At 42.5% G+C, this 72,089-nt stretch overlaps 4 non-coding genes across 4 annotated transcripts; 1 reads left to right on the plus strand and 3 right to left on the minus strand.

Annotated features, from left to right (window-relative positions):
* Positions 1-7,121: 7,121 nt before the first annotated feature.
* Trnak-cuu (transfer RNA lysine (anticodon CUU)) lies at positions 7,122-7,194 on the minus strand. The gene has a single exon. It is a non-coding gene; the product is annotated as a tRNA-Lys (tRNA).
* A 6,542-nt stretch (positions 7,195-13,736) lies between these two features.
* Positions 13,737-13,810, minus strand: Trnai-aau (transfer RNA isoleucine (anticodon AAU)). The gene has a single exon. It is a non-coding gene; the product is annotated as a tRNA-Ile (tRNA).
* A 21,060-nt stretch (positions 13,811-34,870) lies between these two features.
* Trnav-cac (transfer RNA valine (anticodon CAC)) lies at positions 34,871-34,943 on the minus strand. The gene has a single exon. It is a non-coding gene; the product is annotated as a tRNA-Val (tRNA).
* Positions 34,944-70,180: 35,237 nt separating this feature from the next.
* Positions 70,181-70,253, plus strand: Trnar-ccu (transfer RNA arginine (anticodon CCU)). Its single transcript has one exon. It is a non-coding gene; the product is annotated as a tRNA-Arg (tRNA).
* The last annotated feature ends 1,836 nt before the right edge of the window (positions 70,254-72,089 follow it).

A 72,089-nucleotide genomic window follows, 5' to 3' on the forward strand; every position in this document is an offset into this window, starting at 1 on the left:
GGAAAACAAAGAAGGATCCTGCACTCAGTGCACCCAGATTAGCACGTGAGCTGTTAAACGAGACTGGCAAGAAGGTACATCCTGTACCTGCAATAGCTGCAATGGAAGAGTGGCCAGGAAGAAACAGTATGTGAATGGACGGAATCGAAGGAAGATATTGCACTTTGCCAGGGAGTTCATTACGACGGATGAAATATTGTGGAACGACGTCATTTTTGCCGACGACAGTAAATTTGAGGTTTTTGGGTCGGATGGACGAAGCCTAGTGTGTTAGAAGAAGAACGAAAAAATTTACAGTCACAAATACATATTAAACCGACTGTAAAGCTTGGAGGTGGCAACGTTCTTGTCTGGGGCTGTATATCGATATTTGGACCGGGCGGATTGGTGTTCATCGACAGTATTATGGACAAATATGTCTATTTGAACATATTAAAGAACAATTTACGGAAAAGTGCTGAAACCATGGCGATATCAAACACGTGCAGATTTTACCAGGACAATGACCCGAAACATAAGGCTCGCATTGTGCAGGAATATTTGTTGTACAATTGCCCCAAAGTCTTACAACCACCACCTCAATCACCAGATCTCAACCGCATTTAGAACGTGGGGGGGAGAACTGGAGTGACATATTAGAAAAACACCATAATCGTCCAAGAATAGGACAGTCTACATGCGGACTATTTAAAAAAAAAATGGTTTGTAGTATGCTGAAGCGTTTGAAAGAATTGGTAAAACAGAATTGCTACCCGACAAAATATCGAAACATTTAATGTTCCACAAAATCTTGTCTTGAAACGTTTAGTTCTGCAAAGTGTCCGAATATTAAAGTAATGTGAATATAGGACAGAGTTGTATTTAAATAGTATTATAAAAGAACTTATGTACGTTATCTTAATGAAGTTTATGCTTTTATTTACGAGACACATCACGGAATATAATACTTGGTTATATGTTTTGTTACGAATAAAGTTATGATGCTACAAGTTTAACATATAGTGTCCGCATATTAAAGTGATTCACTATACGCAGCGAGGACAGGAAGGGGACAACGGGCTGCCCATTCATCAGCCGCGCGTGTCTCCGCTGTGATTCACTGCCAAGCAGCTCACAGCGTTAACAGCTGACTCACTGCCTCTGCGTGGGACCGGCTCTGTCAAGTCAACCATCTCACTCTCATAGGAATGGGCAAATATTTGAAAATGTATATATTCTATCGACATTTATGAAAGATGACGGTATCATCGATATTCTGATACCGATATTTTTTGCTCGTCCCTTCGGGAGAGAAGACTCGGGAGTGGAACACTTCTCGCAAGCTTCCTGCGCACGAAATATTGTATTTTCATAAACATTTCAGACGACAGGAGTCCATTTTCCATTAAATAGCAGTGCTGTAATGTGTGTGACTTTTACACCTGTCTATCTTTTCTTGTTTTCTTGATCCAGGCACTCGGGCTCGGGGGGGGGGGGGTGGGGGGGGGGGTGGGTAAGGAGAGTGGGAGAGTGTACACTCTGCTACGTAGTTGTTGGAAGCAGGAAATAATAATTTTCACCACTGTAGACGCTTCACTGGTGGCACATTGGTGGCACATAACGGAATACCTCTAACGATATTTTCAATATTGCCTCAAAATTTGGCAGCAGTAAATTTGCTTTTTCTGATTTTGTGTGCTTTTAGTCATTCTGGATGTCAATATGGTAGCATTTCTTGCCTAGCGCCGTTATTTCCTGACACTTCAGCACAACAAATCGTATTGTGAATTTTTCTCGGGTTATTGGCCATGTTATGTTGTCACAACGTTTCTACGAGTTTCCTACCAGTCATCTTCAGGTGAACTGTTGCTTTTGCAGCATCTTTAAGCTGCACTTTTTTTTTCCTGGGCCGTTGCCATCATGTATCTCTCCCAGCAGCTGTTGCAACTTTCTGGCGACATTGCACCAATAACAAACAATTTGAGCAATTTGCAAGTTTTATGGAGAAAGGCCACGAAGCAAGAAAGCAAGCAGGAGGAGATAAAAAATCAGAAATATCGCGGACGTGTTGCATCAACGTGTAAGAATAACAGAAAAACGCTTTGCATGACAGTACTCCTCATGATTTCAGTGCAATAACTGAAGTGCAAAAGTTAACCGTGTGTTTGTGACGCATAGTAAATGAGTAGAATAATAGAAAAAGAGATGGGTGATGTGTGTACATTTGTGTTATGATTTAATAGTGCGGGTTCCACATCTGCCTTGATATAAAATATTGGAAGTTACTGAGCAGTATCTCGTGTAAATTGTTTGCTAATTTTAACATTCCATTTTCTGTAATCAGTGCATACTGGGCACAGACTATGAACCACGTCAACGAAGAGACGACTGGCATTATTTCCGACTCCATTCAGTTGTCAGGGATACAGTTGGGACAATCGGGTTTTAAATTCTCGTCTAGCTGTCTAAGTTTAGGTTCGTAATTAACATCATTATGTCAACGACGAATGTCTGTTGACCCTAGGTTGTTCTTTGTTTCCCCTCACCGTTGAAGGCAAATAAGTACTTGAACTCAGTCTTCCTAAATACGAGTAAAGTAGTTTACCGCGCCGCCCCCCCCCCCCCCCTCCCCCACGCGCTTGGTTCGGTTTGAGCTGTAACGGTAAAGACACAGAGGAGGGGCAGACTGTTCAGTGGTACTTCGCACATTTTGTCGTAGAACTATCTGTTTGCCGATTACATTATCAAAATTGGAGCAGTGAGGTTTGGAAAGGTTTTGTATAAATGAAACTCACAATCTTATTAGACTGATCTTGTCAGGCCCAGCTAAAGATGGGGTGTGCACCAAGTCATCAGGTCCATGAATTTGCCGATCTACTCTGGCAAATTGCTAAGACTTTTTAGACGAAGACTGCCCGCAAAAACTGGGTACACGGCAAGGGCTGAATAAACCACCTATAGTACATTTACATTGCTGTTCTTGGTGCTAGAAGCTGCACTAACTTCGGGGAGTGACGAGACGTTACGTAAGAAGATGCGTAGCGACTGCAAATGAGGAGGAGCGTCAGTAGTAGATGGCTTTTTCCGGAAGTGAATTATTCAGACCCGTGTAAAATCGACACTTATTGCCCATTCTTTTGTCGAATATTCTTTCAAACGCAGCGAGTGACTGTTACTTGCCCATGTCTGTTATTTACTCCTCTGATATTCCTCGGAACCCTTTGTCTCTATAACTTTCCTGATTGTGTCGCGCTCCTGTAAATTTGGTACTCCCATACCCTGAAGTTCTTTTTCTGTTTTGGTTTTACTAATTGAGTCTAGTAGTTTGAATTTTCAAGAATGTGTTTCGTTACCTAGTTTGCTTTGGTTCTTTGTGCGTGTCACAGAGTGGTAATTCTTCGCATTCTCCTTGGAACCTTAATTTAAGGGGTTTGACTGTACGTTTCTGCACTGTTTATTGGGCGATGTTTCGTATTCTATTCTTGGCCTTACGATTTTTGCTCTTAATTTTATGTGATTTTTAATTATAACTGTTCTTTTAATGCATTGTCTTTGAGAGTAAGCATTTCCTACGTGTATAATGCTGTGGTTGTCAAGCTTTTTTACTTACTCTCCACTTTTGTCTCCGATGCTAGCAAAATTTTGTAACCGCCCACCGTAGTAATGGTGGTTAATAACGTAGGACAGTAGCTTTGTGCTTTAAAATTTATAAAGCAGAGTTATAGAAAGTTAAAGCAATAATAATTACATACCAAATACTTTGTTAAAATATTATGAAAACCTAATAAAATGTTTTTAGAACTCCTATCACCCACCGCCGACCATTATATCTGGAACCCACACTAGTGGGTGGTAGAGACCATGTTTTTATGTTACTGATTTGATCGCTGTTGTAAAATATAGGGTTTTACAGATAAATTAAGACTTTTTTGTTATAAATGTTTTTTGTTTACTGAACTGTGGTTTCTGTTTTCAAAAAAGGTGGAAGTTATGGCCTTCTTTCGTTTACAGTTTTTATATTTAGCTTTTTTACACGTATATACAGGGTGTAAATGATAAATGTTTACAACTTACCACAGTGATGTAAAGGATTTTGAGACGAAAAATTAGGTACAGAACAATAAACTACAGCCTATCAAGCCGGGAAACACTCGTAAATTGGTCTACAAAAACCACCTAAGTTGTAACATACGCGCGTCGCGCGAGATTGTCAATAGTCTCTCGTTGTCTTTGTGCGGAGTATTAGTCCTTGAGAAAAAATGAATTTTAAGTCTTTTCTACAGGAAATTTAAGGTATTATTAAGTGTCATTTTCGTCCAATCACCGACGGAAAATCCAATTCACGTAGTTAAATTTTGTATTGAGTGCATTTTCGATAGAAGCCTCGATTTTGGAGTTATTCAAGAAAATCGTACAAAAGTGATCCTCAAACACACCCCACCAGCACAGCATCCCTTCAGTGTAAGGATTTTTACAATTACCTGGTTATTCATGGAACTCGCTCCTTCCACTGTACAAAAATTGTCGATTGCACGAATTATACCCCCACATTCAACCTTTTCTGTCTTTATTGACTGTGCAATTACCGCCACCGGCTTAGCCATACACTTGCAAATTGTAAAACGGACGTTTGTCTGCATTTTTCCTCAAAATTTTATCAGTTTTTTTAACAAAGTACAATTTACAATTAAACCGTCTATTCGTCTATCCTACTCACTAAGGAATTGCTCTGCCTGTAAGGGTAAAGGTTAGATTGAATTGTAAAGTTAATTATATTCTGCATAACGTTCAGAAGTCTTTTGTTTTTCTTTCATACCTTCACAGGACAGTTTAATTAACGTCAGTGAAGTGTAATCGCAAATTTTTGGACAGTGGTTGAAGGAAGTGTGGTTAACCACACACTAAAAATCCTGACCGGGGGGGGGGGGGGGGAGTCGGGGAAGAGGCAGGTAAGCAGTTACCGTTTACACTAGGCGTGGGCAGCCTTTGGTGACCAATGGGTCTACTTCGCAATGTTTTTATTTCCTCATCTTTTGAGGGTGATGTTATTAGGGCTTTTGTCCTTTGGATATTTACTCTTGGGCTTGTCGTTGCTGTTTGTGTTTTTTGTTTAGTGTTTCTTTAGCTGCCATACCGTGGTTGGTGGGGTGAGTGGATGATTATGGATTGATGGTCTGTTTATATTATGAGGTGATGTCTGATTTTTGTATTTTTTATTATAGATATATTTAATATGTAATTTGCTAATGTTAGGAAGAGTGCCTGCTGTTTTTTTTCCCTTTACTTTGATGGTTTGGCCAAGCTTGGTTATTTGTTACCTGTTAGTCAAGGAAGATCGCCTTGGGTCTTTTATGACACTCTTCGAACGGGTCATAACGTCCTAGTGACCTTATTAGTTCATTGTGTGATTTAGCTGTGGTTTCATAGAAGGATTTTGCAAGGTCTTCGAAACGTTACTTTAGGAGGGGGACTTCAGAGGCTTCGTGCAGGTTTAATGTAGGGAATCGGTTGGGAAGATGTAGCGCACGTTTGAGTGCCCTGTTCTGCACTGCCTGGAGTTTCTTCGTGCGCGGCGGCGGCGGCGTAGCCCCATACAGGACAGGCGTATTCCATTATTGGTGTGATTAGGGTACAGTAAACTCTTACGCCTGTACTTGAGGATAGAGAAATTTCTGCGTTCAGAACCGGGCATAGGGTGCTCAAACTTCCGCTGGCGCTGCGGCTTAGGTCTTCAATGTACAGTTTTCAAGTCAGCCTGTCATCCAGGGTTACCCCCAGGTAATTGGCTGCCTGCCGCCACGGTAGTTCCCGTCCGCCGAACCTGAGATGGAGGGGCCTCCTCCTTAGCGGGCCTCGTTTCCCGAGACGGCGTGTAATTAACATTGCCTGTGTTTTGTCGTGGTGTATAGTCTTTCTGCTGCGTGCAGGACTACTTGCAGTCGTCGAGTGACCAGATCCCGGTGTGCGTTTCGAGTACAGAACGCGGTATCGTCCGCATACTGTGCCGTCTTTACCAGGGGGGCGGTGGGGGTGTCAGCCGTATATAGGCTTGTAGCAGGTGGGCACGTATGCGCCTCCTTGTGGAAAGGGAGGTGTCAGTTTTAACGGAGAAAGTTCTACCGGTAAGATAACTTTGTAGAAGTTTGACTGTCCATCCGGGGAAGCCTTGAGTGTATAGTTTGTAAAGTAACCCATCATGCCATACTATATCGAAGGCTTTGGCTGCGTCAAGTAGCACTATGCCACCGTAGCTTCTGCGGTTGAAGGCCTTTGTAGTGGCCTCAACTACCCTCATGATCTGTTGTGGGGAATTTGAAATCAGGGAGTAGTTGCTCCCTGCCAATGTGCTGTTCAACTGGTATGAGTAGGAGGCGCTCGTAGATCTTGCTGAGGGTTGGCAGAAGACTAGTCGGTCTGTAGTGCTGTGAGAATAATGGGCCCTCTCCAGGATTGCTATCGCGACCTCTTCCGCGTGTTTCCAGCTCGTTGGATTACCAGAGGCGAGAGTTTCTTAATCAGTTGATTTGTGAGCCGGTCGTGGCGTGGTGCCTTTTTCGTCGGGAGAGACTTTATTATTTTTGCCACTTCTTCTGGGGCGAAAAGTGGTGATTCGTCGTTTTCGTCTTCCTCTGCTGCGAGGAAAACAGGCATCCGGCCGTGATGTCTGTTTTTCGCATTGTTTTACGTCCCTTTTACTCTTTTGACGCGAATCCTTTTGTTCCATGACAACATTAGTGTGAGGATGACATCAGATGATTAAGTGATTTCATTTGTAATTAACATCCTGTTCTCTCTTTTAATTTGTTTTAATTTTGAAATTTTAGCCGAATGTTCGTTATCTGATATTTCAGACTTGAGGATCCCCTCCCTTTCGCGTGTAATAGAATATTTTTACTATTGCAGTGTACATCAGATGATGGAAGTGTAACTGTTCCGAAACCGGTCATGGATTAAGCAACTGGCCTGCGATTATCTTCATTTTTCAAAATAACTCTTCCTTCCTTGTATCTCGAGCATCGCAACGCAAAGAGGGGCTTGGAGTAATTTCCAAACTCACTTAAATGTGCTGTTTCTCTTATCACTGATTGCACAAAAGATTTAGTTTTATGGTGTACCAGACAACAAAAGTTTAAAAAACCTGTCGCCCAGCGTGGGGCTCGAACCCACGACCCTGAGATTAAGAGTCTCATGCTCTACCGACTGAGCTAGCCGGGCCGCGCGAGGAGCGGGCACCCATGATGCAGTAGAAAGTTGCAATGTAGTAGCCCATCCTTTCTTTGCTGTTTGTGGAGATATGTCAATATTTGATGTGGGAATTTGTCTTCATAGCAGCAAGACGAAACGACTTTTACTGATGGTCGACCACGAAAGTCACGCGTCTTTGGTGGAAGCAAAGTAAAATGCATTCCACCGCTGGCCAGTAAATAAAGCACACTACCAGACTACTGCGTCTACAAAGCCTAAGCTTAAAGCATCTTTGTCCATAGTTGCTGTTATATACTACAATATGGTGATATGCTCATACAGCGAATTTTTTTTTTTTTTTTTTTCTGCAGCTAGCGCTTTGTGCAGGCGTCTGCAATCCTGTCCTCCTCGAAAAGAAAGAAACGCCCCGAAATCAAAGTGTTACCATTTTCAACTTTTGTAGTTCTGTCTTCCTCAGTTATTTATTTTAATTTATTGATTTATTTAACCTGGCAAGATTAGGGCCATCAGGCCCTCTCTTACATCTAACCAAGCATTCTACTTATTTTACATTCATAAGTTTTAGTAGGCATGTTAAACTACATCTAGTACAAAAAGTGAAATAAACAATTACAAAGGCACATCTGGAAAAATACATACATATAGAGTTTATATGCGTAGATCATAACTACTGTTATAATTAGACATTATTGAAGAGACAGATTTTAGATAGGAGTGATAGCAGCAGGGAGTATGAGGCAGACTGATGGTGAAAGGAGGACAAGAATAGAGACATGATGAAACATAATTAAGGAAATATAAAGAAAAAGAAGATTGCATGGCTAATAGAGATAGATGAAGAGGAAGGCATCTCAGGAGCAAGATAGGAGGCGCTAGCTTTGCTATTTGACAGCTGAGAGGATTGGCCTTGTACATTAATTTTGTGGAGAACGTTATGAGGATGATAGTAGGAAATGCTTCAACTTCTTCTTAAAAGCAGCAGGGGATTGAATTTTGCCCAAGGCAAGGGGGAGTTTGTTCCAGAGGCGGACAGCGGCAACTGAGAAGGAGTTTGCAAAAGTTTTTGTTTTGTGAGTGGGCACAGTTAGGATACCAAATAAGAGTGACCTCGTGTTTCGATTATGATGGCATGACAGGTTTTTAATCTCTGAAGCAGGGTACTGGGATGCTTGCGCGACGAGGAGTCAGTGATGTAGACATAGTGTGGTAGTAACACAATTTGTCCGGCCGCAGCCACACTAGCTCGGAGTATGAAGCACTAACATGATCATATCGGCGAATGTTGCAGGTGTAACGCACACTGGCATTCATGGTTAGTTCTAGCCGTCTTTTGTTTTCACTACTCATGCCTTGTTGAATTACATCACAATAGTGGAGGTTCGGTAGAACGAGTTCTTGCACGAGCTGGCGTTTCAAGTCCTGTGGAAATATGTTCCGAAACTTTTTGAGAGCATAGAGATAAGCAGACGTCTTCCGGCACACTGCGACTGTATTCTCCGCCCAGTTGAGATGCTCATCCAAAGTGACACCCAAGTCCTTAACTGTTCTCTGTTTATGGTATTGGAGTACCGTCGAGCAGAATAGGAGGTAGCCGTTCGCGGAAATCTGAACTTATCAATTTCTGATGTGCTATTAAGATTACTTGCGTCTTTTTTGCATTTAGTTTAAGCCCCAGGTTTTTCGTCCATGTCACTACTGAAGACAGATCATTATTCATCTGAGCGATTGCAGTGTTTACATCTTCTGGTCTGACGCTTAGGTAGAGCTGGAGGTCGTCGGCATAGAAATGATATTTACAGCAGGACAGAACCGACGAAATATCGTTGACATATAAAGAAAACGAAAGTGGTCCTAAGACTGATCCTTGTGGCACTCCCGAGGAAACATGTTTCCAGGAAGATTTTTCATTTACGCAGACAACACATTGCCGTCTGTCTTTTAAGTAGCTTTCAAACCATCTCATTGCACTATCTGAGAAATTAAACTGTTGCATTTTTCTGAGCAATATGTCAAAGTTAAGTGTCAAAAGCTTTGCTGAAGTCCAGTAGCGTCAATATTGTTGCCTTTCGGTTGTCGATGGCATATTTTAGGTCATCAGTTACTTCAATTAGAGCAGTGTTCGTGCTGTGATGTTTACAGAAACCGGATTGAAATTTGTCATATAGACTGAATTCATGCAGGTGTTCAGTGATTTGATCATGAACAATACATTCAAGTGCTTTGGAAACAGCAGGCAGTATGCTAATTGGTCGGTAATCACTAGGCAGTTGCGGGTTTTCGATCTTAGGGATGGGTCGAATTATGCTTCTTTTCCATGCAGTGGGGTATATTCCGTTCACGAGGGAAAAATTAAATATGTCAGTTAAGACTGGTATTAAGATATCGGCAACATTCTTAATCATTGTTATACCGATACTGTCATTGCCTATTGCATCAGAAGAGATTCTCATTATTGGTTTTCTTGCCGTATTTATTGTTACATGTTTTAGATGGAAGGTATCGTTGTTAGTTATCCTGTTTGGGGATTCTTCTGGGTATTCAGAGGTGCAGAGAAGAATTCATTTAATTCGTTAGCTGACACATGAAAAGTAGTTCCCGATTTTGCCTTTCCGACCCCTAAGCTACGGAGAATCTTCCATAGAGCCGTGGGCGTCAGATCGCTGCATACAAGGGAACGAGCGTGCCTGATTTTAGCATTGCGAATGCATTGTTTCACTCTGTTTCGTAGCTTTCTATATTCTTCGAAACGCTCGGGTTTCGGATCTGCCTTGAAACGCCTGTGGGCAGCATCCCAATTAGTCATCATTTGACGTAATTCAGCTGTCAGCCATGGAGCAGGAGCTTTTCTTACACGGATTGTGCGTTCAGGTGCATGTTTGTCATAGAGGGCAGTGAGTTTATCACCAAGTTCATTAATTTTGCCGTCGATTGTAGGTTCCCTGATTATCTTATGCCATGAGATTTCTGAGCAATCGGCTGTTAGATCGTCAAGGTCAATACGTTTCATGTTCCTACAAGTTATGTAACGCGATTTGATCCTTGGGGGGCTGCACAGAGTAGGCCAGGAATATTACATCATGTGCTGAGAGACCTGGAGCCGAAGTTTGACCAACATCTCTTACTTTGTCAGTCTGTTTCGTTGCGATTATGTCTATAAGAGTATGACTGTGCGCCGTATGGTGTGTGGGTTGTAATGGAAGAATGTTCATGCTATTGCAACTAAACAATCTTCTTAGGTTTATTGCGGAGGGAATGTCTCTTAGCAGGTCTGTGTTCAAGTCACCCATTACGATGACATGTTCGTATTGACACTGAAGTGAATGTAATTCCGACGGAAAGGAACTCATTGAGCTTATTTTTGGTGGCTTGTACACGACGCCAGTCAAGAACTTCCTACTTTGTATATTTTTTTCAATTAACATGAGTTCAGCCTCTTTTTCTTCAGCAGGGTTTGACGTACATAAGACTTTCGCTTTGAGGTCTGTTCGTATATACGCGCCGACCCCGCCACCTCGCTTTTTTGATCTGTCTGCCCTAAGAAATGTGTACCCTGGGAGATGAATAGTTGCAGAGGATATGTGTGGTTTTAACCACGTTTCGGATAAGAGAAGTACGTAGTAGTTTAGTTGGTTGAAGAGGAGGCTAAGTTCTTCGTAATGTGCAGGTAAAGACTGGATGTTGCAGTGAGCTACTAAAAGTTCTGTCGAGTTCCACTGAGCAGCCTGTAGTAGGGTGGCAGACTGGTTTGTCCCTTTGTTGGGCACTACCTGCCGCGGAGGGGCACTGGCCGCTGCTTCCGCCAAGTGACATAACACAGGGGTGTCCGAGATTTTGCGCGCCCTGTTTGTGACTCCACGAGTACCGAAAGAAAGGCGACTGCAAGAGATTTCCTGATGTTGCAGGAGTGTAGAAAATGGATTAGTGGTATTCGGTGCAAGGAGAATATGACCAAAATAGTGACGGCTGTGTGTCACTGTCTATCCTCTGTCGTAAGAGGAGAAATGTAATTAGCGTATTTGAAACAGCTTAGGGTGGAAATACGGGAAAGGGGAGTGATTTAAGAGGTCGTTGCTGCCAGCAGAGAGAAGTAAGCTTAATAACTATTAGCTTATCGTAGGAAGCTAGAATTAAATTGAAATTTACTAAAGTGATACTGGTAGTGGTTATCGTAGGAAGCTACAGTTAGATTGAAGTTTGATAAAGTGATACTGATAGTGATTTTTGTTATGAACAATGTAAACCGAAGAGATGGGTGATTAATGAGCTAAAGGAGAGACTAATAATTGCAATGGTACTATTACAGAATGGAAGAGAATAAGCTGAGAAAATGAAAAAAAGGAATTAGCAGTAACTAAAATTAAGTAAACGTTAGAACTACAGGTACAAAAAATAGTAAAAAGTTAATACAGTTACAAAAACGATTAGTTGAAGGTACAAATATGGGTATAATTAAAAAGTTAATACAATTACAAAACAGTATATTTGAGTATAGTGCTGTTACAATTTGCATATGGTGTTTGGCTCGAGTAGCTTCACTTAATACTATTCAGTTCTGTCATGTTTGTGACTGTCTTCTTTCCAGCTGCTGTCTTAATGATTACTCTGCCATCCTGAGTCCACACATTCTGAAGACCGAAATGGGATATGGCACTGTTTAAAAGCTTTAGACTTTCGTGTGTCAGATCTTCCCTTATTGTAAGCCCTGTCCTTGCTAACCTCTTCTTCTGGATAAAGATCTCTGCCCTTTTTCGGTATGAGACAAATTTAACTATTATTGGACGAGGTTTGGTAGCACCTGGTAGTTTTCGTCCCACCCGATGGCTCCCATCAATGTCTGCCTTAGTCACTTCAACGCCTAATTTTTCACGCGCAACCTGTATAAGCAGGTTGTCTGTGTCTTCTTCCTTATTTTCTGCTACTCCAAACAGTCGTAGACTATTTCGCCTCTGGTACTGTTCTAGCTCGTCTGTTGCGGCAGATAGTTTCACTTCCAAATCTCGTACCTTTTTCTCGTATCCAGACACAGACTTTTTTAGTGCTGTAAGTTCGGCAGTATTGGCCTCAACAGTTTCACGCATTTTGGCCAATACTGCTGCCGTTACTGTATCTGATACAGTGCCTGCTATCAGATCGAGATTGTCTTTATCGCGAAGCGCAGCGTTTACCTTGGAGCGGACCAGCTGCGCTATACCGGGAGCCGCGGCCACACCTTCGGCCAAGAGCGAGCCCGCCGCACCTGCTGCATACGCGCTGCTGTTGACTCTTCTGTTTACCATTTTCTCGAAGATATTGGCGCAGCACAGAAAAAAATAGCACTACTGCACAAACACTGTTGTTTACACAATTTCCACTGGTACTAGACAACACCTGCGAGAACACTTTCGAATTCAACTAAATTTCGCGAGTGGAACTTAACACGTATTGTTACGTTTACTATTAGGGTATATTGATAATTTTTACTTTTTGGACAGTCTGACTGCAACTGAATGAAACACAATTTTCGTGACATACACGTTTCGCATTTATTCTCTGCAAGGCATCTTCAGTGGTAGGTTGCGTGGACGATTTTGTACATGATACGTTTCTCATCCATTTGTGGTGCCGTTCCTCTCCTTATAATTGTCACATTTCACTGCACTAGGAACTGAACACTTCCTTCTGATGCAGTGTTTAGGTTTGTGTTAAACTAGTGCTCAATACTACTTGCTTTAATCCATTTCCCCATGTTTTTAGGTTCAGTCCTTCCGGCTATCTTTTCTGCTGCTTTGTATATACAAGATTTAATTTGATCCCAGTCTTCACTTACTCCACCATGTTTAAAAATTTTAGCTAGGTTGTCTGTTTCATGAGAATAGCGCTTTGCCAGTCCCTCAGTTTTCAGTTTTTCTAGTTCCCATTTAAGTTTTGCTGGCTGCTTCTTCAAACGTTTGAATCTCAGTGAACTTTTCATCAGGACCAGGTTATGATCGCTGCCTATGTTTGCAGATGGATAGCAACTGCAATCTTTTACATGGTTCCTAAAACGTGTTTTCATTAGAATGTAATCAATCTGTTGTCTCTTTCGGTCACCAGTGGCCTTCCATGCGTATCTTCTTCGTTTGTAATGTTGGAAAAGTGTGTTTGCAACAACTAATTGGTGCCTCGAGCAGAACTCGATTAGTCGATCTCCTAATTCATTTCTTCTTCCAAGTCCATATTTGCCAACAATTCCTTCCTCCGGTTCTTCACCCACAGTCGCGTTCCAGTCCCCCATGGCACTCAGGTTTTCATCTCCCATAACATTTCTCCTCGCATTACTTATTTCTTCTCATATTTCGTCGATGACTGCGTCTTCTTCTTTGGATGTTGGCATGTATATTTGTATTATCACAGGGTCCTTTGGTTTAGTTTCGACTAGTATTATTCGAGAGCTATATTGCACAATTAAGGCAAAAATGGAAGTACCGCTATATTAATAGAACAATTAAGTAATTACGCGTTGTGCTTGGACACAATAATACACCAGCTGAAATAATCAATTTATCACTGAACGAGCAAAAGCTAAAAAACATTGGCCCGTGGGGGGATCGAACCCACGACCTTCGCGTTATTAGCACGACGCTCTAACCAACTGAGCTAACGGGCCGTTGATAAAACGGTGAAACTTTTCTACTCATAACCATCACGTAATTTGTAATAATGGATTCTAAGTTTTGAAATTGAAAAGGTATTGTGATAACTGTTTGAACAACTCAACTTACTTCCTAGGCAACCATGAAATGCTTATTTTTAATTATCATGAGGACATACGAAATATTTTATGCACACAGGATCAAAGTACGACGTAACTCTTGTGAGCAGTTCCAAAAAGTAGGGAAAAGATATCTGGCGTATCAGGACATCGTATAGTATGAAGCAGACATTTCAGATTTGTTCCTGTGCCGGTGTAACCAACTCCCTGCCAGATAATGCGTCAAGACAACTTACACCCAAATTATTTATCAATTCGATAAAATTTGTAATATTTACAATCCAATCCAATATTAAAACAACAGTTTCATCATTTTTGGTTTGGCTGTGAGAAATGAGATTGCTAATTTAAATGAAAATATCAGTGTCTCCCTCCGTCGCTAGATTGTTATGTTTCACTGCGTGTCCTGCCAATAGAAAAAAGACTAACAACATCATTACCAGGTGGAAGGTATATTATTTATTAACTGCTTACGGGAAAGCAGTTCCGATTTGTTGTAGCCACCTTTGAGGTCTCCAGAATGATATGTTGGCTGTGTAAGGAATTAAGTTTATGCATTTTGATGTGGATATCGCATACTGTACGATAACAATTTTGCGACTGTCCCAGAAACTGTGATGAAAACAACACTCCGAACAGTCATGGGAATCCACCAAGAGGAAACATATTATTAGAGATCGTTTAAAAATTTACAACGAAAAGTAACCAGAAAAAGTAATTGTAAAACCACTACGCTGAACAGTAGTGGAGTAATCCTGGACAGCCGCTCGTCACAGTTTGTACGTCGAAGTAAAATATTTGTGCTGAACCGTTGACACGCTTTAACGTCATCCGTATCACTTAAAACGCCTACAAATTGTAATGATTGTTTATTGAACTGATAGCCGATAACTAACGCAGTACAAAATAGCTTTAGCGATTTTATAAATTATACAAGTGCAATTATGTTTTGTGTAGAAGTACAGACAAGAAGACAGTAGCAGCTATTGAAATGTGGAGCTAGAGCTGAATGCTGAAGGTTAGAAGAGTAGATAAAATAACTACTGAAGAATTACGTAATCGAATAGGGAAAAAAGATGTTTATGGTACAACTATACTTAAAAGAAGGTTTCGGATGTCGATTGACCTGATGCATCAAAGAACAGTGAATCCGATAGTGGAAGAAGGTGTGCGGGTATGTTGGAGAGATTGTAGAACATGTGCGAGTGGACGCATGTTGCAATAGCGAAGCACAGTTAAAGTACTTGCAAAGGATAGACTATCATGGAGAGTTACATCAAATCAGTCTTCATAGTGGAGACCATAAGGAAATCACTCCAAAAAGTTTCGAACCTTGATTAATAACGGACAGAGGAGTTAAGATGGTTTCCATGCTTCAGGTGTTATACATAGTCTCCCTCAAATTAAGTGCAACTAACAACTTTCATGCAGCCTAGTGAAATTGCCAGAAAAATGTTTCTTTGACATGACGTGAATTTCAGCACTTTGTCGTTTTATGGCAAGTTAGTAAAGATAACAGTAAGTCTTGCCACACAGGGCGATTTTTTTTTCCAGAAAAGCACTCTACGCATTTTACCTTTCCATCAAGTTGCGGCAACTGTTCATGCGTCATTGTTTTTGTTAGAGAGCCAAGGTGTAAATGACCAACTTTGCACACACTTTCTCTTTAGAACATTCTGGAGTATTTCTTGAACACTTGACATAGAGATGCTTCTCCACTGCAAGTTGTGAGACAAAGTTGACACACTACGGCCGCACGTTCACCGCTTAACTTCACAGCTGATTGCTCGAATGCACATCTATTGCTTAAAGTAATTAGTTCAAGCTGCCACTTTGGTATTCTGGGAAAATTTTGGACGGATAATGTATGCTTTTGTAGCAGTTATTAATGTTAAAGTGGCTCGTCAGGAGAGAGGATCCATTTCCTGTAAAGGATAAATCATTGTTGAGGATAAAATGTCAATGTGTGTTCGTGTCTGTTCTGAAGTAAATACGTTTTGCAAACGGATTCTGTCCGGAGCAAGCCGATGGTAAATAAAAGAATAAAATGATGTATGCTCAAGGCAGAATTTTTTACCAGAAAGTAAAATCATTGTATTTGCACATAGATTATAATTTTTTTGCATTGTAGAGTCGACGCACCTCGAAGTATTGCATAGTTGAAGTTGGAACTAACGACGCAACTAGGCGTGCGATTGTGATTCTCATTTTATTAGTCTGAAGAAATCACATGCAATGAATCGGCCATGTATGGCAATATGGTTCGTTCGTTTAATCTATAAGCGTGGTTGGTTTTGTTTCGTTTTGATAGAATTTATTCGGGAGCACGAGCCGTCGAGTTGGAGGCGAAGTTGCCACTTAAACTTCATATAAAGAATACGAAACATTGACATTCTGCTATAGAAGTAGAAATTCGTGGAATATTGATAGTAACAACCACAGTACAGGAGATTTATGAGAAAAGTAATCAGACTGACAACACTTCGAGCGATCTGGCAACGCTGTTTTGTTCTACTTGTGTAGACCGTAGCGTTCAACCCTTCCAGATGCTCTGCTCCAGTTTCAGCTCCGTACAGTGTTACGAAAATGGAACAGCGGAACTGAGAGCAAATTTATGACATCGGTTTGTAGTGAACTTGGAGAATCCGTGACTGTGACCCGTGAAACCATGGGGAACATTCCTTAGGCCAGTATTACAGATCATATTTCTTTGCCAAAATTGATATGTCAAAGAAATTTGATGATGTAATAGGGAACTGTGAAATCTCGTCTGCCGTCAAATAAATATGATCAGATCTAGGATCTCGCCCTTGATTTGATCATAAAAGCCGTTCGTCTTCTGCTCACTGCACTGTGAGATGTAACTACTTGGAGCGCTGGCGTCGCTACAGCTATTTGACGTCTTTGTAGTGTGTTTGTAAACGTGGCTTCAAAGTTGGTGTGTTCCTTTGACTAGGGTGGAGGATGAGCTAGGAACTCTGTGCATGCTATTAATTGTGTGCTGATGTGCCAGTGGAGTATGCTGCAGGCGACTTCACGTCCCCAATCACAGCTACAGCCATCCACCTCTACATCTGGAAACATCCAGGCAGCTTTTCAGAAAGCTTGGAGTACAGGAAGTGGTCACACTCTAAAATGAAAAATTCTTTCTTAGAGTTCCATTCTACTTTACTTTTGAACTCTGGATGCCACAAGTTAAAAAGCGCTTCATCTGTTTCGTACTTTATATTAATTTTGTTGTTATTGGAACACTAATTCCATTAATTAAGTTATTCAAAAATATAAATAGTTTTCATTACCCATATAATGTACTAGACATTTATTTACCTTCACATATTCCCCATTCATTGCTTTGTAAATACCTTCACACGTTTTTGGAATTATTTTGGTTATGTGCAATGTGATATTCCAATGCTGTGCTGTATCTAGAAATCCCAGTGTCACAGTTTGCCCGTCTTTTGCATATATAACATTTCTCAAGAGAGTATTCTGTTTTGTAATATGAGAAACCACTTTACTGAGCAAGTACTGAAATACATCCATTTGTAAGTAATTTATATATAAGACTTGACATCATCCACTAGCAGCTCTCGTAATAAATTTTGCTGAATGCTTTTAATATTTCGACGTAATATCTATGGTTTCATCTAAGTATGTTTCCTTTTCTTCCACTCCCTTTCTTCCAAATACACAAACAGAGCAATTGTGGTGCTAGCAATTGCAGCGCATAGTAACAGTTGTTGTCAACTGTCTTGAAATTTGATCGCTCAGGGAAAACTTCAGCTTCAAAAATCGACGAAAATGTCGAACGTTTTTGACCGAAAATTTGCACATGCAAAAGGTTTGTGCTAAAATGATGCCCAAAAACTTCACGACTGAGAAGGACAATCGAGGAAAAGTGTGCGCTGATCTTCTTGAGAGAAGTGCCAATGACCACGAATGGTTCAGTCGTGTGAATCCTGTTATCTTGAGTACGGTCCTGAGACAAAGTGAGGAGTGGTAAACTGAGACATCTCCTCGACCGAAAAAAGCTCGAATGAGCAAATAAAAACTAAAAAAAATGCTAAATTGCTTTTCTGACTGTAGGGCTATCATGTAGAAGGAATTTGTTCCTCCAGGTCAAAGTGTCAACCAAGTGTTTTGCAAATGTGTCCGTCGAAGGCTCAGGAAAAGCGTGAATCGAGTGAGACCGTACATTGCAGAGAGGTGAATGCTGTATCATGCCAAAGCCCCATGTCACACGATCATTTCCATCATGGAATTGTTAACCACAAAAGGCCAGGACTGGGAACGACTCCACCGGTGTTTACCTGCTGAAGGGAACTACTTTGAAGGAGATAATATTGTTGTTTCGTAAAAATAAAAACTTTGTCAGATAAAAAATCAGCCGTGCGACTACTACGGTCTCAGGTTCGAATCCTGCCTCGGGCATGGATGTGTGTGATGTCCTTAGGTTAGTTAGGTTTAAGTAGTTCTAAGTTCTAGGGGACTGATGACCTCAGATGTTAAGTCCCATAGTGCTTAGAGCCATAAAAAATCAGTCTCATTACTTTTGTCACACACCTTGTGCTGGGCTCCAGCTGATGATTTTGAGTCATTTATTTGGCAACTAGACACATTTTTAAATCTCCTAACTTCTAAACAGAATGAGTTAATATTAAGTGGAGTTTCAAATTTGACTGTTTAGGTCATAGGTATTCCAGAGCTATACTTAAGTCGTTTGTCGTTTCATCAGCTCTAACTGCCTATCATGCAATTTACAATAGTGCTGGCATTGTTTACATTTCTATAGACACGTCAAGATTGCAAATACGCTATGTAAATATTGTAGATGAATTAAAATATTAATAAATGGACGAGGAATTGAGAACTTTAAGACGGACTTACAATTACACAACACACATGGCTGCAGAGTGGATGATGTAAGGAAGAAATTGAAATGGCCTATAAGGAGTCTACATGGATGTGGAACGCCAAATATTGTCAGTAAAGTGTAGGCTGCAGAAGAGAATAGAATGTATTTATTTGTAATATAAATAACCTGCTCAAACCTTCGTAAATGTCTCCTTAAGTGGTTCATATTTTAGTGCACATGTGTCTGGAATAATGAAACGGCACGAGTTCTATGTTGCAAGCCAGCTTGTTGTTAAAAATCGTAACCTAACCATGAGACGATCTTCAGCAAAAATGGCATTCATGGCTTAAAAATTGAAACATGGGACCAGTAATGTGTTTTTCGTGCTTAGCACGATGCATCCCAAGCATTTATTCTCATAGTCAAATACAAATATTTACAGACTATTTTTGTGATGTTTCGGGAAATCGGACAAAATAACACACACATAAACATCACATAAAATGTATATGTAAATATTTGCTCTTCATAATCAGAAGAATTTCTCGAAGCATGTCATGTTAAGCTCGAGAAGACACGTAACTAATGCAGTGTTTCATTGTTCAAATCATGAGTGACACAGTTGCAGGCATTCCAAAAGATAGAGTATGATGAATGAAATTAAGAAATTACATTTTTAAAACGGGGGTCTCATTTGAAAATATGAGGGGCTACTTTCATAAGAGCAAATGGAAATGTTTATTCGCCCATTTTCAAACCATTTCGTTCCCTATGTCCTCGCACTGTAGCTCATGGAGGTAATTCTGATAGCTGTCGAGTGTGGCCGAGCGGTTCTAGGCGCTTCAGTCTGGAACCGCGCTGCTGCTACGGTCGCAGGTTCGAATCCTGATTCGGGCATGGATGTGTGTGATGTCCTTAGTTAGGTTTAAGTAGTTCTAAGTCTATGGGACTGATGACCTCAGATGTTAGGTCCCATAGTGCTCAGAGGCATTTGAACCATTTTGAATTCTGATAAACTCTTTTGAGTTGTTCTCTCTATCCACGGTTTCATCCAAAAATATTTCAATTTCCCTTTCTTCTCAAGCAATGTGCTTGCCACCAACATTAAATCAAATGCTGTTGTACAGGTGATTAACTGTTCGCCATTAATTCCCGAGCAACAATGACGAAACGAAAAATTTTACGATAATGTAGCTCCAGTGAATTAGTTTGGTCATAAAAGTTTGACAAAGATTTTGTGAAAAACAGTGACGTATTTGTGACAAATCTTCAATGCGCCATTGCTTAGAATTGCTTCCTCCACACTTCCGGAGCTAAACAGCAGAAACGGACTCCCTCGAGGGCGGCCTGGACTCGCAAAGGATCCACGATAGTGTGACCGTAGAGACATCTATCGGATTGCTCGACAGCCGATGGTCCCCACTGAATCACCGTGGGTACGTCTGTGGTTTTGCCGCTGCCGCTTTTCGCTACGGCCCGTCAGCGCTCCGCCGTAGCTGTATGTGTCAGCCAGTAGACGAGCATTTCCATTTTTTTCTGTTAGTGGGTGAGGCGGTCGTTTGCTGCTTGGGCACGTTGGACTGTAATGTGGGGCTTCGGATGGAGTACGTCAGAGGCTGCTCACTACATTGAACGACCCTGCTGTGTTCCCCTACCGTCATTCTTACCGATCGCCTAAGCGTACCTTCTAAATGTAGCCTGTCCCCCAGAAGTCTCTAGTCGCGGATAGGACCTCACCATGCAGTCTTAAATAGCGTCATACTTCGTTAAGTATCTCGAACGGCAGACAGGTTGTATGCCTAGCGTACGAAATTTTCCCGTCGCTAACTGCACCATCCCCGTGTTTAAACTTCTGGATACCGCCATTTACAGTCACACGCCTCAGATTTCGGGTCTGAGTTATAAGAAAAGACTGCACTGTAATGGGCTGGCATGGGGCAAGCAAGGGGCGTGGTGCGATAAATTTCCCCATTCAGCTACCTGCGTTCGCACAGTGGGAAGGCATGACTGCATGAGGTGTTTCCAGGCAGCCAACCAGCTAAGTAATTACTTACAATTCCCAATACGCATCCCTCCTCTTCTCATTGTGCATCCTGTAGCTTCTCAATGGTTTTGAATTTAAAAGTTCGTGTCTTACTGCCGCCAGTTAAAACTAGTATTTCACTCAGCTCGAAAACGTCCTATTTCAAACTATCAAAACTTAATTCTGAAAACCCTACTTAGTTTATTAGAAAAGCTCCAGGATATTTTTACGCTTCTGTTCATATATTTTGTGTTCTCCTTGTCGTTTACTTCTCGCTTTCTGTGTTAACATTGCAGAACTTTCGTTCAGCCTCATGCCGCAGTTAATTTTCTTGAGCTCCTCATCTTTTGCAAAAATAACGCTCATGCTTTTACGTCAGACCTGACTTTCTGCTTCATTATGTTTCCAGCGGTGCTCCCGGAGTCGTTTATTAGGTCACAGTATCAGTGGCATTTGCACGTAAGTAAATCCTTCAAAACCCTTACGATTTTCCCTCAAATATTTAATTAATACGATCTCTCAAATACGCCTACACCTAGAAGAAAATTATTGCACACCTTTTGAACCTTTTCGTAACTTTACAGTTACAGTGGCAGGACCTACTCAGAACACGATTTCAAAGTCCATGGAATTCATATACCTAGCATTAAAAATTATAATACAACACACGTTTCCACCTGCTATCGAACAACGTATATAAACCTCTGTTAACAGAATAACAATTTTATTTTTTAAAATCACTTTACATGTTTCGCATTTCAGTAAAAAAAAAACACATTTTGGTAATTTTCAAGGCTTGTGTTTTCACGAGTCTCTTTATTTTGTGACTGCCCCTCAAACTGAGTTCGTTAGTGCTGGCTTTTGCAGTTTAGTACATTAGTTTAGCTTTTTGTGAAAAGAGAAACGCTGCGTGTATGTATACAAAACAAACGGTAATCAGAAAACATGTGGATACAATAAGGAGCTTAATTACACAAAAGAATAGAAAAATAATAACAGTAGTAATCTCTTGTCACTTAATCCTAGTTTGACTATAGTGGTATTTTACACTATGTATGTTTTCTTTTTGAGACCGTATAGTAACGGAAGTTAATGTTCTGTGCATTGTTTGTATTGGTTTGCTAGCACATGGAGGCGGGATATTTTCTGGTTGACACTATATATGATTGAGAATCTTTCTCAGTTTAATATGGTGTGCTATTTTAACTACTTACATAATATGTCTAAACAAGGGGAAGCAAGAAAACACATAATCTTAGGTCGCGTAAGAAGAAGGAAAGGCACATTGAAAACTAGCGAGGAGGAGGATAGAAATTTAAGTTTTAAGGTTTGATTTTCCTGTTACTCGTGGTTATGTTTAGTAGAGCGACCTTTTACAAGTATACACATTTCATCTATAGAAAGGGGAGAGAGAGAGAGAGAGAGAGAGAGAGAGAGAGAGAGAGAGAGAGAGACAGAGAGAAATCGTGCTATATATAGACAAAGTGAGTAAGAACTGACACATTGGGGTGCAATGGACGAAGCAAAATATAGAACAAATTTGATAAAAGTGAGAAGCAAGAGTAGGAAAGACAGGGCAGAGGAGGAGGGAGGCAGTCGTGGTGAAAGAGAAGCTACATTTAAACACGTAAACACTAACTGATTTCAGTTCTGGGAAATAATTTTCAGTGCTCAGCTATTTGGCAAACGCTGTGTTTGCACACGAGTGATAAGACACACCGATGGTGCTACAAGAAGAGCTTTGCGTGCGAGAAACATTAAAAAAAAAACACATTTCACTGTCACTTTCTTGCACTTTTAGACATACGTCGCAATTTTTGATGCTTGTGAGGTGTGGGAGGGGTGGAGGGCGTCGACGACAGCGGCAACTAGGGCATGTTGGGGTGGGTAGCAACGGAGGCGGTCACGTGACGTTTCGGCAGGCGTCCTTGAACTCCTCTCCAGGAGTCAAAGCTCGTGCGCTTTTGTCTGGGGAACAGTTTCGCTTCAGGGGCGGTAAGTACCATAATGTATGTTGCGTGGGTCGCTCCTGTTTATGTGGGCCACCACTTTTTCTTTTTTTTTTCATGTCTATATATTATATTATTGCTTGTCCCGCATAGGAACCGGTGCTCTGTAGTGTCCTCTTCGTTGCAGATTTTGCAGTTGTGCGATTCTTTCATATAGAATAGGGCCAGCCTCTCATTCGTTAGTACGGTGGTGTGCACGACCTTGTACCACGTGGGTTTGACGTGTTCTGTTATTGCCCGTTCTGTGATGTTTTTCCAGACTACTGGCCAGTCGTGATCTGGAAATTTTGTCTCTATTTTTGCTTTGCTTGTGTGCCCTCTCACTGCGCCGTAGTTTTCTTTCGCCGTCCTTAGTTGTTGGTTAGCCACAGTGGTGAATGCGTAGCTCTCATCGACTGTCAGTTGCCTGATGTGACGCATATTGAAGGGGATATGGCTGGTGTCTACTAGCCCTTCCTTTCACTATGACCTGTAGGTGTTTATTAGGCAGGCCGTGGTATTGTTTGCGTTCTTGTCTTCCATTTGGATTGTTCCGTGGAACAACAGTGCTGTACAGGTTTTCACTTCGACGAATCTCAGCCCTCCTTCGCCAGCGATCACGCCGCCAGTGAGACTGTAGATCTCCCGCCTCCACAACAGGTAGTTGACTGCCCTTGGATCGCTCTTGCAATTTCTGTTGATGCCCGTATTATCTGTGCCATATACCACGTTTTCGACAGGATCGTCCTGTTGATACGCCAGTTTTGTACCAACATCTTTAGTGAACTTTTTTATTTCTATCCCGAGTGTTTTATGGATGTCAGTTATTTAGCACCACTACCTGTTGGTTGTTAAAACTCCCATTGCCATTGGAGAGCAGCACTGTTTTTCAATGATTGATCCTTGCTCCTGATGCGTTTTGGAACGTTTTATAATTGGCTCAATTTTGTCGATGTTCTCACTGTTGATGAAAATTCCATCATCGGCGTAGGCTATGTATGCGGTCGTTTGTGGTTCTGTTGGGTACCATTTAAGCTGGCTGCCCGTTACCGCAGGAATGGGTCACATGCTGCCGCGAAAAGGGCCAAGGACAGCGGCCAGCCTTGTCTCCATGACTTCCGTAATTTAATTCTTCTTGCTGTCCTTCCAGTTATGGATAGTATCGATGTGTCGTTCGTTAGGAAACTTCTTATGATTTTAGTAAATTTGCGGCCAAATCCTAGTTTTGTCAACGTTTGCAGTAGGTACAGGCGGCTGATCCTGCCGAAAGCCATGTGAAAGTCAACAGAAATTATTGCTACGATCGCTCTGGTGGTTGCGGCTTACGCAATGACATCTCTGTATGCGCAGGCGGCATCGAAAATGCTCCTGCCTAGCAGTGCACACGTTTACCAAGGCATAATGGTCCTCAATAATGCTGTGTCCATTTCAGATTTCGTTTACTATTTCGGTTAAGAAACCACCTAATAGGCCCATAATTGGCTGTAGAATTTCGTGGGGATGTCTCGGCGCCTGGTGCTCTGGGTTTTACGCTGCCTTCGGGGATGGCTCTCACCTCATCCTCAGTAACACTTTCGGTCGGTATCGCCTGGTCTGCATTGCTCAGGATTCGACGTGTTTTTAGTTGGGTAACGGTCGTGTAGGCATCGTCCGTCTCTTCGCTTCGTTAAAGTGATTTTCTACATGGTGTAGGGTTTCTTGTTTAGTCGACATTTTGCTTCCGTGGTGGTCGCGCAGTTCAGTGATGATCTTGCTGCTTGACCTTTTGCGTTTTTCTGTGTAAGTGGTACAGTGTGGCAGACTCAGCTTCGCTGACACAGTATTACTGACTACAAGTAATGACGACGCCGGCCGCGGTGGCCAAGCGGTTAAAGGCGCTACAGTCTGGCACCGCGCGGCCGCTACGGTCGCAGGTTCGAATCCTGCCTCGGGCATGGATGTGTGTGATGTCCTTCGGTTAGTTAGGTTTAAGTAGTTCTAAGTTCTAGGGGACTGATGACCTTAGAAGTTAAGTCCCATAGTGCTCAGAGCCATTTGAACAAGCAATGACGCCTTTCAGTCACGGGATGTCAAACATCTTTCAGCCGTCTAGTTTCCAAACTTATTTTATTTGGCTACCAGTTTCAGCGTATGACTACGCCATCTTCAGGACCCTGATCGATATGTAGGAAGATTCTACCTCGGTTCTGATCAAAACAGGGGCCAGCAATACAGGTATTAGTAGATTTTCGCTATAGCAGTCACTTCATGCATCATCTGAACAGTCGGCAAGTGATGGTTGAAGTGATCGCTATAGCGAAAACCTACGAATACCAGTATTGCTGGCCCCTGTTTTGATCAGAACTGAGGTAGAATCTTCTTACACGTCAGTCAGAACCCTTAAGATGGCGTAGTAAAACTCTGAAACTAGTAGCCAAATAAAATAAGTTTGGAAACTAGACGGCTGAAAGGTGTTCAATTTGACATCCTGTATCAAACAGCCGAGTGCCGTAACCATCTCTAAAAAGATGGACGTACAGAGACTTTCATTCGCTGTCGTTTGATGTCGAGGAGGCGTGCCTTTAATCCTTTCACGCATGTCAGGTACTGGGGGTTGTGTGCAGGTGCGTTCAGGGCGTTTTTTAGACAGAGAGCGTAGAAGTCTGCCTAGCTTTTTCTCCAGAAAGCTTTCTCCGCACTGTACCTGATCAGAGATCTGATCGCTGGCTTGGCATGTTCCACCCACCACTCTGTAGTGGAGTTGTATGGGTCTCATTTTCTGAACATTTGCATATTGTCCTTTTGATTTCAGAGCGTAGTCTCTCTTCTGTGAGGTGTTGTGTTTTCAGTTTCCATCTTGCTTTTTGACCAGCGATCTTTCGTCTTGGCTGGTGGATTTTGGTCTCGTATGCGCAATGTTCAGAGACTATCACTGGGCTGATGTGATACAGAGGCTGGCAGCTCTCTGCTCACATACACTCTGCCAAGTCTGTGTTGCCCTCGTTGTGCAAACGCCACGAGTCTACGAGCTTCAGACGCCTTATCAGCTCTTGCAGCCTTATGCATAGACTTGGCGGCGGGGTCTTCTGGCGCGGTAACTCAATTAACCCCCCCCCCCCCCCTAGTGCAACGTTGGTGTTATAGTGCGGGTGGAGTCCGCAAATGCGTTAATTGAAAAACTGACTTCTCGCCCTCTTGCTCTCCGTTCCCGAAAGTGGGTGCATGTTTATGAATAGCGTTCCCGCAATTTATACTACCAAACCATTTCCGTGTATCATTAGTTCTGGGTCTCCTGTTTCTATTTCTTCTCGCTGTCCCTCGTCGGATTTCAGCGCCAATGTTGATGAAAACGTGATATCCCGGTACCTCTTCTATTTGCGTCCTCTTGTAGAAGAATTATGTCTCTTGTTCTGTGCTGCAAGAAGTCTGAAAGGGCGTCTGATTTCGCTGATGTGCTCACTCTGTTAAGATTGCATGAGAGGTTCGTATGCATTGTTTACCTGTGCATTTACAGTGATAGGAGTCATGCATTCTGCCTGGACGAGTCGGGTGTTTGCTGTGGTCGGTCCGGCCTTAGGACGACGTCCTCGGGTTTGTTTGTGGGCGTTTTTGTGCTTGCGTGTGGCGTGTGTGACACTTCTGCATCGGATGTACCCATCTGTTCCACGTTTTCTTGGCTCTTCCTGAGGCCTTTTATTTTCGTTTTTGCTGGCTTTTGCCGTCCTACGTTATTATCTTTTCTCTCGTCGTCAGACTCTTCCAGTATGCGCGCTAGTTTGCTCTGCATTTCTTGATGCTGATTTCGCGCATCTCGCCGAACGTCAGCGGTGTGTTGCTGCGGGTAGCATTCATCTCACGCTAGGTGAGGAGAGCTCTACGTCATAGTAACGTACCCACTACGTCATTATGGCGTAAATAAACCTAGATCGACTTCATGCGTACGTATATCGGTCTTTGCAGTTGTACCACAGAGGTTGCACGGTAACGTGGAAGCTAAATGTAAATACACATGTACAAACGAAATGACAGCAGTTGTGTGGTATGCTCATCCCAGTTGAATTACTTATTAAGCTGTAATCTCAACAGTTTTCGATGTTGTTGTGTGTTTCTTGATGTAATGAATGTCTGAACGAAGGAACCAAAACAATAACAAAAGCCAAAAATAGCGTCTAGTCATTTAAAAAAGAATCCGATTAATTGTGCATAAATCATGCGGATAGAAACGTGAAATAGAGGGAAATTAAAGTGTTTCGTATTTTTATAAAAGCCAATAAATTGTACATAATTCTTCTGGACAGATACGTTAAACTGAGAAATTAATGTGGTTCCAAATATAATTCGGAATATTGATGGAATTTTAATTTTGCCTTCATGCTGTAGATCAGCACAGACACTTTTGCTCTTCAGAAATAAGTTATTCCTGATGAATATAATGTACTGACCTCTTATAACACATCTCATTATTTTTCTTCATATGTTGTATACTGTGAAAAAAACAATGACATCCAAGTTACATTTACCAGAATTTTAAGCAACTGAAAGCAGTGAGTGCTGTTGCCATTTTCAGCTACTTTTTGTATGACTTAGGCAATGTGGAAATAGCTATAGTAATCATGCCAAACACCCCCAAAATTAATAGCATGTCTGTTGAGAGAATAAACTAACACAGTATTCCACCATCGCATATGAAACATCGCTTAGTGCTGCTAAAACTGTGGGCTTTTGTGGCTATTTTGTCAAGTAGTTCACCCATTGTGACAGCCAGTGTTCCAACATCATTTGGCAACTACTAGGAGACTTACTTTTTTATAGTTGATACTGCTTACATATTAAAATGTAACAATTATAGACGAAATATCATTGTTTTTTCACAGTATACAGCGTATAAAGAATGAATGCAAAATTAAAACTCCAGAAACATTCCGAATTATCTTTGGAATCACATTAATTTCTCGGTTTAACGTTTCTGCCCGGAAGAGTTATGTACAATCCATTGGCTTATATAAAAATACGAAACACTTTAATTTCTCCCTATTTCACTTGTCTGTCCACATGATTTATGCATAATTAATCGGATTTTTAATGACTACTCGCTTTTTTTGATTTTCGTTGTGGTTATGGCTCCTTCTTTCAGATATTCGCTATATTCATGTAACACACAATAACATCCTACATTCTTGGGATTAGAGCTTAATAATTAATTATTTCAGTTTTTGTCGACACAATCATGCACAATTCATGGGATTTTTCAAAAAATGACTACAAGCTTTTTTTTTACTTTCGTTAACTCATGAAATAATCAATAACATCTAAAATTCTTTGGATTACAGCTTAATAATTAATTATTTCACGTTTTTTCCAAATGATTTCTGGACGATTCACGGATTTAAAAAAAGACTGCAAGCGTTTCTTTTTTTCTTTCGTTATGGTTCCTTCGTTCAGACATTCATTATGTTCAAGAAACACACAATAACATCCAAAACTGTTGGGATTACAGCTTCATAAGTAATTCAACTGGGCTGAACATATCACATTTAGCTTTCACGTTACCGCGCAACCTCTAACTGCAAAGATCGATACAGGTACTCATGAAGTCGATTTAGGTTTATTTACGTCACGATGACGTAGCGTTATGTCACTATGACGTAGGGCTCTCCTCAGCTAGCGTGAGATGAAAAATGCTACCCTGTTGCTGCCGGGTCCGGCGGCTGGCTGGCCGCAGCTGTTTCCTGGCCGGGGGCGCCAATCTCCGCGATCCTCTGCTGCCGAGCGGTGTGGAACGGGAGGAGGCGGGGGGCAGGGCCGGCTCGTTTTCCATTCGGTGCTCGCCCTTCGAATCGCAGCTGAGCTGTCGCTTCTTCCCCGCGTCAAGGCCGGGGTTGCCGACTGGGTCTCTGTGTGCGCAGCTAACGGTGCCGCACTTCTGCCGCCGCTACAACGGCAGCTACGACCATGACCGACGCTTCGCCCGTTAACGCTCCAGCGTAACTGGTAGGGGTGGGCAAGAAATCGCATTATCTGTTACAAATCACAGTGACTGAGAAGTCACAGATATCACAATAACAACTTTACTGAATCTGGCTGCAATTTCACTCACAACTAGGAGTCGCAACTGACTTTCACAGTCATCATCGTGGGGCGCAACCCCGAATCCTACCGAAACCTGGTAGGTAAGCAGGTAACAGGACCGAATCCTCCCAAACTGACACAATGCGACAGTGCATTGTGTGCGCTAATGACAGCTGCCTGCGGCCATTTCGCAGTTCTCAGCGACAGAGCATGCCTGCGGCCACTTCGCAGTTCGCGGCAGATCGTTGTAGAGTGAACATGTCCTCAGACGATCTTACAGTTCCAGTAAATAGGAAGGGGAGGAGAGCGTTGGTTTTCAAAGGTAACACATTCGGTTTTCGAAAACTACAGAAAGGTGGTCGAACGCGATGGACGTGCAGCATTAATGGATGCAGAAGTTTTGTTAAAACTATTTCTATTCAGGAATCTGGATGTCGTGGAGTGTCAAGAAGAGCGCAATCATGAAGAAATGCCTCATAACCAAATTCAGAGGCAGGAAATCATTTCTAACCTAAAGAGAAAAGACATAGAAGATATTTATGAGGTCCGTCTTCTCGTTTTTGAACAACAAGAAAAGTTCGTCGTATCAGTATGTATTTCAAAGCGTTTTCGATAAATGTAGTAATATAGGTTTCAACTTTTCACCATCAATTCCTGATTTTGAAGAGAGCATAATGAAAGCCGGAAGTGAGGCTGTAAATGATTCCAATTTATAAAAATAAATATCAAAATAATAAAAGCAAAACTTTTAAACATATAATACACGCGAAAATTTTTTACATCCTCTACTGTAACTTCATATGCTTTCCTTTGCCTGCTTGGAGTATTCATAACGTTTAGAACTGCTACCTGCTTCAAACGGGAGGATTCGGTCCCATCGTTTTTCAGACCCTTGCGGGAGTGGGATTATTCGGTACCATTTTTCTAACCGCGGAAGGATTCGGGGTTACGCCCACATCGTGTGCCATCTGTTGGCCGAATTTCGTACTTCTTCCTGTGAATCTATTGTCTATCTGCGATTTCAGTGACAAGTTGCAAGTAGAAGTCACAAGTAGCAGCTAAAAACCGCAGTTAACATTCAACGTCGTGTGCCATCTGACAGCATAAGTTCGTAGTACTGTTTTTCTTTGCGACACGCTATCGAATCTATCTGCGATTCCCTTGACAAGCCCCAGCTAGAAGTAGCAACATTAGATGCCGTGTGCGACCTGTTATCCTACGCCCGCACTACTTTCTGATAACCTTGTGTCTCACGATATGGATGTATTACATGCTTATGGTCGAAGAAATGAACCAAAAAGCTCATTTGCTCTGAGAAAAAGTTTATACTCGGTTGAGAATTGGTACAGCCGAGTAATGTGAAGGTCGAATAAAGGTTGTGCTAATAGATAGACCTGTAGCGTAGCCTGGAATTTTCGTAATATATTTAAACACACTCCTCATCATAAAAGCTAAAATTTCACGGTTGTCTCAAAAACAGATAATAGATGTCTCCGATGAGTATTTTGATGCCTATTTCACACATATGTCGTACATAAACTGCAAAAAATGCAATCTGGTGTCTACTATGTAATTTTTACCACGTGTTTAACAGCTGTACTCAAAAGACGAATATTTTTCCGGCAGTACAATATGCAGTTAAACTTTTGTCTGTATTTTAAAATATTGCATAAGTGCTGTTACCAGTTTCAACTTGTAACTGCAATATCAGTGCTTTCCACTGTTTTTACTTGCACATCATCAATCTTAAAACATGCCACCTTCCAACCTAAGCTAGACGTTGAGCTGCGCTACAGGTCAGTCTGTCACCTCAACCAACATTCAAGGTGGGAGGGATAGACGGATCAGCATCACTCCCCAGCAAGTCTATCATTGAAACATGGCAGAACATTTTGGGGTATGGGATGAGTGGTGAGAATGGAATTTTGGTTATTCAATCACAGTACAGTTCACATTTATTTATCATCCCTTTCAAATCGCATAATAATTTCAATGACACACTGTACCAATACTCATTTTTGCACACTTTTGTTATCAGTTATGGCTCTTTTACGCTGCGAATTCTTAGAGTCGCTTTGAACCTTCACGATTTTCTCTTCTAGAGATGTGGATGGGTACATAGAGCAGTCAGTAATCGAGCTGGAAACTTTTATATTGCTACTAATTACTAGCAATATAATTCACATTATACAACTGCTAATACTTCTGGTAATGGAAGCCCTTTAGTGGGGGGAGGTTTCACACTTCACACAAACGATCCCCCTACGTGCATTCACAAACTTAGAAACTAACCTTACTTCTGAAGAAGACTGTGTAAAGGAGGTGTGGCAAATTTTCCAGTTGTGCTGTCACTGATGTTCTGAAATATCGCTATATCGAGTGACCGATAATGTGGTTCAGATACTTGTGAACGTAACAACGTGGTCAGAATCCGTATTCTAAACATGAACACCTATGGTCGTGTGTGGTAATTTGCGTTATGATTGTCAACATCACACATCAATATTTTCACCCTTTTTTCCATTAGTTTAAACTAAAGCCAAAGAAAGAACATATGTAAAACAAACTTAATGCTGATGGTTTCGTCGAGATGAAATTTTGTCTGTGGGCAAGCGTATCTTCCGTATATCATGTAACAACTAAGGAATAATCGTTGGAAATATTAATAAAACCATTTTAGGAACTGTTTGTCAGTAGGGGTTACTGAAACATTACATTAGGCCCTCACAAATAATTGGCTATACAGGCGAGAATGTGTTTCTGGGTTGCATTGACAAAGTTCACTTCTCACTTGCGACTCATGGCAGTGTAACATCTACGGCGATAAATCTCAGAAATTGCGTAAATCACAGAAATCGCAGTAGTAGCATAAGTCGCAGAAATCGCGTAAATTGCAGGAGTAGCAAAAATTCCAGAAGTCGCAGAAATAGCGCAAGGATACAAGTTGTGAATTCGTTAATTGCGATTCTTAATTCTAACAAGGCCCCCGGAGTAGACAACATTCCATTAGAACTACTGCCGGCCTTGGGAGAGCCAGTCCTGACAAAACTCTACCATCTGGTGAGCAAGATGTACGAGACAGGAGAAATACCCTCAGATTTCAAGAAGAATATAACAATTCCAATCCCAAAGAAAGCAGGTGTTGACAGATGTGAAAATTACCGAACTATCAGTTTAATAAGTCACAGCTGCAAAATACTAACGCGAATTATTCACAGACGAATGGAAAAATTGGTAGAAGCCGACCTCGGGGAAGATCAGTTTGGATTCCGTAGAAATGTTGGAACACGTGAGGCAATACTGACCTTACGAATTATCTTAGAAGAAAGATTAAGGAAAGGCAAACCTACGTTTCTAGCATTTGTAGACTTAGAGAAAGCTTTTGACAATGTTGACTGGAATACTCTCTTTCAAATTCTAAAGGTGGCAGGGGTAAAATACAGGGAGCGAAAGGCTATTTACAATTTGTACAGAAACCAGATGGCAGTTATAAGAGTCGAGGGACATGAAAGGGAAGCAGTTGTTGGGAAGGGAGTAAGACAGGGTTGTAGCCTCTCCCCGATGTTGTTCAATCTGTATATTGAGCAAGCAGTAAAGGAAACAAAAGAAAAATTCGGAGTAGGTATTAAAATTCATGGAGAAGAAATAAAAACTTTGAGGTTCGCCGTTGACATTTTAATTCTGTCAGAGACAGCAAAGGACTTGGAAGAGCAGTTGAATGGAATGGACAGTGTCTTGAAAGGAGGATATAAGATGAACATCAACAAAAGCAAAACAAGGATAATGGAATGTAGTCTAATTAAGTCGGGTGATGCTGAGGGAATTAGATTAGGAAATGAGGCACTTAAAGTAGTAAAGGAGTTTTGCTATTTGGGGAGCAAAATAACTGATGATGGTCGAAGTAGAGAGGATATAAAATGTAGACTGGCAATGGCAAGGAAATCGTTTCTGAAGAAGAGAAATTTGTTAACATCTAGTATAGATTTAAGTGTCAGGAAGTCGTTTCTGAAAGTATTTGTATGGAGTGTAGCCATGTATGGAAGTGAAACATGGACGATAAATAGTTTGGACAAGAAGAGAATAGAAGCTTTTGAAATGTGGTGCTACAGAAGAATGTTGAAGATTAGGTGGGTAGATCACGTAACTAATGAGGAGGTATTGAATAGGATTGGGGAGAAGAGAAGTTTGTGGCACAACTTGACTAGAAGAAGGGATCGGTTGGTAGGGCATGTCCTGAGGCATCAAGGGATCACAAATTTAGCATTGGAGGGCAGCGTGGTGGGTAAAAATCGTAGAGGGAGACCAAGAGATGAATACACTAAGCAGATTCAGAAGGATGTAGGTTGCAGTAGGTACTGGGAGATGAAGGAGCTTGCACAGGATAGATTAGCATGGAGAGCTGCATCAAACCAGTCTCAGGACTGAAGACCACAACAACAACAATTGTGATAAATCGCAGTTAAGAATTGCAGTTACCAAAGTAGCGGTCACAGAAATCACTGATATCGGAAAATCGCAGTTTGCCCATCCCTAGTAGCTGGCATTGCCATTCTCTTGCGGAGCGTTCGTGCCTTCCGTGCGTGGCAATTGCGCCGGTCGTTTGCTCCTTAGGCAGTTTGCTTCCATGTGCTCCGTGGAATTGTATACTGAGCACGTCTGAGGCTAGCAGCTGTACTGCACCACCACCCGTCTCCTCGTATCATTACGAAAGACGGCACATGCTTTCTAACACTATTGCGAAGGACCTGACGCCTGAGTCGGCTTTGTACCTCTATCCCGCACCCCAGAAATCGCAGTTCACGGAAAGCACGTCTCCATACAGTCTTGGGCATCATGAGACTTCGTCGTCCGGCACCTCGAAGGGCAGACTGTGCACGGCGAACGAGATCTTGACGTCGCGTCCCAGTGTTTAAATTTTCGTATCCACCTTGGGTGGTCACCAGAGTTTCACAGCATGTCAGTGTCAACTATATGAAAAGGCTGAATACTGTGAAGACAGGCATCAGTTCTTCAAATTCGTCCTTCCTCTATCCTTAGTTCGTGGAACACCCACTCTTCTATTTCGAATGGCGTTGGCCTTGAGTATTCACTATCGGAATGGAGTTGCGGCGTGGTGTTTGACCGGTTATCCGTAGTCAAGTTTACTGTGGACTCACCAAATCGTCAATGAATGACGGCAGCGAACAACTACGGCTGGCGCGGCGCGGAAGCCAGCAGGTGGCGAACGTGGTCTCGGCGGCTGGGAAGGCCTCGATACATGCGAAGCACAATGGAGCAGCGGCACACGTCTTCACAGGCGGGCAGACAGCCAAAAACTACAGACACACTCGTTTGTTTTTCTTGTAATTGCCAACATGCATCTCTCCTTTGCTCACTGCGCGTCCTACAGCTTCCGAATGGTTTTCGCTTTAAAATTTCATGTCTTACTGCGGCCAGTTAAAAACTGGTATTTCACTCAGCTTGAAAACTTCCGATTTCAAAATATCGTAAACTTAATTCTGAAAACCCTGTTTAGTTTACTAGAAAAGCTCCATGATATATGTACGCGTCTGTTCATTTCTTTTCTGTTCTCATAGTCGTTTACTTCTCGCTTTCTAAGTAAAGATTACAGAGCCTTCTTTCAGCTTCATGCTGCAATTAATAGTCCGTTTCTTTTGCTAAAACGCCTGCAACTTCCTAACTTTCTGCCTGGATGGAATTACCTTTGTAGAGATCCTCCTCTTTTGCACTAATTACTCTTATGCTTCTACGTCAGATCCTACCTCTTGCGACACTGTTTCCAGCACTGCTCAGGTCACATCATCAGTTGTATCTGCACGCCAGTAAATCCCTCGGAACCTGACGATTTTCCCCTCAAATTCTCAGCACCACTGTTCAGTCAACAAGTTACTCTAAATACTCGTACACCATGAAGCAACATTAATGTGTGCCTTCTGAATCTCGTAGTAACTTAACAGTTATAGTGGTAAGGCCTACGTAGAACACTGTTTCGAAGCTCATGTAATTCATATACCAAGCATTAAAAATTAAAATACGACCTGTGTTTCCGCCCGGGATCGAACCGGGGACCTTGCGCGTGTGAGGCGCACGTGATAACCACTACACTACGGAAACCTCGTGTGTGCTGCCTCCTTTATCATAGTATGCTTACTGAAAAGTACGGTATGAGGTGCATGAGTGAGGAGTTGGGGGGCGGGGGGGGGGGGGGGGGGAGAGGAATTCGAAAACAGGACGAATTTCAGTTATTAATGTCTTATCAAAGTGTGTGCTGTAGCACGTAACACACATTTCGAGTTTTTCACGTTAATAACTGGCTTAGGGACATATTTTATAGTGTTATCGAAATAGAAGACAAAGATACACGTAAGCAGCACACATAATGGGGCTATTAATTTTTAGTTTTTCGCTTTGTTATCGTGTTTCCTGTTGCGTAGGAACCCCACGTTATCGTAATACAAACTTTTTGCAAGTTTTCTTAGTCATTAGATACAATGTCGTTGTTTAATTTCTGAGAGTTGTTAATGAATTTATTGTGCAATGCTTTTCCTTGCGCGCACGCGTTTGTGTGTTTGTGTGTGTGTGTTTGTTTGTGTGTGTGTGTGTGTGGGGGGGGGGGGGGGGGGGGGAGAGAGAGAGAGAGAGAGAGAGAGAGAGAGCGAGAGCGCGAGATTCTTATTCTCTTCTGATGTGTACTTGACGTAGTAACTTTCCTTCCACATTATCATCTGAGATGAATGAAACTCAGGGACAACTGTTGATGTTTTCGTGCCCTCTACAATATAATTCTGTTTCAGATTACCTAATGATTGGTATTTGGGCAGGAACATGTTGTGGCAATATGCAGTGTCGGCACGGAACAATCCCGTAACATTCATTTAGAGCTGTGCAACTATCTCTACACAGAAGACAAATGCACCTACTACATGAAGATGAAAACAAAAATTGTACATGAATTATGTGGAAGAGATCAGTTTTTTAAAAAGGAGAAACCTTTTGAAAATAGATACAAGTATTGAAATAATTATCAGCATATCAGCGTCAAACAAAAGAATTGCGTGCCTGGTTTTAATGGAGAACCTCCTAACAGCTGAAGCTGTGTTACATTTGTATTTGTCACTGGCACCAATTTTGATGAGAAGTGGTGTTTTTTTTTTGTTTTTTGTTTTTTTTTTTTTTTTTTTTTTAAGGATGTAATTGTAAAACTGTTCCTTGAAACTGTATGTCACAATTACAATCCCCCTTAATTGTATGTTACAAGATGCGGTTTCTTTCCTTTGTCGAGAAGTCATTTAGGAAAAAAACCTTTCATATTTCGCTTTATAGCTTGGACTGGAGAAATGGAACTTGCAAGTTTTAGAAAGTCCACGAAAACATTAAGGACATGCAGACTGTATGCAGTTGAAGAATTTACACCATTTTTCATGTAAAGTTAAATCTAACTGACGTAATGTTCCAGTAGCTTAGAATCAAGAACACTGACACTCTTGGATTGTAGGTATTGAACGCACAGCAAGACATCTGACGATGTTTGTCATGTTTTCAAATTTCATTTTTGAGCAATGCAATTATCATCGATATGTCGCAATTTTTGTAAATTTAATATCGGATTCTGTGGGACAGTTCAGTGACTGTATTACTTTTAGTGTTATGATGTTATCTTTCAACCTATCATGTAGAGACAATAAGAACGGGTAAAACTGTATCATGTACTTCCGCAGTAGGTGTTTCCTCATTCCACTGTTGAAATACAGGGATGGAACACAGACATCGTGAAGTAAGAGAACGAAAGATCCACTTCCGAGAGCTCGTATGCAAAGAACAGTCTTGCAAGGACTGGAGAAGGTTTATGTGGTTGGGGGATGAAGTACAACTTTACAGCAAGAAACTCTTTAATAAGCAGCTGTAAACCAGGAGCAAGCTCAGCCATCTACTTTTGCAAAATCTCAAATGTTACTGGTAATTAATATGAACAAACACACGGAACTATTTAAATCCCTCTGCCCTAAATGTGTATATAACAAAGAAATTGAAAATCTGCGTCTCTCTGTGGTTTTCTTGTCTTATTTTGTCCATTGTAGAGTTTGTTGCCGTTCTGTAGTTCTTGTGGTTTTCTTTGCTCCAGGTTTTGTGGCTTTTTTTTATTCTGTCCCTTGTGGACTTGTTTTATAGGAAAAAGGAACGGATGACCAAGCAGTTTAGTCCCTTCCCCCCCTCCCTCCTTAAACGAACCAACCAACCTGCAGTACTGCTGTTTCGACATCGAGCATTAATAAGTATCGCCACCCTGCTGGCGGGAAGCTGTGCAAAATATGGGCCGGACAGCCAGCTATTGTGAAGTTTTTGTTTATTTTATGCTTCAGCGATGAAAATATGTTAACAAATTTGTTTGTGTGGCCAGTATGTTGTTCATCTCAGAACAAAGAATATCCCCCGAAGTTGACAATAGTAGTATCTCCAGGAAATGGAATGAATTTTAAGAAAATTTTATAATTCCATAAAGTCTCGGAAGTGTATTCATTTATTTTCTGTGATTTGTCGTTAGTAGTAGTGTGTAGAAATTCAAGATGTTCGTTTTTGAGTACCATCACTTTTCCATTCACAGTGTTTTGGAATTAAGTAAGTAATTTCAGAGAACCGAGGTTACTCATGCCGTATCTTCATTAAATGTTCCAATAACATTTTCAATAGAATGAGGAGCAAGCACACAGCTTCTGTTTCTTGTCCTACTACAATTTGTAGTGTGACGTGAAAACGGCTTCTCGCTCGTCGTTCGAACTTTGTTGTGTGACAAAATATCGTCAGATTTGAATCGCTAATAATTACGAGACAGATAATACGTAAACCGTGGTCGAGCTTTCAACGGGGAGATCATGTCTTTACGTGTTGGTCGCGTGCATCTCTATTTCTCTGTGGCGCTACCTTGTAAGTATAGCGCATGTGCTTGCTTGTTACAAATTAGCTTTGCGTGAAGTAATAAATTTGTGTAGTATGGAAATACGTTTTGTTAGAACTTTTATTTGAGTGTCACTGTGAAGAGCGTACGAAGCGCTATTAGGACCCAGAGCGAGACACTAAAAATATTCATCGGAATATAAATGAAAATCAATGTCAGACTGAAAATTACAAAGCAATGAAAGACATCGTCTCGTACGATTCGTAATTATGCTTGGAATTATAGAAAACGCAAGTCAGAGGAAAGCTCGCACCGAAACGAATCCAGAAAACCTAAAATGTCCAGTGTAGAGCGAATGAGAGAGCTACGGCAGCCTGGAAAAGGAAAGGAAAAAAATTCGCAATGTGCTGACGTAGCCGACACATTAGGTATACAGCTGCTAGCGACATTCAGTAGCGCTTGGATTTTTGATGGAAGTAACTGTACTAGGTCAGGAGTGGAGCTCTGATTGACAATATTCCCTAGCAGATCGCACTCACCTTAGTATCTTATAAAGTTCTTAGGGGTTGTTTTACTCATCGTATCGGGCAATCTGTCGCAGCATAAGTCCTGGAGACAGTTACTGCGAAATTCCAACTTCAAAAAAGTTAAAATTGAAAATCAATCTTGTATTATGTTTTTTACACACATTTATTCTACTGTAAAAACAATATTAAAGTACTATTACACAGGCAAACAATAAAAAACGAGCAGCTACATGCTCACTGCTCAAAACCCAAAACCAGACTAACTCTCCCTGCAAACATGGCATTCACTATTTATATTTTCTTAACAATCCCGAACAATCCTCAGCATTGTTTAAGATGAACATTTGATTAATTGACAATAAAAATTTATACGAAAAAACTGAAAATACATATGCAAACGTATGTCTGCTCAGTACAGTAAGTACACTATGATATTAGTACATGTCTGTTATTTCTTTCGAGAATAAGCTCTCACATAAGAAATTACAATAATACATTTATATTTTTCATTAATTACTAGGCTCTCCCTTCACGGGAATTATTCCCTTCATATACAGAGATTCTACACTTTGAACTGAAATAGATTAAACAGTTATTTTCTCAGTTATAAGTTTTTCTGTATGAGTTTCGTATTTTGTTTACATGTGCAATCCTGAATTAGACTGGGAAACGTTCATTTTAAATAGGCTTTAATGGGCTGTTACGTTTCAATCTTCTGTCCCAGGCGACGGACTTTGTCTCTTCTGCAGTAAGAAACTGGTTTACGAAAGGGACAGTAGGGAAGCCACAGACAATGAAAGTCGGGGTAGTCTGGCGAAACATAATCGGAAATGAGCACACGAATTCAGAGGTAGCCCTGTCACAAGTTTTCATACGTTGTTACACACGGAATGTAGCCGCTGGCGACCATACTTGCTGTAGGACCAATTGAAAGTACACAAGATGACTCACAAACCCGTCTTCAGTACGAAGACCAGTCCCCAGAGAGCGCACAGAAATGAAATAGCGGGTATCGCTACAGCCAGAGAAACTAACCATGGGCCACGCTAACAGCAACAGGAGTCGGCCAAAACGGCTTACTACCATACATGCCGGTCTACGGCATTAGTACCTTGCTGTACATACGTAGCACTAATGTAGACGTAACCATCGTAATTGCGGAGTGGTTCAGAAACATCGCGAGTGATTCCCGGCGACTAAATCTATGCAGTTCCAGGGCAGTGGGAAGCACTAGTCATTAAATGGCAGTAACTGCCGTACACTGAACTCTGCGATGCTGACTCCTGTAGAAACTGCAATGGAATGCAGGCTGGAGATGCTGAAGCAGACGCTATATGACGAGTCGGTCCTTGGCTCGAGGAGATGGTGCAGTTTAAACAGAATTATAATTCCTGCAGTTCCTAAGAGGGAGAGAAAAATCTTACCTGTCTTCTTGATTCGTCCTTGCTGCTGGAAATCTATAGACGAAGTAAACACTCACTGTTGGGGATTAATAAAATTTAACCCCTCAGCAGGTGAGGCCAACGCGTGGTTGGCCTGTGGTGTGGTTCATGACCCAGTCCTCGTATCAGCCGGTTGCAGGAGTGGCCCGCTTTCTCGTAGAACCTCCTGGCGATGGCGCAGATCCTATCTCGGAGCGGCAGGATCCCGGTGTCCTCGTGGAGTTGGTGCGTCGAACAGCGCCTCGTAAGATGGGGGGGGGTTGCTATTCTGGTTATTTAAAGGCCCGGTCGATGAGCTACAGTGCACCTCCGCGGTACGCGAAAACGATCTCGTAGCCAACCTAACAGGGGTGAGAGGTGGAACTGTTCCTGCTGTTGTTGCCTTCCGGAGTTCCGACCCTCACGTTAGGCGGGAAGAATTCTCAGAAACCGGGAGAACCGAGTGTGCCTCCGCCACCGCGTGGGTCCAACGACGATTTGAAATAGTGACCTGTAGAGCAAGCTACATTTCGCCATCTTGGCCGTTTTCTATATTAATTAAACAGGGAATGCTAAAATTATTCTGCCACTTCTAACCGATGGTCCTCCACGTAGACAATACCTCAGTAGTGTCTGTGGATTTGGGAAAATTAATTTAGTAGTATTAATTCAATGATCAAGTTTTATGAGTTGTTAATTATTAGGCTGGTCGGAGACGGGTATCAGTTTACTTTGAATTTTACATAGAGTTCGAATCTGTGCTCAGAATTAAAGGATTAGTGTTATTTCTCTCTCTTGTTTTATGGTGAGGACTAGTCTGGACAGATGCTGTGGCGTTGCCACGTGCTTGACAAGTCCAGCCATGTGATTTACCTATCCCGTAATCATTATACTATCCTGTGTAACCAATGTATTCAAGAGATAGTTAAATTACATATTAATGCGAAACACTTGTCATGATTTTATCCCCACGTTTTCAGGAAAGATCCTCATCATGGACCCTAACTGCACGAACTGAAATTTTTTGCAATCTGACATTCCGAAAACAACGCTTCGTTTAATTATGAGGTACAGTTAGTTGTTTTAAAAGACACACACACTGTGTGAAATGCCATAGTCGCCTCAAAAGATTGAACTTTGAGCTGGCGAAGTTTTTCGACTAAAAATGAGGCAATGTTTAATTAAACACTACTTAGCCTAAGAAATTATTTGTTTTTTACTACTTATGTGTCTCCTAAGATCCCTACACTTAACTTTCAGCCTCAATTTCGCAACGCCCTTCTTCAAAATGAGAATAATTTTTCTTTGATTTATCTTACAATTTAACCATTCCCGTTTTTCCACTGTTACAATTACCTCTCGTAACTATAGTTATGCTCGAGAAATTTGTATTACTTGCAGAAAATAGTAGTCAATAGAAAGAAAACAAGACAATAACTCCTCTTTCTTCCTATTCCCACCATAATCTCCCTCCACACGTCCAACAATGAAACGAGTCTTTGATTTTAATAACGTGCCGCTTGGAAACGTTTCATTCAACCGTCGGGTCCTGACGATAACACTGTACGCTTTTGAAACTGAAATTATTTGCCATTGTTAAAGTAACCAGAAATGTATGTTGGTTGCTGTAGAGAAATAAATCTAATTAAACTTAATCAAAATATTTTAATATTAAATTCCTAGAGTAATATCCCATACATGTGTACAAAATTTAAAAGTGCCTGCCGCACACGATCTTTTGCTGGACAGGTAGTAACCCTGCAGATCCCGAGTCACGGCCACTGTTTTGTACGTATCTGCTGTTCTGCATTGCTTTTTTTTTTTTTACCGCCGGTTGTTCAAAAATACCCTTCTTCTATGATTCAACGAGGAACGGTTATCGCGTCTTTCTTTGTTTAGGTTGGTTAAGTCCATGGAATATAAGGACCGAAGTTGAGAATCTTACTGAGGTAATGCTGTGCCATCCTCAGGGCACCACGCTACCAAGCCTAACCGATCAATACGAGGGTTGGACCTTTATAGAGGCAACTATTTATTTACAATTCGTACAAAATAGATACATGTTTTAAAGTTTTACTGAAATTCAGAGTAGTCACCAGCATTGTGTATAACCCGTTCCCAGCGATGTGGAGGTCGTAGGGTACTCTTAGCAGTGCCAGTTGTGTTGACAGTTCGAGCGGTGCGGTCTGTTGCCCGACGAATTTGTAGCATTTCTGAAGAGAATACCGTGAAGTGTTTTCTTCCGTTTAGAAATCGAGTTGAACTCACGAGGGCTTCAGTCAGGGGAGTGCAGTAGCTGGTATAGCACTTAGCAGCCCCATCAGTCAAACAAATAAGTAACAGCTTGCACTGTAAGTGCTTGAACATTGTCCTGCAAAATGATAGTCAAGTCATGCAGAAACTGTCATCACTTCTGTGTCTAAGCTGGTCATAGGTTGTGTTCCCATGTAGGGAAAAGTGTCGGCTTAGTTGTTCAAAAACATTTTCTGAGCGAGAGAGACAAAATATTTTTCAAGAGTACTGGAAAATGCGAGACTTACAGAGGCACCGTGATTACATCGCTGCTAACATGACAACCGTGCAGCCAAGGTACCGCTATCAGAAGGAAGATAGTCGGCGTCGTCTTCACACTGCTTTTCATTTTTATCATAATGGTGGAAAAGCAAGAGTTTGTAAACAGTTTTTGCTGCTACTTTAGATATAAGCGGACGAATGCTCGAACTGTTGAGGAAAAGAGAACTTCTGCTGAAGGAGGAGTTATTTCCACTGATTTACGGGGAAAACATAGCAAACAACGGTCTGTGTCAACAGAAATAAAAGAATACATTTGAATGCAGATCAGCTCAGTTCCGAAGATTCCTATCATTACTGCCGTGCGAGAACTTCTAAACATTGCATTGAAGGTGGTAAAACAATAAGTGACCTTTATAGAGATTACAAAAAGATTTGCGAAGAAAAGAAGTTGTAGTATGGAGATTACCTCATGTGTTACACAATTTTACCAGAGAATTTAATCTGGCTTTTTTTTTTACCCCGAAGAAGGATCAGTGTAAGCTCTGCATCAAGTCTGAAAATGCATCTAATGAAGAAAAAGAAAAATTTGCAGTGCAATATGAGAACTTGAACGCTAACCACTCGGGTGCGGGCGCTTCCTGGTAAAAAACGGCCACGCGCAGGTATATATATATTTGACGATCGAAATTATCTTGAGATTTTCTCAATAACGCTTGAGAAGTACGCGCTACTGCTTACACATTTTGTTGTCCTAATGGAGTACTACGAGTGCACGAAGTTTGCAGTAAATCCGCGATCCAAACGTCGTGGCCTCCCCTTGTGTGTTTGATCGACGGTCGAATGTGATGGCCCGGAGGCTCGGCACGAGAATTTCGGAAACTGCACGACTTTTCGGGTGTTCGAGGAGTACTGTGGTTACTGTTTTCAACAAGTGGCGAAACCAAGGTGAACCCACGTCCAGGCGTCGTGGGGTTGGGGCGGCCACATCTCATTACAGACGTCGCACGTCGTAGGCTGGGCAGACTGGTAAAACAGGAAAGGCGGCGACCTGTGTGGTGGAACTAACGTCAGACTTAAATGCTGACCAGAGTTCAAATTTATCTCAACACACAGTGCGCCGAACACTCCTAACGATGGGACTCCGCAGCCGACGACCCATGCACGTGGCAATTTTAACACAACATCGGCAACTGCGACTGAGATGGACACGTGACTATCCGCGCTGGACGTTGGCGCAGTAGCAGAGCTTTGCATGGTTTGATGAATCCCGATACCTTCATCATGCCGATGAGAGTGCGCGAATCCGTCGTTCTTCCAGAGGAACAGCTCATAGACATCTGTAATACGGGACGGAAACAAGCTGGCGATGACTCCATTATGCTATGGAGAACATTCACATTGGCCATGACGCCCAAGAAGCATCGTACACTGGTTGCAGACAACGCACACCCCTTTACGACGATCAAGTTTCACGACATCGACGCTATTTTTCAACAAGATAATGCACCATGTCACAAGGCTAGGAGTTTGATGGAGTGGTTCGAGGAACACAGTGGCGAGTTCCAGTTGATGTGCTGGACCCTAACTTGGCGGAACTGAACCCGATCGAACGCTTCAGGGATATGATTGAACGTAGCGCTGGAGCTCACAGCTCCTCTCCTATGAATTTACGGGAATTAGGTGACTTTCGTGTGCCGATGGGGTTCCAACTCCTTCCAGCGACCTATCAAAGCCTCTTTGCTTCCATGCCACGACGTGTCTCCGCTGATATCCGCGCCAAACGTGGACATACCGGCTGCTGGATGGGTGGTCATAATGTTCTGGCGGTCAGTGTGTACCAGGATGGCGAGCAGAGATTTGAAACCTCCTCGTCCTAAAAATGGGCCCATTGCCTTAATTGAAGCGCCACCTGACTCGCTGGCAAAGACGTCATGGTTTTTTATAGAGAAGCAGAGGACCACCTTTGCGAAGTATCCGACTTAGTTCACTGTGGATAGTCCTGTGAACCTCGAAGATGTGGTTCTAGTTTATTCGAGTGTTTCGCGCATTCATAAAACAAATCTCTTCCTTAATTTTACAAACTGCGGCAGTTTCCATTCCGGCGCACAGGTTTTCTGGGTTTACAGCAGAGTTATCATTTTCACTTCACACAGTATTTCGACAACTTCTCATGTTGCGTCCAAAGTTCACAACTAAATGCGAGTGTGCGATAACGAGGTGTTTTGCAGCCAATAAAAAGGATAATGCGTAATTTCGGTTTTTAGTGCAGTATACTTGACCAAACTGCTTAGCATTTACCTGTGGCCGCTCCAGAACGGACAGGAAACAGGACACTGCGTATTCCAGGAACCAGGAGGAAACCATTACTTGGTATTACCAAGCAAAAATACAGTACAGAATTATGAGCTTTCCCGTTTGAAGGATTTCTCGATACACGGGTCAACTAGCCACAAGAAAGTAGTCTTCCTGGTGGGGACGCTTACTTTCGTGCTCCTGGCAAATCTAGTCATCCCCTTACCTTATTAAACAGTAATATAGGAAACCGGATTTGACGTCCTGCAAGGACACTGTGTCTTTTTCTGATACAACCACCTCTCTGTATGTGATAAGCAGGTGTCCATATCGATTGTTCTTCCTCGACAGCAGGTAGCCGTCCGCATACCGTTGCTCTTAGTGAGTCACGCAGTTCACAGCCAACTGCTATCAGCGACAGTTGTCAGTTTGCGTAACTGGGGAACAAAATGGTTCTAAGTCACATCAGCCTTATGTGTTATAAACAACGTGCTCTTACAAAGAACAGTAGAGTATCCTGAGTTAAGTCAAAATTTAGCGCCCAACGTGGGGCTCGAACCAACGACCCTGAGATTTAGAATGTCATGCCCTACCAACTTCTTTTATTATTTTTATTATTATTATTAATTTTTACCTTTGCCTCTCGCGGACGAGTGCTCTACCATTTTTTAAAGAAAGGTAGGAAAACAGAAACCTGTATTATTCACAGAACCATATTACGTCCTCATAAATTATAACTTTCCTGTCAGGAACCTCGATGCCGTCCTACCGCGCAGCATGAAATAACAACAAAGTGGGGCTACCTCCGGCACCCTTTAAAATAGTATTTGTAGATATTAAAACAAAATTCGAAGAAACATTCCATTGCTAACTGTGCTAGTGTTAATTCTTCCTGGGTCGCATACTCGGCGTAGATTTCCTTAGCAGATCACTTACTTTGTCGGTTTCACAACGGCAGCACCGCCGCTCATCTTTGCGCACCCAGCATACCCCAAGTATATGGCGGGTCTGGAAATACCGTTCCTAGGAAATTGGCATACCAGTCCTTGTACTTTCGTAGCCGTAACAGTTTGTGTGTCCACCTTACAAGTATTACCACTAATCCAGTACGCTCAGATGTGTTTTTCGATATTTGTAATGGACCGTCATATCTGTGATCCACGACACAGCGATTTTCTAATGACGCGAAAAATACTTTTCCTCTGGAAAAAATACTATGTCGGAAGAAATTGCTGTATATAAATGGCTCTGAGCACTGTGGGACTTAACTTCTGAGGTCATCAGTCCCCTAGAACTCAGAACTACTTAAAACTAACAAACCTAAGGACATCACACACATCCATGCCCGAGGCAGGATTGGAACCTGCGACCGTAGCGGTCGCGCGGTTCCAGACTGTAGCGCCTAGAACCGCTCTACCACCTCGGCCGGCATTGCTGTATATATAGTGCGCCACATGAGCGCTATTAACTTCCTTGCTAGAGTCCAGACAGCCAATGCTTCGCCGCAGACCATTCTGTGGTCGTCCGCATGCAGCATGCTGCATTGCTGACGCATGAGCGAATCCGCTAAATGTATTGCGTACTTTTTGTCATTCGTTGGGTATTCCCGGTTCACCACAATGAACCATGTTGACCTGACTGTTGTAGGTAGGTGCCGGCCGCGGTGGCCAAGCGGTTCTAGGCGCTTCAGTCCGGAACCACGCGGCTGCTACGGTCGCAGGTTCGAATCCTGTCTCGGGCATAGATGTGTGTAATGTCCTTAGGTTAGTTCGGTTTAAGTAGTTCTAAGTGTAGGAGACTGATGACCTCAGCTATTAAGTCCCATAGTGCTCAGAGCCATTTTTGGTGTACCGTGCGCCACACAACGTGCCAATTAACTGCTGGATGTTTCCGTTCCACCCTGTTCCGGGCGATCTGTCGAAGAAGCAGATGGTACACGTCCTACGATGTCGAATGTCGGGATGTCGATAAACGCTCTCGAATGTAACTGTGTTCAACGATGAACGTGCGCACATACGTTAACGGGGGCGATATATGGCCGACACTGACCGGGGGAAGATGCTATGTCGGTAGTAGTTCTTCGATGATCGTCCCCGTAAGCAAGTGAATGCTGTTGTGCCACCGTTTTAGCATAGTATTAATATACACGGCACGCGCCTTCTCGTAAACGTTCACTAAACCCTTCTCGCGCTGGGAGGGTAAGCGTGTTGTACTCTACCTTAAAGAGCTATCACAGGCTTACATTGTACCCAAAAGCCGCCTAGATCCTCATAGCCATCGTGCACGTCAAGGGGAGAAGGTGTGTCAGGTGGCACATCATGGGAGCGAGATGAGGGTTGACGAGTGACACTCGCTCAGCATATTCATCGACCGTAGGGCGTTTAGTTGTACTGACGTGCCGACTGAGCAACAGTCGTCGGTAGTTGTCCCGCAGTCGTTCCTGCCGCCTCCTTATGAAAGGTGACACCCAAACATCGGAGGATTTGCACCACAGGTGATGGTCCTTCCGATCCTGGGTCTCGTCCACGCTCCACGTTCATGAATTGTGATTTTCGGAAGTTGACCTCGTTGCCAGCTGCCATCCCATACGTCTGTAGCCAATCCAGTGCTGATTGAGTCTCTCCCTCATTCCGGACGAGGAACACAATGTCATCCGCATATGCTCTACATTTGAATGATAGATGCCGCAGGGAGATTCCGGTAAGACGGCGGCGAAGGCCCTCGGGGCACGGTCTTAAGGCGATCGCATATATGAGGTTCGACAAGGGGCAACCCTGTCTGACTGATCTAAGATCTTAAAATACTCTGTTCCTCCTCCGTTGATCATCATCGTTGATCTGGCGCGGTGCAACAGCCGCATCACTGCAGTGGCCAATAATGGCGAGACACCCATACTATTCAACACCGCCGCATGTACACATGTAAGCTTATCAGTCCGTCGCTTACATCGAAGACTACAAACCTTCTTTCCTTCCGGTCTGGGCAAGCTGTGCAGTGACTAGAGTACATGTAAAGCTTACTGGGACAGGGTGAATGCTAGTTACAATGAAGTCGATAATTCGATCGTAATATTGGCATTTTAATTTGATATTCCCCACAACTGACAAAATTTACAAAAAAATGTGAATCTTTGTCCACCCACACACACCTGAGAATGGCATATTAACAATTTGCAGTTACGCGCCCCTATTACCGGCAGCTGCGTTGATAAATACTCGGCACCTCGCGAGGATAACTTCTAGGTCGAGAATATTAGGTAAGTTGTTGGAAGTGGTTAGGCGTTGGTGAAAATCTCGCTTCTGAGCACACAAAGAGCTCTAACCGCAGAACTTTGCACGAAACACGCGTTGTTGCAATGCTGCGATACAGACCGTATATCTCCCTTCGAAGACGATGGCCAAGACGCCGTCTCCAAGTCCGTACCGCTCAATGGCTGAAGGCGAAGTCCTTCCACAATTCTCTCGTCTCCCACTTGTACGAAAACGCGGCGGAAGAATACTCAGTTTCGACCAATGTCGAACGCTCTATCATCGCCGAAATCCCTCCACTGAGATCTACCCAATGATCGAGTTGGTCATAACGCCCCTAGGCAAACGAAATTCCCGTCTTCGCCACGTGTTGCCCAGCACAGATGGCTCCGGATGCCGGGCTATCCCCAACAGCTCCGTATTGTCCCGCGTTTCCGCTGAGCGCTACATGCCGCCACGGCGGCCCGGCGAGCTACGGCCATCTGCAGACTTTACATTGCACAATCCTCAGCGTCCGATACTTTTCACCAACGCTTTAAGTTGGTGGCTCAATCATGCAGACATGCAGGGAATACTGGTCTAGGCTGCCTCTATTTATCATAATTCAATAGTCATGATCTGATGCCCTTGCCACTCCATTTATTATTATTAATTTTTAATTATTTATTATTAATACTAATGTTGGTAAGCAAACTTGTGAGTGCCCATGTCCTGGCACCTTACACGCGTGATCCTTTCGATCAAAAGCATGATAGAAATCTGCAGCAAACAGTGCCTCCCGGAGGTGGCATGCAGCCGCGAGGGCGACGTCGTCACGTTAGTCTCCCAAGGCTGTGTGTACGTTACTGATGCCACCAAGCCAAGTCTGATCGGCCTGTATTCAATCCGCCAGAGACTTTTTGATACGGCTGCCCAGTATGTGCATAAAGATCTGTAGTCACTATTAAGGAGGGTCAAGGGGCGATAATCACAAGGCCGTTTGCCACCACGGGTTTTGGGTATTGGGATCATGAGCCCTTCCGTGAAATTAATGGGAACCGGTACTTCTTGCCGCAGAAGCTCATTAAACATGCATAACCATATCGGTGTCATAATGGTCACAAATGTACGGTAAAATTTCAACGGGAATCCGTCTGGACCTGAGGACTTTTTGCAGGTACCTCGTGAAATCGCTTCCTTCAGCTCCTCAGACGTAATTTCAGATAACACGTCCGCTTCGTCGTTCACACGCATCGCGTCTGGGATCTCTTTCAGGGTGTTCTCCAGGTCCCTCTGGCCCTCCCCGTCACTCGCATAGAATCTGCTAAAATGATCCGTGAACGCCTATACTATTCCCCTTTGTGTTGAAAAGCGACGGCCATCGCCGAGATCGATCTCGTGAATTAACATTCTTCGTATTTTCCTTCTTTCCTTTATCGCCGGCCGCGGTGGTCTAGCGGTTCTAGGCGCTCAGTCCGGAACCGCGGGACTGCTACGGTCGCAGGTTCGAATCCTGCCTCGGGCATGGATGTGTGTGATGTCCTTAGGTTAATTAGGTTTAAGTAGTCCTAAGTTCTAGGGGACTGATGACCTCAGATGTTAAGTCCCATAGTGCTCAGAGCCATTTGAACCATTTTCTTTCCTTTATCACATAATGCATCGAGGAGACCTCGTTGGGCAGGCAATCCTGCGACCTCACGCGTATCAACGTACCCGCCATCCTTAGCATCGCAAGTTGTACCAGCTTCTCCTTGACTCGGTGGACGGCTGTCTGGCGTTCTGGTGTAGGTGGTTGAGCGGACAGTTCCCGCAGGGCCGTAAAGTAAAACGCAGTGGTCGTGAGCTGCCATTGAGAAACCACCTTCCCATTACCTATTAACGCCCTCCGTGAAGCTGATTACGCGCACTCGATCCATCACTGTAGTACAGAACCATAAGAATTTCGTTGACGGAGGCAGCCATACCACGCGTCCTCCACCATGCGTCGGCATTCTGCATCACGCAGGTGGGAGACGTTCATGTTCCATACCTGCCGCCTATCAAGGTTAACCGTATAAATATGACTCATGGTCTGTAAACGCGGTCGGCCAGATTTCTGCGTCCACCGTCGACATCGCTAACGCCTTCGAAACGTAGATCCGATCCTTCGGCTTGCGGAATGGCTCGTAAAAATAATGTATATCCTGGTTGGTTGCGATACTCCAGGTCGCATGTATCAACCAATTCCACCCCGATGACGACCAGCTCCCGAAGTTCTTGGCTAGGAGTGTAGTTAGGATATTGGTCGTTTCGGTCGAGCACACAATTAAAATATCCGCCGAGTATGCAAGCATCGTGTGTAACCTCATGGGCGTAAAAATCGCCTCTGTCCCTTCTCTTATCATTGCCTGACGGTGCGCGTATATTGATCTAAGGTATTCCACCTATGGCCACCGCCGTACCACCGGCAGAAGGCAAATACTCTATTTCGTCTGCACGTATCCCGTCTTTCAATCGTATCACAGTGCCAACGCCTCTCTTGTCACACGGGGAACAGTAAATATCGTAACCATCAAATGCCAGGGGGGGGGGGGGGGGGGGAGCACCCGAACCTCGTGTTGAAGCGCTGTGTCTAAATCTTTAGCCTTTATCATGTCACTCAGCATCTTGGTTTTTACCGGCGTCCCAATGGTATTCATGGACCCTATCCGATAAAATTGTTGCATGGCTGTCAATGTAGATAGGCCACCTTGCGGTCGCTAATTCTTCCGTACACAGGCTGCTTTATTTCTAACGTCCCCCGCCGTCCCCTCATATGGTCTGTCGTTATTCCGTGCACTCTTCCGGTCTTACACCGGGCCGCACGGTGTGGCCGTGCGGTCTAGGGCGTCTTGTCACGGTTCACGCGGCTCCCACCGCCGGCGGTTCGAGTCCTCCCTCGGGCGTGTGTGTGTGTGTGTGTGTGTGTGTGTGTGTGTGTGTGTGTGTGTGTGTGTGTGTGTGTTTTGTCCTTAGCGTTAGTTTAAGTTAGGGACCACAAATTTCCAAATTTTTTCTTACACCGGGAGAGTGTGTGGGAGCAGTTCCTCCAGCATCCTCTGTTCCCCGCGGGGGGTGGGTCTTCCGACCAGTCCCCTACCGTTCCATCGTTGTCGTGTGTTGTAAGCGCCGTAGCCTCCTCAGTAGCCTCTTGCCGTCTATCGAACATCTGCGCTGTTTCTGGAGAATCGTCTTCGGTAGGTCGTGTCGCCGTCCTGCTGACCACCCTTGCATCCACGCTAGGCAGTTCTGTCTTCACAGTCGTCTGCTCTGTACCAGAAAACGCCTCAGAGTTGCCTGCTGGATGAGATTGGTCGTCCTCCACCGTGAGGCGGCGCTTCTTCTGGCGTTTTGGTGATCGCTGTTTTCGTTTCCGAGCCTTGGAATCAGAGGTCAGCCCGGCCTCTTGTTGATCGTGGGAGGCAGGAATTGTGCACCGTCGAATTATCGACGTCTGTGCGTTATCTGAAGGGGCCGCGAGAGGCACCAAAGAGAGGGCGTCCTGTGACTGCTCCAGGCGGTCCAGCGCAACGTCGATCTTCGTGGATCGCCACGATCTGCCTGTCTGTCTTCCTCGCGGACTAAGTCATCGCGGAATGCGGCGACATAGGTCATGGGGAACACAGTGGATGCGGTGTGAGTGGTGGATCATCCCGTGGCAGCTGTTAACAACCTTTGTTGAGTACACTCACAAGGGAACCTCCCCATCGCACCCCCCTCAGATTTAGTTATAAGTTGGCACAGTGGATAGGCCTTGAAAAACTGAACACGTATCAATCGAGAAAATAGGAAGAAGTTGTGTGGAACAATGGAAAAAATTAGTAAAATATACAAACTGAGTAGCCCATGCACAAGATAGGCAACATCAAGGAGAATGTGAGCTCAGGAGCACCGTGGTCCCGTGGTTAGCGTGAGTAGATGCAGAACGAGAGGTCCTTGGTTCAAGTCTTCCCTCGACTGAAAATTTTACTTTCTTTATTTTCCTAAAGTTATGATCTGTCCGTTCGTTCACTGCAATAAATTTAGTGTCTGTGTTTTGCGACCGCACCGCAAAACCGTGCGATTAGTAGACGAAAGGACGTGCCTCTCCAATGGGAACCGAAAACATTTGATCGCAAGGTCATAGGTCAACCGATTTCTCCACGGGAAAACACGTCTGATATATTCTATACGACACTGGTGACGGCATGTGCGTCACACGACAGGAATATGTTTTCGACCCACCTAACTTGTACACTTGGCGAATGGGTAAAAAGATTCTTCTACCTTGCCCGATTTAGGTATTCTTGTGGATGTGATAACCACTCCCAAAAAGTGATGAAAACATAAGAGTTTGTCACATAAACTGAAAATAAAAAATTAAACTTTTCACTCGAGGGAAGACTTGAACTGAGAACCTCTCGTTCCGTAGCTACTCTCGCTAACCACGGGACCACGGCGCACCTTGACTCCCAGTGTCCTTGATGTTGCCTATCTTCGCATGGACCACACAGTTTGTATATTTTACTAATTTTTTTCATAGTTCCACACAACGTCTTCCTGTTTTCTCGATTGATCTGTGTTCAGTTTTTCAAGGCCTATCCACTGTGCCAACTTACAACTAAATCTGAGGGGGGTGCAATGGGGAGGTTCCCTTGTCAGAACGTACGTGTCCCTCTTTCCCACATCCAGAGCACACCCTTTGTTGTCCGTCGTAGATGACAATAGCCCTACAACCTGCGATGTACAAGTATGACGGATTTTCGGAGTTCTGTACGTATTTGTCTAACGCCATTGAGGACAGGATACGTTGTGAAGCTCGCTCATTTTTCAGCCACATGGGATAGGACCGTTTCGTAAGGATGCAGGGCGTCTGTCGCCAGTTCTTCTGGCACTTCGAATGGAAACTCATAAGACACAGATCGTTCGTAGTCCCATGTCGACGTGTTCAACTGTAACCGCTCCAACATTCCCATCCGAATGACAGAAACGAAGTCCTTGTCAGTGACGGAGTAATAGTTCGCCCCTTGCTGTTTCATTAATGAGCTTGACACAGAGCACGCTGCTGACTGTAGATAAGTGTATTCCAACTAGAACGTCAGGTTCGATTTTTTACCTCGTCCCGTAAATAACGTTCTATCTCGTAAGCCTTCGGTCGAGCTTATTCGTTAACAAAACTAAATTTCAATGTCGATTTGCGGAACGACAAGGCCATGATTCGTTCTATGTATTACAGCGGCACTCTGCTACACACTTTTTAGGCTAGGAGCAAATTGAGACGCGTATAGCGCGTGTGGCGCGACGCAGTGCAGCGCGTGTTTTTGTAACATCACAGGTTCAAATGGGACGCGCAAATTGCGACGCGACGCGACTGGGACGCGACACGCGCCTGCGCCAGGTCGCGCGGCGTTGTGGTTGAGGCACAGTTTCTCGCGTCGCGCTTGCCTCGCTAGCGCCGTGGGAAATTTGAGGAGGGGAGCGGAAAAGTAGCCCAGCCATATGCTCAAATCGGAACGGCGCATATCAGCAGTGGTAGTATTGCCAATACGATAAATTTTGCCTTACTGTGTACTGAATTTTATTGCCTTTGGGTAGTGTTTCGTTTTTCGCCATTTAAACGCTCCAACTTTCTTCGTTAGCACGTTATACTTTCCTGTTATTTATATCTGCATAGTTTTGTTTTGTTTTTCGTGTGTCAAGAAAAATGTATACTTCAGTAACTGATGAGCCATTGGCCGCTGGAATTTGCACCATATGCCTCCGTGATGTTTTCAGATCGCAAGAAGGGACAGAGGGTAGTGAATAAGGAAGCAAGGAATATTATAAAATCACGTGATTAAGAATCAAGGCAGGAAAGTAAAGCAAGGTTATATTCTCGCTGCCTAGTAAGTTAGCGTATCTGTACGATCTGTTACAAAAATTTAGAAAGGGATAATCTCCACAGGTGTGATACCTTTGTTCTTGTGGCAAAAAGCGTCCAAGATCTGAAGTATGGAAGTTTCACTGTGGTTACTCTGTTATGTATGTAATAATGTAATACGACACACTGTACTACATGCAAGGGAACAACATATTTCCACTGCAAGCTAGAAACAGTCGAAAATCAGTCACAAATGACAATGTTTTAATTGGTTCGCCGTGATGAGAAAAAGCATTTCAATTGTTGCACGGACATCAGCATTAATAAACTAATTATACAACAACAGGCTACACAAATGAAGAAAATGGTCGGTATTATTACGAAAGTAGGAATATCCTAAAAGAGTGTTATGATTAGATATATTTAATTTGTTGAAATGTGCTGCTGAGAAAGGCGGATCTACTTTCATGACAATGTTTTTCGAACTCCATCTCACAAGGCACACTTGGCTAACTTGTGCATTCCTGCGCGCGCATTATCCATCGCTGCTGACAATACACTAACCATTGTATTCTGCGACAGGTCAATTGTTTATTTTTCCCAATAACAACTATTTTATTCGCGATCACGCATTGTCAGTTTGGCAAGCCCTAGGTGAGTAAACAGTATCTGGCATGTGCCTATCATTCCGCCTGAAGGAACGCTCGTCATTATTTTAATATTGCTCAGATCAAGAGAAGGAATAAAATCCTTTGGTAAGTTTCCATTCCCGTCGCTCAGTGTTAAAAATACGATGGGTTACGGGGATTCCACCAAAATTCCAACAGAATTGCCAATCTGTTTTTGTGCGAGTTGTTAACCTTTTCTCATTCGAAGAAGCATCACCATTTATGAGTAAAGGCCACATTTCTCTTGGTGACTGGTTTAATTGTACTTTCTTTGTCACAATGTAATTTGCCAAACTCATCTCACAGCAGCTATTGAGACAGAATTCCGAAACGTAGGGCCTCATTAAACAAGTAATTGACAATTACAGAGCTCAATAGCTTAGGAAAAACCTCGTAGTATCGGTTTGCAGTAACATAAAAGAAGAAATTTCATGTTTATTTTCATACTAGGAAGCTCTTGTTTCGCTAGCTGTCGATAACTCGTAAAAAATTAGTCACTGGAGTGAAATAAATAAAAAAAGAAGTATATGTAATGATATATCGCCGTAGATAAGAAAGTTCCGCGTGTTTAATAAATGGCAAAAGTCTCTCCTCCTTGTGTGCTATCATTCGCCAAACGTTCGTTTCGATGTCTCGAGCGGTTTAGGAGATACGAGAGATGTTGCGAGTATTTCATTCTCGCGGTCGTGAGATCGGAAGTGAGCGCGCTACATGGGATCCATTTTCTCGAGATCGGAGGCAGGCAGAGATCTCCTCCCAAGTCTAAACAAATATTCAGCATGTTAGCTAAATTTCATACGCAGCAACATATAGTGTAATACGCACCAAACGCAAAATCATAGCGACCCCTAATTTTCGTTGCAAACTTTTTGAATTTTGCATAGTGTCTTACTAAAATGTGTACATGACAATAAGAATGGTCGTTAGCGAGGTGATGGACACGAAGCTGACATATAACGCTACAAGTAAGGCAAAAATCATATGTTTTCAGAGAATAGTTTCTGTAAAATCGTTTGAGAAAGATAAGAGCTTGCGCGCACTTCGGTTCAGTCAGCGCAGAGCGTCGCCAGTCGGCGCGTGCGAAGTATGGTGTACGCTTCGCAATATGCGCTGGACCCGCGTGACCCGTGCGGCACGTGCGTGTCGCGCTGTAGTCTAGTGTCACGTCACACCTGCTATACGCTTCTCAATTTGCGCCTACCCTGAAAGGCGTGTCCTACTCGTCGCGGAACCTGGCGTAGTCGCTTGACTGCGTGAACAGCAAGCCGGTCGATCTGCGATCTTTCTGTAACGATTCTGAAGAAACTGTTCGGTAACAAATTCTCATTCTCACACATCGTATAGTTTAAGTTGTCAACTCCATGACAAACCGCCTACCGTTTCGTTAATGCTTATAGTTATTGTGATATTTCGGTAGTAGGTAAATTACTGCAAGAAATTCTTAGTTTGCAATGAAAAATAGGTGTCGCTTTGAATTTGTTTGATGCGTGATAGGTTCCATGTTGCTGTGTATTAAATGTAGATTTACTCTTCAAATTTGCCAAGATATCGCTGTCTGTTTCCAATCTTGAGAAAGCGCTCCGACACGAACTCCGTGCCTCAGTGAAAAACTTAGAATGAAATATTCATACATTCCTCGTATCCCATAAATGTTTTGAGATATCGAAACAAGATTTTGGCAAATGAAAACGATTACGAGACTGTTGTGCCATATGATTAATAAGATGAATTTCCATTTCTACAGCGATATTCAGCGACTAATAGATTTTTTCAAAGAAATAATGTAATTATTGATGGCCGTGGTGAAATGAGAACTGCTGTGGATTTTGTAACAATATAAATGAAGAAGTTATACGTTTACTTGCATACTGAGAATTTGCTGTTTCGTAAACTATTGACCTGACTTGCACTCAGTTTAATAATACACGACCGGCCGTTGTGGCCGAGCGGTTCTAGGCGCTTCAGTCCGGAACCGCGCGACTGCTACGGTCGTAGGTTCGAATCCTGCCGTGGGCATGGATGTGTGTGATGTCCTGAGGTTAGTTAGGTTTAAGTTGTTCTAAATTCTAGGGGACTGATGACCTCAGATGTTAAGTCCCATAGCGCTCTGAGGCATTTGAACCATTTTTAATAACACACTATTCACGATTCTGTAGCAAGTTCAACTGCATTACAATGTTAGCGAAATGAATATTTCTAAACTCTGCTGTATTTTAACAACAGAAGCAGATTTTAAAGTGGTAACAGGAGAAGTTACGTATTCCTCGAAACTCATCACAGTCCTTCATGAATCAATGTCTCCTCACAACACTCTTGGTATTACGGCTGACAACTCAAGACGAGCCCTGTCGTCTAACATTTCCAGTGGCTTGTTTTATCAGTGTTTCAATCTCAGCCAACGTAAATTTCTTGCTGTTTCTTGCCACATTACTTTGCACATAGGCCCATATACTCAGTCGGATTTAAATGAGCATGATACATATGAAGCCTGATTAATCTATGTCCTTTACCGTTAGTCAGTTCGTCGACGTGGTAGCGTGAAGTTTTGGCTTGTACAACACTGAAAGTTCCGTTAACTTCGCCTTATACATAGTAGGTTAAACTATGTCATGGAACTTTTCTTTGTTCCCAGAGCAAAATACCCGCTTTTGTTCACTGCATTGTCGCAGCTTCATGGATCACAACAGAGAGGGATGGCGTTTTGTCGATTACTATTGTCGAATTCCGAAAAATGTTTTGCAGCAGAACGTTATCTTCCCAGCCTGTGAACGTGTTCTTGGGCGACTTTTTATTGAAAATCTCATGTTCAGACGTGCTGCACTGTTGTCGTTAATGCAAGGCCAACACAAAACACTTGTTCACAATACCTGACGACTACAGAACACTTCAGTGCCAGAAAATACGACTTTACTACTAGAGCTGGCGAACGTTAATGCCTCTAATGCGTGAAACCACGTAGTACTGTTGACTCTTGGTATTTCAACAGGGGCCGGCGGTTTGGTAGGGAAAGCCGTCTCGCCATTGGTGTTACATGGACATCGCCGTCACGTCCCCCTCCGGTCAGTCAAAAGTCGTAAATAATTTTAAATGCACAATAAAATACTCTCCTTCTGCACCTCATCTCGTTCCTGAAGTGGGACCTTATAGACCAACTTTCTGTGAGCAATGGTGACAGACAAATACAATGTCTAAAATTTATACAGCTCGCCAACTTTTTATTTTTAATTATTTGTTTTGATTCGTAATGTTTCTTTTTTGGACAAAAAGGCCCTAAGTTTTGCAGAGGATTCGGAAATCCGTCCCAATATACCTACATTTTGGAAAAAAGAGCCAAAAGTTCTACGCGTAGGGTCATGTCCTTACGGTTGGCAACTAAGATGGCAAGATACAATTCACTCATTGCGGTGCTTGTCATGCTGATACCTGCTGCCTCCGCCCACTGCGGCCTCTCAGAAGTACCTGCCTGAATGCCTGCCCTGAACAAAGGGACAGGCAGGTGCTCACAAATACAGTTGCAAAGTTCCCGACAGAGAGCAGCTTCTACCGGTCAGGTTCACCTGCCCAGTTCGGTAGATTCGGTACTAGATGCCTCTGGGAGTGGCAAAAGCGCACGGGAGACATAATTATTGGTGGTACTTCCCTGTGACGTCACTATGACGTATGAATGCGCACACTTGACCGTTTGGGGTGTCTATCGACTTTCATGGTCGTATCGAGTTCTAACAACTGGGAGAATCGATACGGGATTTCGTCGTTATAGTTGAGGCTCGTATTTCGTTAAGTTTTAAATTATAACGTATGACCTTCAGATACTGAGCATATCTCGTAAACGCATCGTTACTGGTAGGATTTATTACAATTAAATGTAAGGCAAAGACTTATCAGCGGTTACAGTCTTCGGCAGGTATCCGTGAAAAGTAAATTCAGAAATTGGGAGCGAGTGCGATGGCATAATAGGGAAGTCAGGTTACGAAGAGAAATGTGACTAGTGCGCGAACTGGAATAACACAAAAAAGGTCCTTGTACATCCAGTTTCTCTCACTTTCGCCTTTATAAAGGTTCTCAGACCATCTTATTAATTTAATGAAAATATTTTATATAATATTCGATGTTACGCACAAATAAGAGCGCTCTCTCATAGAAGTGAATTGTCATTGTCAATAATTTACAAATTAAGCATGAAACATAGAAATGATAGTAATATCCGAAAGACGTTGATCATCTGGTAAAACAAATGAGGCACCAATTAGAAACAGAAGCATAAAGAAAAGACGGTCATATTTGAAAAAGAATTAAAGGTAATGCAGTCTCCGCCGTATATAAAACAATTTACGACCTAGTTATTGCAGGAGTCTTCTTTTCCAAACAAGAACATCTCAATTAATGTTGGCCTACAAATGGTACAGGAATGTTCTTGCTGCTGTTTTCTGTCGTTGTTTCAGTAACTTTCAACTGCAAAGTAAAAACGTTTTTCTTGCAGTGAATTGTAGTTTTTCGCACAAATTAAAACATAATTCAAATAACTGGGACTCTTTTACCAGTTAGAGAGCTTAAATTTAAGTACTTTTCGTAATACTACGTAAATAACGAATATGAAGTTGGAAGTTTCTCACTTTCAGAGAAAGAAAAGATAACAATAGTTTCCAAAATTGTAGTGAATATACCAACTGAAGATATTAGTTGCTGCTTTAATTTATGCGCAAGAATTCCTGTCAGTCACAACGATACTCCGTATTCACGAACCTTTTACGTATTCAGAAGAGCGTTATGGAAGTACTCTCTGTGTTATTATCCTGGTGTGCAAAGGACATATACTTTTGTATATGTAAGTAGACAACATTATGTATATAGTCCACAAATGAATAAACAGATCAATTAAAACGTAGTCAATAAACAGCTCAAGATGTGACTTACGCATTGGCACGCAACCTATAAATACGGATCCATTTATTAATGATAATGAGGCACACACAATATTTGTGCATGTGCAGCAGCATTTCCTAAATGAACACAACCTGGTTAGCCATACACTACTTTCATGCTCGGAAGTAATTAGGTATTGAAAAGAGCAATTAGTTATATTTTTTCTAAGAATAATTAAGTTGGACTCGAAATTGGGCACTGAGATGGATAGTGACGTCACGAAGAGGTGTCACCTCGATGAACCTAACGTCTTCCAGATTGCACAGATAGCTGTATTGGAATGACTGCAGTGCAGAACGAGCACTGACGCGATGGGTTCAAGACAACAATGTAGCAACAAGAGTAGGCACCTGTCTTTCCAGGACTACACGATGAGAAAATCATAGGAGTGTTCGACTAGACGAAAATACGGATGACAACAGCTGAAATCCGGGCAGAGGTTACATGCAGATTGTCACAACGAACCGTTGAGAACAGATTACTGATAGTTCGGTTGAGATATCGAATTGACAGGCGTCGTTTACCGCTGAAACCGTACCACATACAACAGAGACTTGCTGGCGCACAGCTAGAGTCATCCGGGAGATTGTATGTCACTCTGTGAGGTTCAGTGATGAGTCTTGCTTCTGTCTGCTGCGGTCAGATCGGTACTAATATGTCCGTAGACTACGTTGCGTGCGGTAAAAGAAAGCAGCGATTCTCGAGATCCATATCTATAACTTACTAGGGATGATACAGGGGCTGATTTGGCAGTTGTTAAAGGAGCGCTAAATATTCTGCAGTATGTGATAGTAATGGTAGATCCTGTTTCATAACTTTCATCACCACGTGGCATATTCCGTCAGGGTTGTGTAACCCCCCAAACAGCTGTTCACATCAGGAAAGCTTTGAGGATTTACAGATCCTTGACAGTCCTGAGTCCTGCCCGATCCTCTGGTCCATAGAGAATGGGAAAACTTTTACATTTTTGTTAGCCTCTGGCTAGCAGTCTTCATGAACTTGGACATCATTTCAGTATGCCAATAAATTCTTCAGGACGATGTTTGCCATCACCCCACAATTAATGCAAGAGCGTATTATGCACACCTGTAGGGGACACACTTCATACTGCTGTTGGTTAAAATGGATCTGAGCACTACGGGACTTCTGAGGTCATCAGTCCCCTAGATAGCGATACATCTGGCTGATGTATTAACTTATCTAACCTCTCCTATACATGTACACTGCATAAGATCGAAGAGACTACCAATATTTTGCTGCAAAAGCTACTGATAATTGCATCATGTCCTCATTAGTTCAAATGGCTCTCAGCAGTATGGGACTTAACATCTGAGGTCGTCAGTCCCCTAGGCTTAGAACTACTGAAACCTAACTAACCTAAGGACATCACACACATCCATGCCCGAGGCAGGATTGGAACCTGCAACCGTAGCGGTCGCGCGGTTCCAGACTGAAGCGCCTAGAACCGCATGGCCACCGCGGCCGGCTTACACAGCTCAGACTCCCCACTTTTACAAAAGATGATGAAATGATGCGGAAAACATGAACACCCAGTCCCTGAGCGGAGAAAATCCCCTAATCGGCCGAGAATCGAAACCGGGACCCTGTGATTCCTAGGCAGCAACGCACAAAGTTTAATGAACATACGACTAGCGCTTCATGGGCTAGCACCTACCCTATTTGTCAGTCTGCTTCCCGTATCTGGGGATGGACAATCTAACCTTGTTACCTTTGCGTTTCCGGTATAGATATTCTATGGGCTTCTGAAAACACTGAACTTCACTGCGTATGCTTCTGCGGCCAGAGACAGTTGACACAAAAGTTTTTTAGTTTGTTACCGCGTCATTATGTAAAAAACAGTTCCGGAAAAACCTAACATTTCGACCAATGTTGCAGCGGCCTTTTCCTGGATGTACTGACAGACCTAAAACAAAGACAACTGTAACCGTGGCCGAAAAGCGTTTCTCTACTGCAGTTTTTAACAAATCATATCACGATATCACACTTACTTTTATATCATATCAAGAATATATGCCACCACTTCGTCAGATTTCTATTTTCTGTTAGACAATGACCAAACACTCCTTACTAAAATCACCCATTCTATTATTTCCTGCATTTTTCTACGATTCCAATAACATGCCGTGGTTCTATTTTGTAACTTTTGATGATTGACTCCTGTGTATATTGGTGCGTTGAACCTGAAAATGATCTTCGTTCTGTTCCATCACGTCAGAATTTTTTGCAAAACGCATTTTGCCAAGTGTAGTATATGTCGGAAACTATCACGAATATGATATTTAATGAAAGAGTGAAATATGTTTGTTTCGTATAAAAGTATAAAAGTGTGTGTGAATACCTAAGGGACCAAACTGCTGAGGTCATCAGTCCCTAGACTTACACACTACTTAAACTAACTGAACGCAAAGGACAACATTCACACCCATGCCCGAGGGAGGACTCGAACCTCCGGCGGAAGGGGGCGCACGATTAGGGACATGGTGCCTCTAAACGCGCGGCCGTATAAAAGTATAACTTGCGGCTTATAGTTGACAATAATACAATAGAATATAGAAAATAAAAAACTCCCTATTTTAGTCGCCGTCTCGACATATCTTTGGGCCAGCCGTGCTTTGTTTCAGACCTTTCCGTGTATGTGCTCCTCTGGGATAATTTCGCTAAAAGACCCAGCAGTAGTCCGCCATCATCGTACTATTCCATCCTCTTTGGTAACGCTTTTCCATTTGTTTGATGCCCGGATGGGATCTCTTCTATCTTTTCACTAATAGATCCAGATTCTCACGAAAGTAGTCCTGATGTGAATGCGGGAATGAACCTTCAGACTCGTGGAACAGTCTAAATTTTGGTACTTCTGCAGCATAACAAAAACGGTAGACTTGAAATTCGAATCCTTCTTGCTGCCCAGTAATTTGGCTACTTAGTCTGTAAAGGCGATCCACGGTTCTTTTTCATCAGCTTTCATTTCCTTTCCAAAATTGCCATATTTCCAAAGTTTTCTTATGTCCGAACCCGTAAGTCGCTCTCTTTTATTTTTGTGGTTGATAAGACTGGAAATTTGTTACAAATGTATTGGAAACAGCCTTTTACCAAAGCTTTCACAAATTTCTTCATCGATCCTAATTCAATAGGTATAGGTGGGAATGAGAAACTTCGTCAACACAATGACAGGTTTTTGGAGCACATTTTTTACTCCAGATTGTAATGAAGATCGCTGTGGCCAATGTGTCTTTTTCCAAAGATTTTTTTCCTGCCTCTGCTATCCCACTCACATAAAAAGAAGGAAACTATGTACCCGCTTTGCTGTCCAAGGATCATCGAGATTACTTTGAGATCACCACACATAATGCACTTGTGATCGTCGTATTTAAATTTCTGGAGAACAATTGTAAATTGACGTACCGTTCTTTTAAGTGTGTAGAATGCGCTGTGGGTATTGACGCAATCTGTTTCCATTGTGAAGCAGGAAAACTTTACGGCTTCGCTTCGACGAATAGATTAAGTCTCCAGTCACGGCATTCGTACGGAATGTTGAATGTCGTTAACGCACACATTAATGCAGAACACGTAAGTCTCCTTTTTCCGAAAAGTACGGAATAAAATCTTTTTCTCTGTACATCAACAAGAAAAACGAAGCGCCATCTGCGAACAAATTCTTATCTTTAAGCCTTGAACTGTTCAATTTTGAAACCTGTTTGGTCAGATGTAAGTCGCGAATCAAATTTTTCAGTTCAGTTTATGTAAATGGTTGTGGTGCAGGATTGCCAGGTTCGTACTCCGTTATCTTCTGTATCTTACATGATTCAGTTTCTGAACTATCTATTTCAGGTAAATGTTTTGGCTGCATAGGCACTGGTACCTCTGGACCAGGAAGGACAGGACATAAAGCCGATGGCAGGTACGGATAGACGTTATTGTTCTTATTCTTTTCATTGAAACTGTGAACACCACTTGAACACAAATAACAATCACGACTATGGTTTTGTGGCTCTCAGATAATCGGAACACCAAATCTGAAAGAAAGTATGTTGTTCACCCTTTTACCACCGTATCAGTCCTTCAACACACGCATAGTAATCATGAGGAGTTGCTCAAGTTTTGTTTTGATATCCTAATTGCGAGATACATTTGTTGCACGAATTTATTATATATATATACTTGACATCGCTGGCCGATGTGGCCGAGCGGTTCTAGGCACTTCAGTCTGGAACCGCGCTGCTGCTGCGTGGGGCATGGATGAGTGTGATGTCCTTAGGTTAGTTAGGATTAAGTAGTTGTAAGTTCTAGGGGACTGATGACCTCAGATGTTAAGTCCCATGGTGCTCAGAACCATTTGCCTTGACACCATTAACTCACCACAAATGTAACAAAAGGAACGTGCAGACCTTTTACATCCTCTTGACGCCATTTTGAACAGTGTTTGGTTTTTAGCATATATCCACCGACACAAGCCCTTCTGATCGCGTAGGATATGTACAATCTGTTGCAGTAACACTAATAGTTGAGACATACGACATATTTAAAGACGAAAGTGCTGCCGGTTTATGACGTCAACAGTTCGTTTTTATCGTAAACCAACAGATGGCAGCATTTCCGATGTATTTAAATCTCTCAGTACATCTTATACTTGGGATTTTTCTATAACACATTTTGATAAACTGCAATTTGCAAAAAAGCTGACATGATGGGAAAACTTTCATTTTTGGATTGAGCGCACAAACATAACATACATAGGAATCCATCATTAAAACTTGAAAAACATGATACAGCCGAAAAAATGCAGACGACTTGACAGTTGTCTGCCTCTGGACTGAAATTACCACCAATTGCGGGCGATAATAAGTCTCCCTGGCGTAAAGAATCAACTGAAAGGGCTGCAAACAAATAAGTCGCGAGGTCCGAATGGAATCCCAGTTCGGTTTTACAAAGAGTACTGAACGTCATTTGCCCCTTATTTAGCAGCCGGCCGGTGTGGCCGTGCGGTTCTAAGCGCGTCAGTTTGGAACCGCGTGACCGCTACGGTCGCAGGTTCGAATCCTACCTCGGGCATGGATGTGTGTGATGTCCTTAGGTTAGTTCGGTTTAAGTAGTTCTAAGTTCTAGGGGACTGATGACCTCAGCAGTTAAGTCCCATAGTGCTCAGAGCCATTTGAACCATTTGAACCTTATTTAGCATTTATTACGAATCTTTCGACCAACGAAAAGTACCAAGAGATTGTAAAACAGCGCAGGTGACTCCTGTACGTAAGAAGGGTAAAAGAACGGACCCGCAAAATTGCAGACCATTATCCTTAACATCAGTTTCCTGTAGTACTCGAAAGCATATTCTGAGTTCGAACATAATAAATTTCATCTCCACGAATCAGCGGCTTTAGAAAGCATCGTTCGTGCGAAACCCAACTTGCTGTTTTCTCACATGATATACTGCGAAACTATGGATGACGGGCAGCAGGCTGATTCCGTATTTCTAGATTTCCGAAAAGCATTAGAGACGGTACCGCACTGCAGACTGTTAACGGAAAAATTTGGCGTAGGTATTAAAATCCAGGGAGAAGAAATAAAAACTTGGAGCTGCGCCGATGACATTGTAATTCTGTCAGAGACAGCAAAGGACTTGGAAGAGCAGTTGAACGGAATGGACAGTGTCTTGAAAGGACGATATAAGATGAACATCAACAAAAGTAAAACGAGGATAATGGAATGTAGTCGAAATAAGTCGGGTGATGCTGAGGGAATTAACTTAGGAAATGAGGCACTTAAAGTAGTAAAGGAGTTTTGCTATTTGGGGAGCAAAATAACTGATGATGGTCGAAGTACAGAGGATATAAAATGTAGACTGGCAATGGCAAGGAAAGCGTTTCTGAAGAAGAGAAATTTGTTAACATCGAGTATAGATTTAAGTGTCAGGAAGTCGTTTCTGAAAGTGTTTGTATGGAGTGTAGCCATGTATGGAAGTGAAACATGGACAATAAATAGTTTGGACAAGAAGAGAATAGAAGCTTTCGAAATGTGGTGCTACAGAAGAATGTTGAAGACTAGGTGGGTAGATCACGTAAATAATGAGGAGGTATTGAATAGGATTGGGGAGAAGAGGAGCTTGTGGCACAACTTGACTAGAAGAAGGGATCGGTTGGTAGGACATGTTCTGAGGCATCAAGGGATCATAAATTTAGCATTGGAGGGCAGCGTGGAGGGTAAAAATCGTAGAGGGAGACCAAGAGATGAATACACTAAGCAGATTCAGAAGGATGTAGGTTGCAGTAGGTACTGGGAGATGAAGGAGCTTGCACAGGATAGAGTAGCATGGAGAGCTGCATCAAACCAGTCTCAGGACTGAAGACCACAACAACAACAACATTTGACCTCTTTTGCAACGTGGAGTCGAGCGTTGTCGTGCCGCAAAATCACTGTATCGTGCCTCTTACTGTATTGCGGCCGTTTGTCTTTTAATGCTCTGCTCAAATGCATTAATTGCGTTCGATAACGAGCACCTGTGATGGTTTCAACACCTCATAGTACAAGACGCCGAGCTGGTCCCACCAAATGCAGAGCATGATCTTGGAGCCGTGTATATTCGGTTTGGCCGTCGACGTGGAAGCATGGCCGGAATATCCCCATGATTTTTTGCGTTTAGGGTTATCGTAATGAACCCATATTTCGTCCCCGGTCACAATCCGATGCAGAAATCCCTTCAGTTTTTGACTCTGAAGAAACTGTTCACAAACGCAGAAACCTCGTTCAACGTCTCTTGGTTTCAGCTCACACGGAACCCAAGTTCCTTCTTTCTGAATCATGCCCATAGCCTTGAGACGTTTTGAACTGGCTTGCTGTGTCACTCCCACTAATTGTGCCAATTCTTCTTGAGTTTGACGCGAGTCTTCGCTCAACAATGTCTCCAATTCTGCATCTTCGAAAACATTCTCTCTTCCACCACTATGCCGGTCTACGACGTTAAAATCACCGTTCTGGAAGTGTTGAAACCACTCATGACACGTTCTTTCTCTAATAACGTCCTTACCACACGTACGTAAGAGCATTCGATGAGACTCAGCCGCTGTTTTCTTCATATTGAAACAAAACAGTAACACCTCCCGCAAATAACGAGAATTAGGCTCGTAAACTGACACTTTCAATCAAGAACCACTTTGTGATGCATACACAGATCGACTAATGTTTGAGTGAGGCTATGTTGACCGACGTCCAAGCTAACTGCCTGACGTCTGCGATCTGTTTCTTTCGACCGCTACTTACCGTTGTCGCCACCTATCGGCAAACGGCGGAAGCAAAGGTTTACACCTTGTAGGAGACCACATATAGGACGCTAGTGCGAGCTGTTCTTGAGTAGCGCCCGAGTATTTAGGATCCGCACCACATCGAAGCAAGTCAAAGGCGAGCTGCTAGATTAGTTACCGGTAGATTCCAATAGCATGCAAGTGTTAACGGATATACTTCGGGAGCTCAAGTGGGAATCCCTGGAGGGAAGAAGACATTAATTTCAAAGAACACTACTGAGAAAGTTTAGAGAACCGACATTCGAAGGAGACTGCACAACGATCCTACTGCGACCAACATACATTTCGCGTAGGGACCACGAAGATAAGATACGAGAAATTATGGCTTATACGAAGGCATATAGACAAAAGTTTTTCCCACGCTCTCTCTGCGAATGGAACAGAAGGGAAACAACCGACCGTGGTACAGGGTACCCTCCGCCACGCAACGAACGGTGGTACGCGGAGTAGGTACGTAGATGTAGATGTCCTGTAAATCTGCTAAAATACTTCACACACAGACCTTATCACATATCTGGGATACTAGTTCCTGAAATAATTAGTTTCATAGCAGCATTGTTAATATTCGAAATTTAGTCTTTCTTGTGGTCGCGTCAGATAAATAAATTATTTGTAATTATCTCGTACGTTACTAAGCAGACAACCTCGTAATTGCTTCGTAAAATTCCGTTAAATTCGGCGCAAGGGAGTAAAAATTCCCGATCTCTGCGGAAGAGCCAGAATGAGAGTACGTTCTACACTCGAAGCATACTAATTCACACACAGATTGGTACGAAACCTTCTGCTTACTCAACTGCTCGGGTGTAGAAACAAGAAACGCCCAGCTGTCACTGTATCTTAATCTGTCACGAAGTATCGAATCTTCACTAATACCACTTTATCTTTTGAATTTGCAGATACGCGTTCGCAGTGTGACTATTACCACACCACAGTTCTGTTTCTACTAGATTGATCACCCAACATACATTTTCAAGTAATTAAAAAGTTTTCCTTTGGGGAAGCTGCTTTATATGAACGGTCTAGCAAGGAAGTGTGTAACAATAATTTACACTAGGCTGTGGTTTCTTAGGCTTACAGTTAATAAAAAAAATTTTACCATGAATTTTATTCATATTATGCAATGCACTCATTGCCTTAGCTGTAAGCGATATCCGGTTGTGCTGGATACAATGATAATACTGTTTTGTTGCACAAGTAGTACTTTGGAAGATACTATCATCTGCTTCCATCGAAAATAAAGCGTCGCAAATCGCGTAATTTCCAATCTCTTAGACAGTGGGAACAGACATTGCTGCCGGTAAAAACATGCTGATTAATGCCCAAATAAAAGTAAGACACGAACGTATTTGCACCAAGTTCAACTCCGGCCGTGGAGTGCTGAACAATTAAATTGCATATCCGAGACAGCTTAGTTTGTACTACACTTTTTAACTATTATTGCGAGCTCGCACTCAATTTTGAAATGGGCATGATTTCCAGATCTTTAATCGCGACACATAATTTGCGTTTATTTAAAAATGACACCCAACACGCGCCATATCTGTTGAAATTTTGAAAGGGAACCACGCATTACTGACAGCCAGGAAACGGCAGTCTCTATTGAGCAGATGTTTGGCTACTTTCAGTGAGGCATAGCATGTGTGAAGTCAGTCTGAGTATTCATAATATTAGATATTGCTATGAGTTCTCCGTGTGTAGTGATGGAAATACTTTGGTATGCCTAGTTCAGAATGTACCGACCGTTATTACGCATTCAGATTTCCTATACTATCGTTCAGAAGATCTTTCGACACACAATTTCTTTCTTAAAGCTAATGCTTAAAAATGATGCTGTGTATCTCTTTGATGCCATTTTACATTTATGGGGAATTGAGTTTATTATTGCATGTTACGTTTTACAGTGGATAATTTATTAAACTTGAAGACAAAGAATGCCCCCTCCCCCCCTTTCCCCTCAGTTCTTCTTGGCCTCGTTTTGTTGCATTTGTGTGTCTGCCGGCGCGGATACAAACGACTGAGGCTGCGATTTCTTAGGCGGCTTTGCGTGCGTGTGTGTGTGCGCGCCGCACGTTTCTTCTTATTTAAAAATCCTATCATTTCTTTTAATCAAGTGCAGTTTCTTCGTTTTATTAAAATTAATTCGATGGTTAACCTTCAACAGTACGTTGTTCACTTCCTATTACAAGTGAAGCACTAGTTTAAACGAGAGAACGCCGAAACTTTTTATTTTTGCTCTAAAACTCCCGTTATATCAACGAAAACTCCCTTTGTATCAACGATATATTGTGCTAACGTGATTTAAGTGAGTATATGGGAAAGAAGGGACCGTGGGGGTAACAATTTCAACATGTTGTTCTCTATCAGTTATAAACAACGAACTGCTGATCAATGTAAGCCATCTTCGAAAGCTGTGACGATTTTTTCTTTACTAGCTTTCTGTATTCCAACGATGTATCAAACTAGCGTGAAGTTACATTTATATATTCAGGAGAAGAGCACGTGGGTGTATTAATTTCTTAGTAGTTGCATGGAGCATTTTATTGATATTTGTGTTTCTTCCAACTTAAATATGCTGATAGCCATAATTCCTTGTATGCACAATAAATTAACGCCCGTTAATTGTAGAGGGGGCTGGATAAATTCATGACCAAAAATATATTACTTTCGTAGTGAACACACTGAAAGGGAGGGGGAGTTTTACCTAGATTATAGACTTGTACGGAAGTGAAACGTGGACGACTCATATTAGTGACCAACGTGTAATAATTTTGTGTTAAACCCTTACCTGAACTATTCGCTGTCATAGCAGGCAAGATGTTAGGTACTGCTATGTGGTATATATGCAACAGTTAAAAAAAAAACTTCATTGAAAGATTGTCCTTTCCTACTGCTATAGGCTTAAATAAAAAAATCTTAGATGTCGTTAGTTTTAGTAAGCTAATCAAAGGGAGTAAAGTGGGTCTGCTATTTGGACGACACACAGCAGATAAACCGTTACTGAAAAAAGAAATTTTTTATAAATTTAGGTGTTACGAAATCTTTTCTGAAGCTATTTGTTTGGAGTGTAGTCGTGTGCGGAAATGAAACTTGAACTACATACATTCCAGCCAAGAATAGAATAGAAGCTTTTGAAACGTGATGCTACTGAAGATGGTGAAGAACAGGTGGACCGATTGGAAAATATATCGAATGGAATTTTGAAGAAAAGAAATTTGTCGCACAACTTGATTTAAAAAAGACATCATTTGATAGGACAGATTCTGAGTCGTCAAGGATCGGCAATTCGATAATATAGGGAAGTACAGAGGGTAAAAATTCTAGATGGAGACCAAGATTTGACTGCATTAATCAGGTTCGAATGGATGTAAGTTGCTGAGAAACTGAGAAACTCATAACCTAACGTGGAGAGCTGCATCAAGGTTCTTCTTATTTTATGTCAGAAGCTTCACATATGCTGATCATAACTTAGTGGAGCTTCTCTCGAAAATAAATAGCAGCGGCGAGGCTGATCAGTATTCCATGATTGTCTTTGAAATCTCTCTGTGAACAGGATACGATTTGACTCACGCGTTTCTTGCGTGTTATTCTCTCCTTCAACACAGCTACCAAGGGACAAGCGAAAGCCGCGCACACTGCAGCGGTGGGGAGACACCCGTTACCGTATACAGCTTCCTGCTCTGTCTGACGTCATCCTCGTCCGGAGCACCTTTATCTCGTGAGCCCCTGTGGCCTAATGGATAAGGCATCGGTCTCCTAAACCGGGGATTGTGGGTTCGAGTCCCACCAGGGGTACACATTTTAGTTTTCATTGTTAGCCCGAGAAGCCAAAAATTCTGGCGAGAACATACGCAAAATCTCAGCTGCTCGCTCAGAGATCCCAAGGAAATGTGTATAAATCTTCTCCGAACCCATTCCGTAACTGCACAACCTGCTGCGTGTTCCACTATTTGTGTGTTCAACTATTTTTTCCGCTTTACTCGCAATATCATCTACGTTTACATTTTCAATACTGTCTCTCGTACCTCCCGAATAACAAAAAATTCTGTTTAATTTCGCATAGTTCGTCAAATTTTTTCGACTGTCACATTACTATTTGTCAAAAAATTTGAATTATTACTTTGCCGTTGTCCATCGTGAGATTATTGCAAGTTGAGAAAAAATTTCGCTTTCTTTGCGAAGCACCCTCATTGATGATTCTGTAAACATTTGAATACATAATTACCTTCGATATTTCGATAACAATCCTAGTTTGATGTATTCCAAGTTATTTACATCGTTTTCGTGTCCTATGTTAAATGGAGTTTGTTTTCTTTCTCAGCAGAGATTGGAAAGCAAAAGTTGCGCTGCACATACACTTGTTCCTTTTATCCAGCTCTTCGAAACCTGTGTGTTCTTTAATTGCGTTTGGTTGTTGTGCACTTCACTTTCAATTTTAAAACTGAATTACACGCATCCTTTGTAGGAATACTCAGAGAATAACTGAACTGAATTGGGGGAGCGGGCGGGGTTTATTGGCAACAGTAATGCCACTACTAACAAAAACTATTTTTTTCTTCCTTCATAGGTATAAGCGTGTGTCAGTTTTACGTGTTACTGATCTTGAAAACAGAAAGTTAGCTTAATTTTGATGCACCGCGATAGGACACTTAAATTATTGCCCCATACAAACTTGGGGAATGCACTGCAGTTCTGCACGTTGCAACTTCGCTTGAAAAACGACGTAACTGTAAAACTGCTCAGACAGACGGCCGACACCGAGGCGATGCGAGAGAAATACATACAGTTGTTGCCCAGTAGTTCCATATTTAGTTTATTTTTCAAGTAATATTGGTACAAACAGATCCCTAATGTATACGCCGAATTTGTACGCAGTGGCACAACTCTGCAGATCACGGGTGATTCCTGCATCCTTTCAAGTTGGCTACAGGCGAGGCCATCAATCTTAGCGATCGATAATATGTAAAACTATCACTAATGAATTCAAGGTATCCCGGGAGGAATGGTCTACATTCAGGGGTAAGACAGAAACGCTCATTCGAAGAAAAATAGTCTAATAAACATGGGCTCTAAAAGGCATACATTAAGAGCTGTCAGTACTTGTTCATCTACGCTACTGTGAAACCCATTTCTTCCAATGAACAAGTGGTCATAGCTCTTAAGATATGCATTTTAGAGCCCATGTTTAATGGACAATTTTTTCCTCATTTGGTCCATACTACCTACTCCAGAAATCTGGAAAGCAAGTAGAAGTGGTTTGTTTCACAGTATCGAAGAAGGTATGCATTTTAGATTTCATTTTTACTAGACTTGCATCGAATGTTCGTTGCTGTCATATCCTTGAATGTTGACCATTCCTCCTGGGACACCCTGTGTAGCTGACGGAAGAAACAATTTTCTTTCAGTATTTAACATATGACATGCCTCCTCTGCGTGGCAGAAGTGCACACAGCAAGACTGCAAACCGCCACAGATCATACCAGACATGTTTTGTGGGATTCAGGTTAGAAGATAGAATTGGCCATTCCAAACGCTATATATTTGACGAAGAAACAAGTCCTATGATGTCAAACGTTGACTCTCGAAGAATGAAATCATCATCAAGGATGTCATCTTCACACACCTGTACAG

Source organism: Schistocerca serialis, chromosome 9, assembly GCF_023864345.2.
Source record: "Schistocerca serialis cubense isolate TAMUIC-IGC-003099 chromosome 9, iqSchSeri2.2, whole genome shotgun sequence".
Classification (NCBI taxonomy): Eukaryota; Metazoa; Arthropoda; class Insecta; order Orthoptera; family Acrididae; genus Schistocerca; species Schistocerca serialis.